Here is a 72,089-nt window from a genome sequence, read left to right on the forward strand (position 1 = left end):
AAACAAACACATACACACAGTGCATGATTGTTCCCAAGCCACAGACAGTTGGATTTATACATTAAAACAACTTTGTGATTTGGTTTACTTCTCATGCAGTCTCCGCAGGTCATTGGAAGGACTATAAATTGGCTCCTCCACAGAAGAAATGAAAAAAATTTCAGTGTCTTTTCCACAGATGCTCTTAGCAGCAGTACAGCGTAGTTTAGTGAAGTAAAGGTGAAATATCTGAAAAAACAGACAAAATGCAGTTAATGTACTTTTCAACTATTGTTGAATAACGAAGACAGATGTTGACAATGAACTGAAGAGAGAATATCAATGTAACTTTGACTTACATATTCTTCTTCATTCAGGGCAAAGCATGCCAGCTGCTGTGAGGAGGCTGTGTGCTTTGTCACTGCTATTATCGCCAGTTTTTGGCCTCTTTGTGACACAAAAGTCTTTCTCTACATCCATTCCTGGACCTGAAATCACAAGCAATTCAATAAATATCTCATTCAAAACTGCCAATGATCATTTTACAGTAGAAACAGCAGCACCTAGTTATGAAGTGCATGGAAAGCGTTGAGTGTTTCAGTCAGTCTGACCCACTTGGCTGGATGCTAAGCTTCTGTAGGATGAGGCAGCTGGGATCCCAATGAGGACTCACAAGTAGGGGATGGTGTGGAAGAGAGGTGCAAAAGTTGAATGTGAAGGAGAGAAGGGGCTTACATATTACATGAGGAGGTGTCATCAAGAATCATTAGATTTAGTGCTGCTGAGGCTGTTTGAACTTGATGTTTGCCATTCACTAACTCTTGTTCCATATGGAGTTACTGAATAGAAGTTGGGGTGGAGATCAAATTCCACTCTCACATGTCTGTTGTCCAGTGCGTTCAATCTCCCTGAGTGAACACAGAGCTGAGAGCATCTTCTCCCTCACCCCTCCCTCCAGTCCAGTCTCCCTGTTAAGGCCCTAAGTAACGGGAGCGCCACCTAAATGACAGTGATAAGCCCTGACCAGCACTGTTATTCTGTCTCTTTATAAACGTCAGATCATTGTGTCATTGTTAGAATTGGACCAAACAACTGAAATATGCAAGACTGTCATTCTTACTGTCATATTCTTTATCACCCCTAGGTGCTGCAGGTGCTTCAGCTGGAGAATGGCCTGCAGGTAATACAGCACAAGAAGCTGCTCAGACATGGTGATGTCTTCAGAGGTGTGGATCTTCTCCTGTTCCTCTCCACGTCTCTCTTTGCAGCCCTCAGCACCTACCAGCAGTCACTGGCGCTCGGCCCAGGATTCTGCAGCTGTCTGTATCTGTGGCAGAAGGAGTAGTACCATCAACGTCAATTCCCGTCATGTACTGGATCCGGAAACCAACTGGAATCAGAGTTCCAAATGGAAAATACCTTTTTCTGATGACGTCCTGTGAGAGATCCTTGCTGTTTTTTTGCTGAATGTCCTTTAGGATGCTCTGGAAGATGATGATGACGTTAGCCAGCCTCCTGTGTTAAGTTGGTGGCATTCAGGATGTAGCACAGGAACTGGTTGATGTTTGTGATGTAATTAGCATGGTTTGGTGAGACAGTCCAGTCATCCTCAGTTGGTAAAAAAAATTGCTCGTTTTGGGAATGTCCTTCACAAACATCAAGGATGCTTCAGATGGTTCCATAAAAAACAGGAAACTGGAAATGTTGTCTATAAAAAAAAATGTTTTTAGGGTTTATTTTTAGGGCTGGTACAATCTCAGATAGGTGAATTCTGTGCTAAAATTAATTAAAATTAAAATATGAGTTAAAATATGTACTTTGTGAGTCTCTGCCCAGTTTTATATACCTACCTCCTGAGAGCAGTTGACCACACCCAGGTCCTGTATAAGGTACTGTTTAAACCCAGCTAGGAGAGGAGCATCCAGAGCTTGTTTTCTGTATAGTCCAGCCCTGGTCACTCTCCTCCGGAGAGCCTGCTGATAACTCTTAACTACTGGGGTCCTGTAGGGATTTACTGGAACAGGACCCAACCCCAAGTCCTTCCAGGGCATCTTATTTTCCTGGGCGACATGCCATCTGGTATGGTTCATCATTAACATTACTCTCCATTTTGAGGTTTCGCCATGGGTACTACCTAGTGGGTTGGCGGGCCCACAGGAGGGGTAAGATAATTTAGACCTCATTTGGCCTCTACATCCTCAAGCAGAGCAATGGAGTTACCAGCGGGACCATGTGGAGGTAGAGGTTACTAAGTCTCCACTCCTTACCCAAGGGAGTTAAGAGAATTTCCACGCTTCATTGAATTTCTTCACTTTAACATTCAGAGCACTGGGCAGAAATCACATCGCGTTGACACCCCCCGTGGGCCTTCATGATGCTTTGTTTTAATTAAACAGTCGAATTCCCCTGGTCCGCACCAGTTCTAAGCCAGCTGCTAGACACTGGCCGAGGCCCCTTGCCGCCCGCCGGCCTTCCCTGGGCAGGAAGAGGTTGACCGACGCGCGCCTCAAGTGGGGAGATCCACGGGAAGGGCCCGACGCGTGTCTAGATTCGCCGCCGTGGATGATGGCTTGCCCCCCCGGCACCCCGGCCTTCCCGCGAGAAGGGGAGAGTGGGCTTCGACTGGGGCGCGTGAGAGGGGCCACAGCACACGGTGCCTCGTCCAGCCGAGACGCGCGCCCAGTCCGACCGATCCAGCCCTTAGAGCCAATCCTTATCCCAAAGTTATAGGATAACTTGGAGACCTGCTGCATACTACAATCTTAAATCTAAATGCATGTAAAAGCAGAGAATCAGAACTTTTATTTAATGTCTATTATCCCCAGTTTTAAACTCAGCATCATGTCTGCCTCCATAAAAATGTGTGTCCAATATTCTTTAATATTGACAAAATGGTTGGCATATTTTCATTCATATCTCCGAAACGGTGCATATTACAAGGTTTAAACCAAATGCACGTGAAAGTAGAGACTCAGATGTTTCATTTAATGTCTAATATCCCCAGTTTAAAATCTCAGCATTGTGTTTGCCTCCATAAAAATGTATTTCCAATATTTCTGAATATTGACCAAATGGATGTGTTACATTCCAATGTATGGTCCATGTGTGTTTTGTCGCTATGTTCCGCACTTCCTGACCTTGATTGTTCTTCCTCCCCCATTGGCCCATCATTACAACATTGTTTCCGTATTACATCATCCTCGTTTAGCATCTCGGCCAATCAGAGTGCAGTTTATTCAGTACATAACTTGGAGGTTTTCAGAAGGAAGGGGCCTTTCATTTGACTTCGGTCCCGCTCAGCTTAGCTTCGGTTTCATTTCGCTTTTGGTTTTGCTTTGGCTTCTTATCGTTTCGCGTGTGTGTGTATTTCGTATAGCTTCGGCTTTGTTGGTTTGTGTTTGTCTCCTTGTACTTTCGTTTGTTTGTGTTATCCATTATTTAGCCATTACCTTGCCCAGATGTATTGTATCAACCTCGGTGTTCTTTTGTACCCTGTTACTTGTGTCCACTCTCGTTTTCCCTTTGGTATTCGTAGTTCACTTGTGTATTTGTGTGAATTCTTGTGTATTGGGTTAGTTTAGGTTGTTGGGTACATTCTGCACACGTAGTTGATTTTTGTTTTAGAAACACTAGTTTAGGACGGGTGAGTGCCTTTTGTCTTGTATGGTTTTGGGTAGTCAGTGAAGGTTAGCTAGGGCATTAGAAGACGCCGAAGACAGAGTGTTTCGGGTTTTCTTCTGTAATTAGGTTAGCTTTCCCTCACTTTCTTAGCCAGCTCCATTTTTTCTTTTTTTTTCTTTTTCTTTGGCACCATTCTAGTTTCCTTACCCATTGTGTTATTGTATCCTATTACGTACCAGTCACTTATTCACCTTAAAATAATCACTTTTTGCACCAACCCTTGTTGTCACGCTTCCTAAGTCCCTAACCAGAACCCACCTGCATCCAAAAACTATTCTAAATGTTACACACCTTTACCCCTAGACACTTAGGGTCGTAACAGGATGGCTTGTTTTCATTAATATCTCCAAAATGCTGCATGTTACTAGGTTTAAACCAAGTGCACGTGAAAGCAGAGACTCAGAGCTTTCATTCAATGTCTATTATCCCCAGTTTTAAACTCAGCATCATGTCTGCATCCATAAAAATGTGTGTCCAATATTTTTGAATATTGAGAAAATGGATTACATATTTTCAGTAATTTCTCCAAAACTGTGTACATTACAAGATTAAAACCAAATGCATATGAAAGAAGAGACTCGGAGCTTTCATTTAATGTCTATTATCCCCAGTTTAAAAACTCAGCATCATGTCTGCCTCCATAAAAATGTGTCTCCAATATTTCTGAATATTGACAAAATGGATGTGTTATGTCCCAGAGACCCGAAACTTTCAGTTCATGCAAATGAACCCCACGGTTCAGGTCAGCATAAGTCCTGCCATCCTTAAAATATGTGTCCCCTATTTTTCAATATTGACAAAATGGATAGCATATTTTCATTCATATCTCCGAAACAGTCAGTACTGTGCTGCGTCCGGCTCCAGTTGACCTGCGAGCGGGGCTTTCTTTCCCCTGAGCTTTTTTCTTGCCCTTGGTGCTTTCAGATAGTGGGACCCAGGCCTCCTTGGCCTCGGCTGGCCAGGAAATGCCCCACCCCCCTGACAATTGGTGGGTCTCCTGGTCACCCACTAAGAACGGTTAGCCGTCTGGTCATCCATGGGACGTAGTCTTTTTCGTACACAGCACGGAGACTGCCACCTGGTCACCCCCTGACACTCAGTGGGACTTCTGGTCACCCACTATGAACGGTTAGCTGTATGGTCTCTCATCAGTCTCGAAGGGTCGTCTGGTCTCCCGGGTGACTTTGTGCGATTTTTGCCCTGCCCGGCCAGGCTGCCTGTTTCCTGGCCTCGGGTCACTGGGAGCAAGCGGGGCATCCGGGCCACCACCGGACCTCGCTTGGTCAGAAAGCGCAACAAAAGCTTGGATCGAGGGCTGACTTTCAATAGAAAATAGTGAAGAAAGATGTGAAGACGGGGGTTTGAATTTAATCCTTTCTGTATACAGTTTAGACTTCTAAGTCACAAGCTGGGGTTTATGACAGGAAAGGGGGTTAACTAATAAGGATTGCAGATGCAAGCTAGGAACCCCCCTGGGTGTAATCTTAAACTGACCATTTGGCCAGCACATCGTAAACTGGCCAAATACCATGAACCCCCCTCTTTACCATCAGACCGAGTGACGTCAGAAACGGAGAAGAAGACACTATATAACCCAAAAGTTTGTACCAGTACGGGGAACAATACTTCGGTTTTGTTGTTTCTTGCGGGAAACAAGACTTCGGCTTTATTGTTCCTTGTATGCAATAAACTCATCTGTTTTACTTCATCTCTGGATCAAGAACCTTATTCTTTCTGTTACAACAAATTTGGCGTAGTCGGCGGATGCTCCAGAAGGCACAGAACTTCCCATCGGCAGGAGAGACGGTCAGCGCGCACATTACTAAGAGGTAAGGACTCCTCTTTTATTTAAAAGTCCCGACTCTCTCTGACTGATTGGGAAGTCTCTGCTCCCTGCGAGAATCGCCCGAGATGACGGAGTAAACGTGAGTTCCCGAATTCCTCTGGCCCGGGGAAGACACTGGTGTATGTAATGGGTTGTTTGCTGTAAGCCCAGAATTTGGTCTGGCAGGCGGTCCGCGGTATTGTGTACAGGCGTTCGAAGCTGGTGTATGCCTTAATTGCGCGTGGAGTTTTTGAACGGGTTTTGGACCTTTACCGCAAAGTTCAGGATCGGTGTGGGCCTTAATTGCGCCTGGGGTTCTGGAGCAAGTGGTGCATTAAATGCACATAGTTCAGGACTGGTGTGGGCCTTAATTGCGCCCGGAGTTCTGAAGGTCAGGACTGGTGTGGGCCTTAATTGCGCCCGGAGTTCTGAGGCTCAGGATCGGTGTGGGCCTTAATTGCGCCCGGGGTTCTGGAGCTGAGTGGTGTATTAAATGCACGTATAATCCAGGATTGGTGTGGGCCTTAATTGCGCCCGGGGTCCTGAGATTAGCTACGCCTTGATCGTGCACGGATTGGCGTGGCGTGGTTTTTTGTTTTAAAGGAAACAGAAGTAGGAGGTATATATATGTATATTTTTGGTGTTTTCCTTGTTTGTGAAATACATATACACACGCACGACACTAACATAAACACACCTCATAATAAAAGAGCAAAGCATTAAGTAACAGGATTTAAAGGACGTTGAGACCCGAGAATCGCCCTGATTGAGCTCAGTGTGTAAGTCCACCCCGGGGCAAAAGCAGCGATGCTGGCGTTCTGGGGATGGTGAATTACTGATCAAGAAAGGAGGTTTTCGAGGTCTCGTTCCTTACTTGTGAACAGTGCGGTGTAAGTCCTCTCTAAAGTCTCTGAGAGGCATTTAGATCTGGAGGTAACAGACGCCCTTAGCTGAATGAGCTGTTACCTCACACATGACAAAAGTAAATCTTAAAGAAACCAAACGTGTGCTAATTGGGTGTTTGAGAAAGTGGTGGAAGTATCTGATTACATATCGGAAAAGTGTAAGTTAACTGAAAGGGAAGAAAAATATAGGAAGAAGCTGAGTCTGTCAGAAGGAGTTTGGGGCGAAGATGCCTGTAAAAATGCGTATGAACATTGGAACAAAAACAAAGATTTAGCTGCAGCCCTGGTGATCGGCCGACACCTGAGGTGGCAGATTAGCATGAAGGAGAAATCAGAATGGGATAAAAAAGAGAAGGAGTTCACAGAAAAAATAAAAGCGTTAAATGAGAGGAAAGATAATGTATTCGCGGCAAAAGAGGAACTAGAAAAAAAGCTAAAAGAGGCAGTACAGGAGAATGAGAAACTAAAGAAGGAATTAGCTCCTGGTCACGCTGCACTGGTAAATGTGCTACAGCCGGCGACTAAGTTATATCCTGCTCTCCCACAGGGGAACAAACAGGCAGGAAACGAAAATAATTGGGATCAATTCCCACAGTGGCCATATGGAGATGGGGGGTCTGATTGGGATAACACTTGGTATGAGTGTGATAAAGACGGATCAGGGTCTCCCCTGTTAGAGGGAGGGCGCCCGCAGATCTGTACTCTCACTCGAAGTGGGAAAGGACTTGATGTAGCAGGGGCTGGCGCCGTTGATGACAGCGCCACTCTAACTCCGTCTCGCACCCCGCCGAGGGGGTCCGTTCTCGCACCTACCTTCCCTGAACCCCCAATACGATCAAATCCAAAACCGGAGGATATTGACTGGTGGGCTAGAGAAGTACCGCACCCAAAATTAGGGATGCAGCGAACCTGGAGTGCGCTTCAGGAATTAAAAGATACTTATGGTATCTCCCCCCTGACTGCCGCTATGATCCTCAGAAGGACAGGGGAAAAGCGTGTCGGAGAACTTAAACAATTGTGTGAGGATAACTGCAGGGGAGGGCGATGGGAATGGGTTTGGCGATGGCTTAAACAAAATTATCCACCAAAGACAGATTGGAAAAAGATATCTGCATGTCAGCAAAAAGAAAGCGAGGATGTGGCTGACTTCACTGACCGCTTCGTCACACTCTGGCTGGAATGCTCAGGATTAAGTGACGAAGATGATGTGAATAGCGACGCCTCTGCTGTGATTAAACAAATTATATAGTCAAAGCCCTTCAGTTAAAAGAGCCCGAAATAGGGCAAGATACGAACAAACAGTTTGAGGAAATAGTTAAAATGGCACGGCAAATCGAGAGAAATATGTATGTAAAGGTGCGGGCAATACAAACAGGGTGGACACCCCCCATACTGAAGGGTGGAGCTGGCCCTGACACCCGACTAAGTCCAAAAGGCGAAATTACAAATCGGTGCCATTATTGTAAAAGTTTCGGACATTGGCAAAAGAATTGCAAAAAGCGATTAGCCAGTGATACCGCGGAAGATACCGCGATCCCCCTTTCAATCCCTCGAATCGAGAGGGGCAAAAAAGCCTGTTGTCACAATTACAGGATTTGAGCGAAGCAGACAAACGCGCTATCAGGGATCTTTTAAACTAGGACTCCCCCTAGTGGCCTCCCTACGCCTATCTCAGGAGCTGAGTGAAAAAGAGCTCAAATTACAATGCACGATTAATGGGATTCAAATGTCACTTTTATGGGACACTGGGGCTCAATTATCTTGTTTATCTGAACAGTCAGCCAAACGGTGTGCTGTCATGTTCACAGGGAGGGAGTTGGAGGCCACTGGTGTAGGGGGCAATCGAATAACACTCAGAGAAACTCAAAAACTCACGATTAGACTAGGAGATGGGGAGGTAACATTTAACGCTGTCATGTGGGTAGGACCTACCCCAGATCTGTTGGGATGGGATGCTCTGAAATACCTACAAGGGGTTACATTAACCGTACATGAGGAGAGGGTGGAGGTAAACATCTGGTCCCTCCAAAAAGACGAACTAAAAGGGCATTCAATTTGGACTATGGATAAGGACGAATGCGGGCTTCTGGATATGGAACCCGCCACATTTACTGGGAAATCCCCACCATACACAAAGCCATATAAAATCAACAAAGAGGCGGAGGAAGGGGTTCGACCAGTAATACAAAAACTATTGGCTCAAGGCATTGTACGAAAAACACATAGTACAAGCAACAGTCCAATATGGCCTGTAAAGAAAGCCAGCGGAGCATGGCGATTCACAGTTGATTACTCAAAAGCTAATCAACACATCAACCGTCTCACCCCCTTGGTAGCAGACCCCTCTGCTATTTTTCAACTACTGTCCCCTGAGCACCAGGTGTTTTCAGTAATTGACATGGCTAATGGGTTCTGGTCTGTTCCTCTACACCCAGAGGTACAAGATTGGTTCGCTTTTGTTGTAGATGGAGAACAATATACTTGGACCAGGTTACCACAGGGGTTTCATAACAGCCCCACCGTGTATCACATGGCACTTCGGAGGCATCTCCGGGAGTTGCCTCAAGTGTCCTCCGTCGTTATCCAATATGTGGATGATATTTTAATCGCGTCTCCTGACGAGGAAACCCACAAGAAGGACCTCCAAATTATTCTCGACCATTTAGTTAAAAAAGGACACAAGGCTAGTTATAGCAAAGCACAGTTATGCCTAGACACCGTAATTTACTTGGGACAGAAGATTAGTCAGGGAAAAAGGGAATTGACAGAAGATTGGGCCCAGGCAATCCGAACACACCCTAGTCCCAACATGGTGAGAGAGCTCCGATCATTTCTGGGTCTGTGCAATTTCAATAGAAATTGCTTTTTCTGAAAGGGCCAAACCACTTACAGACCTAATAAAGGGGGGAGGGAGGTCCCTTGATCCTATTGCTTGGAGTCCTGAAGCTGAACACGCTTTTAATGATTTAAAACAAGCTCTGTTACAGGCTCCTGCATTGGGGTTTCCTCAGACAGATCAACCATTCTACCTCTACGTAAGTGAAAAGAATGGATTTTGGACAGCTGTACTAACACAGGAACATGGGGGTAGGTACCGCCCGGTAGGGTATTACTCTGGATCCTTGGACGAGGTAGCCAGGGGCTGGGGACCATGTCTACGAGCCGTTCAGGCCGTCTGTCTAGCAGTACAGGCAGTCAATAACATAGTGCTAGATCAACAACTGATTGTTCGATGCCCACATGCGGTACACACCCTCATGTCCCTGAATCGGGTCAGTCAGGTTAATGCAATACGATGGAGCAAGTGGCAGGTCTTGTTAGAGGCTCCAAATATTACCATTCAAATATTACCATACCATTCCAATGTCATGGAGCTCTAAATCCAGCCACATTGTTACCTGACCCATCAGAAGCCTATATGTTAGAACACAGCTGTGATGTTTGGGCAATGGGAGAAGATGAGGGCATCAAAATAGCCGAGCAACCACTAAGGAATGAAGACCTCATCCTCTTCACTGATGGAACTTCATTCATAAATTCTAGTGGGGAGAAGAAAGCGGGTTGGGCTGTGACTACAGAACATGATATCCAATGTGGGGGAAGATTTGAGGTACCCACGTCAGCACAGCGAGCTGAACTGAGAGCTTTGGTGGAAGCCTGTAAATTAGCAAAAGGCAAGACCACCACAATATACACAGACTCACATTTGGAGTATGCCATGACTTTGGAAGGTTATGGAGTAATAGGGATTTTTTAACCTCTGCTGGCACTCCGGTAAAGAATGCGGATCTGGTGTCTGAGCTGCTTGCGGCTCTCCAACTCCCAAAGCAGGTAGCTGTAGTCAAATGTAAGGGCCACAGCAGAGAGGACACTCCCGAGGCCAGGGGCAATAAGCTGGCAGACTGGACAGCACGTCAAGCTGCCCTGGGGCAATGGGAGGAGTGGTCTATAGAAAAACCTCTTCAGATTATTTCAGTTTGCACAGTGAACATACAGGCACTCTGGACGGAACAGCTCAGCGAGCTCCAGGCCCAGGCCCCAAGGATTGAGAAATGGACCTGGATGGAACGCAATGTGGGGCTGCAGAAGGATGGGACCTGGAGGTGCCAGCGTACAGGCAGACCCGCCTGCCCCAAGCAACTAATGCCCTACCTGGCACAGCAAATACACTCCACAGGGCACCCAGGTGTTAGCCAAATGACTCGACGCTTTGCTCAGAGCTGGGTGGGCACAGGCTTCACACCCTTCGCAGCTGATGTGGTACAACGCTGTGGAGAGTGCCAAAAAGCCTCTGGAGCACCGCCGGTTCGGGCTCCTAATCTACGACGTCCTGCACCCGAGGGGCCCTTTAGACACTGGCAAATAGACTATTGTTCACTGCCACCCTGTAAAGGGAAAACAGGTCTCCTAGTGATGGTGGACCAGTTTTCTAGATGGGTGGAGGCTGTCCCTGTCAAACGAGAGACTGCGCTGACAACTGCCAAATATCTTGTGACAGAAGTAATTCCCCGATGGGGACTCCCGTGTCTCATAGACTCAGACAAGGGCACACATTTTACTGGAAAAGTGTGTCAGGTGGTGGCAGACCTACAAGGGATCAAATGGGACCTGCATTGCCCTCATCACCCGCAGTCCTCCAGCATGGTGGAACGGGTGAACCGAACATTGAAAGCTAAATTGACAAAGTACCACCTGGGAGGGATCCCCTGGGTGGATGCATTGCCCGCCGTACTGTGCAGCATCTGGGCTGGGACAAATCGAATAGTGGGGCTGAGCCTGTTTGAGGTGATCACGGGGCGTCCCATGAGACTGAATGACTCTCCAGGACATGACAGAGTAGGCTTGAGTATACTAACTGATTCTCTGTTACAGTATTGCAAGTTGCTGACAGAGGCCACCCAAGGAGCCCGCGAGCAGGTCCTGGAGGCGTGGGGACCACCACCTGAAGGAGGGCACGACCTCATCCCAGGAGAGTGGGTGTGGATCAGGAAATTTCCCTCACAGGTTCTCCAGCCCAGGTGGGACGGACCCTACCAGATCCTGTTGACAACCGAGTCTGCGGTTCGAGTGGAAGGAAAAGATCGCTGGATCCACGCGTCACACTGCCGACGAGCCTCATCCCCAGTTACAGACTCAGAATGAAATAATTTCTGTTAATAACGATAATTGTTGCTGTAGGACTATGTTCCACAGGGATTAATGATCATCTCTCCCACAAAGGAGAACATGGAATTAATTCCTTTTTAGGCTCTCCTATCTGACAGCTAAGAAAACCAACCAAAGTGCCTGCTGGGTGTGTGCCGCATTACCCAAATATGTACAGGGAGGACTTCCTATGGGGGCCATTCCTTGGCGTCTCGAAGAAGTCATAGGAATGATCATTTGGAGAGATAATATAGGAGATTTTAATATGACAAACTATGGGGGTTGCCATAACACGACTTTAACTTGCACAACATTACAATATCTACAGGAGCGAGGCTTAGAGCCCACGAGTTTCACAGGCTCTTACGCTCCTAAGTATAACAGAAGCCATACACCACCATACCTGACTCTAAATAAGGAACGTGAGGGAAACATATGTTTTCAGCACACTAATGGTCTGCACTTGGTTGGATGGAGTCGTTGCAACCTTACCATCGCTGCAGATATATCCACCTCTACCTTCCAAATTCCAGGATGGGATCGGCACACCCCACAATTCGGTATAAGCTTCTTATTTTCAGAGGCATGGGGAGCGCCAAACGGAACATATTTCATTTGTGGAAAACGAGCCTACCCATGGTTGCCAGCCCAGTGGTCTGGCTCATGTTATTTAGGATATGTGGTTCCTCATATCCGTGTTCAAACCCACAGCCCCTTCGGACCTAACCACAGACCACAAAGAAAATTGGCTGATTGGGAATATTATTTAGGTATAATATTTCCACAAGCCGGCATGAACTTTCTGAGTCGAGAGTTAATTCAAATGGCCTCGACTTTAGAGGAATTAGCAAATTCTACCTCATCTAGTCTGAAGGCTGTTAATGATGAGATGGTAGCCCTCAGAACAGTGGCCATGCAGAACCGACTAGCTTTAGATTATGTACTGGCGGCCCAAGGAGGAACTTGTGCAGTAATTGGCACTGAATGCTGCACATATATTCCTGATAATTCTGAGCACATCTCAGATCTGGCCCAACACATTTACAATGAGGGACAGAAATATCAGGACTATTATACTGAAAATTGGGGAATTGGGTCTTGGGTAAAGTCTGTGTTTGGGGCCTGGGGTGGAACCTTTTTACAGTGTTTATTTGTAGGAATAGTTTTGCTTATATGTGTAATTGTAATCATCACGTGCACAAAAACATGTATCACATCTTGCTATAACCGTGGAACGTACAATGTCATGGCAATACATACCTGTTCACCTAGAAAGAAAAGATCTGCCCTGACATTGTATGTATAAAATAGGCTACACTGACGTATGCCGTATTTTATAAGGGGGGAATGAAGAAAGATGTGAAGACGGGGGTTTGAATTTAATCCTTTCTGTATACAGTTTAGACTTCTAAGTCACAAGCTGGGGTTTATGGCAGGAAAGGGGGTTAACTAATAAGGATTGCAGATGCAAGCTAGGAACCCCCCTGGGTGTAATCTTAAACTGACCATTTGGCCAGGACATCGTAAACTGGCCAAATACCATGACCCCCCTCTTTACCATCAGACCGAGTGACGTCAGAAATGGAGAAGAAGACACTATATAACCCAAAAGTTTGTACCAGTACGGGGAACAATACTTCAGTTTTGTTATTTCTTGCGGGAAACAAGACTTCGGCTTTATTGTTCCTTGCATGCAATAAACTCATCTGTTTTACTTCATCTCGGGATCAAGAACCTTATTCTTTCTGTTACAACAATAGCGAGGTGGCTGCTCTGCTACGTACGACACCCTGACCCAGAATTAGGTCGTCTGCGAATGATTTATCTCGTACTGAACAGGATTACTATTGCAACAACACATCATCAGTAGGGTAAAACTAACCTACTATTAACTATTAGTGGGTGAACAATTCAACACTTGGTGAATTCTGCTTCACAATGATAGGAAGAGCCGACATCGAAGGATCAAAAAGCGACGTTGCCATTAACGCTTGGCCGCCGCATTCCAGTTATCCTTGTGGTAAGTTTTCTGACACCTCCTGCTTAAAACCCCAACAATCAGAAGGATTGTGAGGCCCCACTTTCACGGTCTGTATTCATACTGAAAATCAAGATCAAGCGAGCTTTTGCCCTTCTGCTCCACGGGAGGTTTCTGTCCTCCCTGAGCTCGCCTTAGGATACCTGCATTGCTGTTTGACAGGTGTACCGCCCCAGTCAAACTCCCCACCTGCTTCTGTTCCCGGAGCGGGTCGCGGCTGGCAGGTGAAAGAAACAAGAGCCTGTGTGGGGCTCGCCCTCCCGCCACACCAGGTAAGTGAGGAAAAGATAAGAGTAGTGGTATTTCACCGGCAGTGCCCCCAGGAGGGGGGGCTCCCATTTATTCTACACCTCTCATGTCTCTTCACAGTGCCAGACTAGAGTGAAGCTCAACAGGGTCTGCTTTCCCCACTGATTCCGCCAAGCCCGTTCCCTGCGCTGTGGGTTCGCTAGATAGTAGGTAGGGACAGTGGGAATCTCGTTCATCCATTCATGCACGTCACTAAATAGATGACGAGGTATTTGGCTATTTATAATCACCAGATTAACTGGTTTCTTTTCTGGGTTCAGTGGCCCCTCCACTTAATCATCCAAAATGATGCTTGCAAGACGGCATCTGGGATGACACACCCACCAATGGCTTTGAGTGCTCCCATGCCGGTTGTAATCATTATGAGATCCCCAAGTCAAGGAGGGTTGTCTAGTTCAAGTTCCCACCAGTCATTTTCAGTCCCAGCTAGGGTAGGGCTGTAAAGGGCAGGACCTAGCTAGATGCCAGCAAGGGGGTTATAGCTGTGATTTTAATTCAGCAAAAGGGTTAACATTTTTCGGTTATATACAAAGGTACATAATATAACATTGAAGTACATTTTATAGTTACATTATATACATCTGAGTTAGCTTCCTACACTGGCTATGTCCCTGACCTCTACAAACGATATATTGATGACTGCGTCGGTGCCGCCACATGCTCCAACGATCAGCTTGAGTTCTTCCTGCACCATTTCACCAACTTCCACCCGTCCCTCAAATATACGATTAACATATCTTCCACTACTCTTCCGTTTCTAGACATCCACTTGTCTATCAACTACCCCCGACTGTCCACTTCAGTTTATTACAAACCCACGGATTCACACAGCTACCTCCTGTACAGCTCATTTCACCCCAACCACACTAAAAACTCTCTTCCTTTTTCACAGTTCCTTAGGTTACGACGATTATGCAGCGACGACATCGACTTCGAGAACCAAGCCCTCGAAATGTACTCATTTTTCATCAACAGAGGATACCCCAGCAGTGTGATTGACAGGGCCCTTGCCCGAGCCAAAAACACCCCCCGGACCATCAACCCGATCAGGAACTCCCGCCGTAACAACCGCATTCCTTTGGTGCTTCCTTACCACCCTAACACACTTCCTATCCCCTGGACCATTAACCACAACTTTTCCATCCTACAGGATGATCCCTCCATTGGGGCCCTCTTTTCTGATCGCCCTATCATCTCATATCGCCGACCACCTAATCTGCGTAACCTCCTTGTTCACAGCTCCCTTGACCGCCCTCAACAACCATCCACACCAGGCACTTTCCCTTGCAACAGAGCTCGCTGTATCACCTGCAAATACACAGCCACCACCACACTCATTCAAGGCCCCTCAGGACAATTCCGGATCACCCAGACAGCATCTTGTACCTCCAGCAACCTTATTTACTGTATCTCTTGCAGTAAATGCCCAGCCATCTACATTGGAGAAACAGGAAGGAGACTCGGAGACCGTTTCAGAGAACACGTCAGGGCTGTAAAGATTAAAGATCTCTCCAAGCCCATTGTTTCTCATTTCACCTCTGAAAGCCACGACCACTCTAATCTCTCCGTCTGTGTTCTCAAAGACGGTTTTCCGAACTCATACATCAGAAAGACCACCGAAACTAAAATTATTCTGCAGCTAGGATCATACCTTCTCCCTTCCCTTAACGACAGACTACTGTTCTTTTAAATTTTCTCCATTCATTGGAAGTTTCATTTCACACCTCTCTGCACCCATTCTGACTTCACACCTCTTGATTGGCCTCTCTTTCTGTCCCCTGCTCCCACCTCTCACTCCTCCTCCCTCCCAACCTTTGTTCTCCCGCTACTTTACCTCTGCCTACTGCCCTGTCTCTCTCACACCTGAAGAAGGCTCCACGGCCGAAACGTTGTGTTCTCTTTCTTCTTTTTTTCAGCATGGAATAAATCTATTACTTGTTCCTTTACTTTCTCCCTTGCTGCCTCCTTTAGTGTGTGTAGGATCTGTTCATATTGTATTGTTACATCGATTACTATTGATTCTTTGTTTTCTGTGAAAATGAGGTTGGGCTTTCTCAGTTCATTTGATCCTTCGAGTCTGAAATGTGGTTCTTTTCTGACTTCCCAATTCTGTTCTTTAGCCTCTTCGGTTAAAATGTTGCAGATCTTGTTGAGTCTTTAATCTAGCACTTTGAACGCTAGGGCATTGTCCAAGTATATGTGAGCATGTTTCGGTTTTCTCTTAGCACTTGTGACAGAGTGTTGGGTATCCCCTTTGACCTCTGTTCAAGCTTTCCCTGGTGGGATATACATTAGCCCGAAGTTGAAGTGCTGCGATATAGTGTCTTTCTTTGAAACCTTTGTGATGCGCAAGCCAGGAGTTACTGTCAGGGTCATCTTTGAAGTTTTTAATTCCTGTTCCTTGAACATGTAATTTTGTCCAGTTCTCAAATTCGTCATTACGCCAGTTACATGGAGTCTTGAATTTTGGTTTTTGGTTGGGACTGGGTTCCCATCCCACTGGAAGCAGTATATCCTCTGACTGCACTGTTAAGGTTGTTGGGTTGTTTAGTTCCGGGATTTTGCTAACATCACCTCCAACCTGGATCCAAAGTTTCTGGAGTTTTACTTGTGCTTCTTCCGATTGCATCAGAGTGCTGATGATAGGATCCGATGACATAGCCATACACGATTCATTGAATTTCTTCACTTTGACATTCAGAGCACTGGGCAGAAATCACATCGCATCAACACCCGCTGCGGGCCTTCACGATGCTTTGTTTTAAACAGTCTAATTCCACTGGTCTGCACCAGTTCTAAGCCAGCTGCTAGACACCTAGACACTGGTCGAGGCCGCCCGCCACCTGCAGGCAATCCCCCCGTCGCTGCAGATGATGGCTTATCCCCCCTGGCACCCTGGCCTTCCCCCACGAGCAGGGGAGGAGGAGCTCCAACCAGGGTGCGTGAGAGGGGCTGCCGGCATGTTAGAACAATGTAGGTAAGGGAAATCAGCAAGTCAGATCCATAGCTTCGGGATAAGGATTGGCTCTAATGGCTGGGTCGGTCGGGATGGGGTGTGAAGCGGGGCTGGGCGCGAGTCTCTGCTGGACAAGGCAATATGCACCGCGGCCCCTCTCGCACGCACCGGTCGGAGCCGGGTGCTGCGGATCTGCAGTCTGGCCGACGGGTCTTTTAAGAAATGATCAATTCTGGATCATGTCAAATGAGTAGGAAAAGTGTATTTAGTGAAGTGTTTAGCAGTGATCCTGTGGCTCTGCCCTCAGTACTACTGTAAGTGATTGATATATTTTATGTCATGTGTGGGTGTTTGTCCCAGGTATTAATCATAGGCAGTGTCAACAGAACAGAGTTGCATACGTCAGAGTACTTCAGAGTTCCATACTGCCTAAACATAAGCAGTTCTTGCAGAGTAGATTATATCATAGCACAAAGGTAACAGCGAAACCGCACTACAACATGACTGTTTTGCCTTTTCATTTAGAAAAAAAAAGTCTTCTTTAAAATTCAATGCATTTCTATTCCTTTTACCTTTTCTCAGTTTTGGCTTTTCTAACTTGTAAGGACAATATCTCCACCTTGTGGTCATTGTTAGTAATGTCTTATTTTGAGTGAACATTATTTCAATTCTCTATTTGGTGATTTTATTTTTATTGATTTGAATTATGCATTCAGTAGTGCTAGATTTTTTTAAATTGAAGACCACTACTATACATAATATGAGTTTATTTAAAAAATAAAATGAAAGGATGCATTTTTATGAGGAAACAATGTTGATATTCCCGTGATAATCTTCCTTAGATCATGTATTGCATCATTAGGACACTTTGTGGGCTTGAACTACAAAGATTTTCCTGTTCAATGGTAGAAGATAAATAAAAAAAGCATTTATTTTAATTAGACTTGTTTTTTAAAACACATGTAATAATTTATTGAATTAACATAAGTGAAATAAAAACATTTTAAAATCATACTTTTAGCATATTTAGTCCCAAATGCACAATGCAATGAAACATTCATAGGTGTGTCTTGAAGGGCACAGTGTTCCATAATCCAGAGTGCTTCAGAGTTCCATACTGCCAAAACATAAGCAGCTCTGGCATTGTAGACCACATAATAGCACAAAGTTAACAGCAATACCACACTACAGCATAACTGTTTTGCTTTTTAATTTAGAAATAAAAGCAGTATTTTTTTCAAATTCAATGCATTTCTGTTCCTTTTACCTTAACACAATTTTGCCAGTCTTTACGTGGGAAGACAATATCTCCACCTTGTGGTCATTGTTGGTAATGTCTTACTTTGAGGGCAGGTTTTTATTTCAATTCTCTAATAGGTGATTTTAATGTTATAGATTTGAATTCTGAATTCAGCAGTGCAAGATTTTTTTTTCAAGTTCAATGGAACTATCATAGTAACGTAAGTTTCTTTAAAAAAAATAAAGTGAAATGAATGGAATACATTTTTATGAGGAAACATACTTATATTCCCATGATAATCTTTCTTAGTTCATGTATTGCATTTAAACACTTTGTGGGCTTGAAAAACAATTTTTCTGTTCTGTGATACAAGATAAATAAAAACAAAAGTATTTATTTTTATTAGTTTTTTATAATCAACACTTAAGATCTGATTTCATTAACATATGTGAAAAAATACATTGCATAATGCAATGAACAAAGTATTGCTTACAGGCCTCTGAGACAGAGTACTATGCTTCTTGACACATACCTGTGCTTGTTGCAAAAATTACCGTATTTTACTATAGCTTACATTTTGCCTGCAGATCTGCAGTCGGGCGACAGGTGTTTTAAGAAATGACAAATTCTGGATTATGTCAAAGGAGCAGGAGAAGTGTATTCAGTGAAGTGTTTGCAGTGATTCTGTATTGCCCAGGGCAATAATCAGGATAGGATTTTGCTCCAGATTGGCCAGAGATAGTGTTGTGAAGTACAGCAACCCACAGGATCACAAGGGTAGAGCCACAGCACTGTTTCTTTTTAAAAAACCAACATATACAGGTATGAAGCAATCATATTGTAGCAGGAGTGACATTGATTAAGTGCTTGCATTACAGGACTTGTGGAATCTATAGGGTATGATGTCCACTTCAGAGCCCAGTATATCAAACGCCTAGCTGTAAGTCTGGCATGTTGCACCACAGAATCACTTTTAAACCTTACCTCTGGTATACTTAGTTCCTATTGCTCAATTCATGAAGAAAGTATTGCTTACCGGTGTCTGACATAGAGCACTGTGACACCCTGTGCATGTTTCATGAATTATCACATTTTACTAGAGCTTACATTTTGGCTGCAGACCTGCAGTCTGGCCGACAGGTCTTTTAAGAAATGACAAATTCTGGATCATGTCAAAGGAGCAGGAAAACTGTAATCAGTGAAGTGTTAGCAGTTGTTACGACCCCAAGTATCTAGGGGTAAAGGGGTGTAACATTTAGGATAATGTTTGGATGCAGGTGGGTTCTGGTGAGGGACTTAGGAAGCGTGACAACAAGGGTTGGTGCAGAAAGTGATTATTTAAAAGGTGAATAAGTGACTGGTGCATAATAAGACACAATAACACACAGGGGTAGGGAACTAGAGTGGTGCCAAAAAAAAAAGAAAACAACAAGTAAAATGGAGTTGGCTAAGAAAGTGAGGGAAGCTGACCTAACTACAAAAGAAAACTCGAAACACACGGTCTTCGAACGCCCTAGCTAACCTTCACTGCCTTCCCAAAACCATACAAGACAAAAGGCACTCACCCGTCCTAAACTAATGTTTCTAAAACAAAAATCAACTACGTGTGCAGAATGTACCCGACAACCCAAACTAACCCTATACACAAAAGCTCACACAAATACACAGGTGAACTAGGAATACAAATAAGGGAAACGAGAGTAGACAACAGGAACGGGGTACAAAATAACACAGAGGTTGATAACACGTTAGGGCAAGGTAATGGCAAAATAAATGATAAACACAAACCAACGAAAGTACTAGGAAAACACAAACCAACAAAGGCCGCAGCTATACAAAAAAAATAGCCGAAGCCGAAGCCGAGCGTGACCAAACCAAAGGCACTTTCCTCTTGAAAACCTCCAACTAATATACTGAATTATCTGCTTTCTGACTGGCCGAGAGTTAATTGAAGATGATGTCACACAGAAACAATGATGTAATTATGGACCAATGGGGGAGGGAGAACAATCAAGGTTACATCCCACACACTGGGATGTAACACCCCCACCCATAAAAACAAACAAATAATGTTTGTGAAAGCATAGGAAAAAAGAAACAATAGGCTGAATAATACGCTTATGTGTCATACAATCAGCAATGATATGCCCTTTTCTATGACAATAAAAACATTCGCGTGTTTCTGACAAACGTGATGCTTTAATTGTAGTCAGAATTTCTCCAGGTGGTATTCTAGTTTTAGGCAGAGTCTTTTGCGGGTGTGCAGATGTAAAAACGGTTTTGTGCATGAGCACAAACTCATCTGCCAAAACAGCTGCTTGCGATAAGGAAGTTACTTTTTGTTCGTTCAAATAGACAGCAACGCGTTGAGGCAAACAGTTCTTAAATTCTTCTAATAACATTAACTCGTGCAATGAGTTAAAGTAGCTCACTTTACTGGCTACACACCATTTATCAAAGAGAATTCCCTTGTCTCTAGTGAATTCAACAAATGTTTGGCCTGACACTTTAAGATGATTTTGAAATCGTTGTCTATTAACTTCAGGAACTAATTCGTAAGCCCATAATATAGCAGCTTTCACAATATCATTATGCAAACTTTCTTCCAGAGAAAGTGTAGAGCAAACTTCCGGAGCCTTGCCCACTAGTTTACACTGCAAAAGCAGTGACCAGACCTCCTGGTGTTGGTGTTGAGCCATGGTTATATGATGTAATCATTTATTTTATGTTATTTTATTATTTTATTTTTGTGAACTTCCCCAAAATTAGTTCCGTTTTTATGTATATAGTTGGCTTTGCGACATACCTTGGGATTTGTTGTTGGTGGGGCGTCAATTAAGGTGCACCCTGGGCGTCATAGGTGTCACGTTTTTCTGGTGATTTCTCAGACACGTCGTAGACGCCAACCAGGTAAGACGCACGTTACTGTCTCTCTCCAACGAACTTATGTGACTTTATTTTAATCAATTTATTTTCTGTTTTAAATGATTACTAGTGTGGCGTAATATATTGGTAACCATGTGACGAAGACTGTGTCGCATTATTAGGTTGCACGTAATGTTTTATTTGATTAATTAGAAAATTAGGATGTCTGATCTGGAGGGCCTGTTGCGATATGCTAACGTACCATAATGGAGTGTAGTGTGGTGCTAGCGACACGTGGTCATGCAGGTTAGCATGCGAGCGTTATTTTTTTAATTTATTTTTATTACATATTCATGCGGTGATATTATATATCTTATTTCTGTGAATATTACAGTTGTGTGCCAAATTAATCACGGTAGTGCATAAAGGTTATGTTTAATGTATTATACGGTGTTTAACCACATGTTATATTTTGCTAAGCAGGAGAGAGACATTTAGTGTGTGTAACGGCCATGTGTTTTATGTTCTATAAGGCATGTTGTCCATTTTGTTATCATTTTTTTCTTTCTTATTTAATATTTTAGGTGTGTCGATTTTATTAACCAAATGTTAACGTACAACACTGGAAAAGGTGCATTCTAGAGTTAGATAACGGGTATTGGCTTATATCGTGGATAGTACGTATAATGTGATGATAGATAAAACATGGGAAAAGAAAGGGGCCATTTATGCGTGTATTACAATCATTGTAATTGATTTGATATTGATGTGATATATATGTAGTCATGTGAATGTACATAGATGGTGGGTATTGTGTTAATAATATATTATATAATTACATTTATATATGTAATCTATTATTTTTATATATCATTCTTTATATTGTTAGATCTTATATATCTTATCATTCTAGATATTATTATTATTCTGTTATTTTGTATAATATGATTATAAGGAGAGTCTTGGACGCATTGTGGATGCCAATCGGGAGAGAGAGACATTTAGCGTGTTTTATGCATGTTTTATGTTCTATAAGGAAATAAAATCGCAGACCTCTACCTGGTGTCCCCGGGTGTTCATTTGACACAATGCAGAGAAAGCCGTCCGCTAAAAAGGCGCAACTCAAATTCTACCTGGTGTGCCTGGGCTTATTCCTGCGCCTCTATTTGCAAGCAGGCCAGATGAACTTTCAGGCAAATCTCAATTTTTGACCCACTGGAGACCGGAGAGAACGGTTCAAAGGGGGGTAATGTGGCCTTGACGTCTGCCTCCGTTAAGTCTTTAGCCACCACCTGCACCTCAATGTGTTCTTCCCTAGCCATAGCAGGTTTAGCATCAGCCCCAGGAGAACCAGCGTCCTTGCTCGCTAGTGCAAAGACCTCTAATTCCACCAATTTATCAATCACAGCTCTCTTGATGTTCCTTTTAAGAGCTTGCGTTGATACCTGAATCTGGAAGTGATCAGCAATTTGGAGTAATTCGTCCTTCCTACACCTCTCCAGCTGCTCAAAGGAAGGCTCCTCCACAAACATTCGCAAATCGAAAGTAGCCATAACTACCTTGTCAAAAACACAATCCACAAATCAGAATCCTATACCAGTCCTTATTCCTAAACAAATACCCAATAACGCTAACCAGTCCCAAAATGCACAAAAGTACAAACACCAAAATTCTGCAACCAAAAAAGAAATCCTTAACACTTGGATTTGATCTCTCGGACGAGCCCCAAAAAATGTTACGACCCCAAGTGTCTAGGGGTAAAGGGATGTAACATTTAGGATAATTTTTGGATGCAGGTGGGTTCTGGTGAGGGATTTAGGAAGTGTGACAAGGGTTGGTGCCAAAAGTGATTATTTTAAGGTGAATAAGTTACTGGTATGTGATAAGACACAATAACACACAGGGTAAGGGAACTATAGTAGTGCCAAAGAAAAGAAAACAACAAATAAAATGGAACTGGCTAAGAAGGTGAGGGAAAGCTAACCTAACTACTAAAGAAAACCCGAAACATACGGTCTTCGGCGTCTTCAAGCGCCCTAGCTAACCTTCACTGACTTCCCAAAACCATACAAGAAAGCGACACTCACCCGTCCTAAACTAGTGTTAATAATACAAAAATCAACTATGTGTGCAGAATGTTCCTGACTAACTTACTCTATACACAAAAGTTCACACAAATACACAAGTGAACTAAGAATACAATTAAGGGAAAATGAGAGTAGACAACAGGAACAGGGTACAAAAGAACACAGAGGTTGATAACACGTTAGGGCAAGGTAATGGCAAAATAAATGATAAACACAAACAAACAAACGAAAGTACAAGGAAAACACAAACCAACAAAGGCGAAAGCAAAAACCAAAAGCGAAACAAAACTGAAGCCTAGCCAAGCAGAACCGAAGTCAAACGAACGGCCCCTTCGTTCTGAAAACCTCCAACTGATATACTGAATAATCTGCGTTCTGATTAGCTGAGAGTTAATTGACGATGATGTCAGACCGAAACAATGATGTAATGATGGACCAATAGGGTAGGGAGAACAATCAAGGTCAGGAAGTGTGGAAGATAGCAACAAAACACACATGGACCACACACTGGGACGTAACAGCAGTTGTCCTGTGTCTCCGGCTTCAACACAGTGATATATATATATGCTCCTGTGATTTATTGGTACATGCCCAGGGCAATAATCAGGATCAGGATTTAGCTCCAGATGGGCCAGAGATAGTGTTGTGAAGTACAGCAACCCACAGGATCACAAAGGTAGAGTCACTGCACTGCATCTCCTTCAAAAACCAACGTATACTATACAGTTATGTAGCGGCATAGTACTGCTTACAGGTCTCGGAGATGGTGCACTGTCCCTGTTGACAGAAACCTGTTCTTGCTGCAACAAATTATCATATTTTACTAGAGCTTACATTTTGGATCCAGATCTGCAGTCTGGCCGACAGGTCTTTTAAGAAATGACAAATTCTGGATCTTGTCAAATTAGCAGGAAAAGTGTATTTAGTGAAGTGTTTTGCAGTGATCATGTGGCTCTGCCCTCAAAACTATGTGATTGATATATTTTATGTCATGTGTGGGTATTTGTCCCAGGTATTTATCACAGGCAATGTCAACAGAACAGAGTTTCATACTCCAGAGTGCTTCAGAGTTCCATACTGCCTTAACATAAGCAGCTCATTCTTAGTAATAATAATAATAACAATTAATAATTGCTTATACTCATATAGCGCTTTTCTGGACACTCCATTAAAGCACTTTAGAGGTAATGGGGATTCCCCTCCACCACCACCAATGTGCAGCATCCACCTGGATGATGCGACGGCAGCCATAGTGCGCCAGAATGCTCACCAAACATCAGCTATCGGTGGGGAGGAGAGCAGAGTAATGAAGCCAATTCATAAAAAGGGGATTATTAGGAGGCCATGATTGGTAAGGGCCAATGGGAAATTTGGCCAGGTTGCCAGGGTTACACCCCTACTCTTTTCGAGAAACGACCTGGGAGTTTTAATGACCACAGAGAGTCAGGACCTAGGTTTTACGTCTCATCTGAAGGACGGCGCCTGTTTACAGTATAGTGTCCCAGTCACTATACTGGGGCATTAGGACCCACATGGACCGCAGGGTGAACTCCTCCAGCTGGTTCCCACTAACATCTCTTCAAGCAGCAACCTTAGTTTTTCCCAGGAGGTCTCCTGCTTAGCTAATAGCACAAAGGTAACAGTGAAACTGTAGTACAACATAACTGTTTCACTTTTTCATTTAGAAAAAAACAAACAGTATTTTTAAAAATTGAATGCATTTCTATTCCTTTTACCTTTCCTCAGTTTTGCCTTTCCTAACTTTCAATGTCACTCCTGCTGCAATGTTATTGCTACACACATGTATATGTATACACACCTGTATATGGTTTTTGAAGGAGAAACAGTGCAGTGGGTCTACCCTTGTGATCCTGTGGGTTGCTGTACTTCACAACACTATCTCTGGCCCATCTGGAGCTAAATCCTGATCCTGATTATTGCCCTGGGCATGTACCAATAAATCACAGGAGCATATATATAAATATCACTGTGTTGAAGCTGGAGATACAGGACAACTGCCAACACTTCACTGAATATACTTTTCCTGCTACTTTGATGTGATCTAGAATTTGTCATTTCTTAAAACACCTGTCAGCCAGACTGCAGATCTGCAGGCAAAATGTAAGTTATAGTAAAATATGGTAATTTCTGCAACATGCACAGGTATGTGTCAAAAAGCATAGCACTCTGTCTCAGAGGCCTGTAAGCAATACTTTGTTCATTGCATTTTGTAATGTTTTTCACGTATGTTAATGAAATCAGATCTTAAGTGTTGTTTATAAAACAAAACTAATTAAAATAAATGCTTTTGTTTTTATTTATCTTGTATCACAGAACACAGAATGTATTCCTTTCATTTCATTTTATTTTTTGAAAGAAACTTACATTACTATGATAGTTCCATTGAACTTGGAAAAAAAACCCTTGCACTGCTGAATGCAGAATTCAAATCTATAACATTAAAATCACCTAATAGAGAATTGAAATAAAAATTTGCACTCGAATTAAGACATTACAAACAATGACCACAAGGTGGGGATATTGTACTCCCATGTTAAGAATGGCAAAGATGAGATAAGGTAAAAGCAGCAGAAATGCATTGAATTTGAAAAAATGCTGTTTTTTATTCTAAATGAAAACACAAAAAAATTGTGCTGTAGTGCGGTTTCACTGTTACCTTTGTGCTTTTATGTGGTCTACTATGCAAGAGCTGCTTATGTTTTGGCAGTGTAGAACTCTGAAGCACTCTGGAGTATGAAACTCTGTTCTGGAGCACTGTGCCCTTTGAGACACACCTGTGCATGTGCACAAATTATCATTGCATTGTGTATTAGGGACTAAATATACTAAAAGTATGATTTTAAAATGTTTTTATTTCACTTAGGTTATATAAATAAATTGTTACATGTGTTTTAAAAAACAAATCTAATTAAAATAAATGCTTTTGTTTTTATTTATCTTGGACCATAGAACAGGAAAAGTTTTGTAGTTCAGGCCCATAATGTGTCCTAATGATGCAATACATGATCTAAGGAAGATTATCACGGGAATATCAACATTGTTTTCCTGATCAAAATGCATTCCTTTCATTTTATTTTTTTAAATAAACTCACATTATGTATAGTAGTCGCCTTCAATTTAAAAAAAATCGAGCACTCCTGAATGCACAATTCAAATCAATAAAAATAAAATCACCAAATAGAGAACTGAAATAAAAATTTTCCCTCAAAATAAGACATTACTAACAATGACCGCAAGGTGGACATATTGACCTTACAAGTTAGGAAAGGCAAAACTGAGAAAATGTCAAAGGATACAAATGCATTGAAATTTGAAAAAATACAATATTTTTTTCTAAATGAAAAAGCGAAACAGTTATGCTGTAGTGAGGTTTCGCTGTTACCTTTGTGCTATGATATAATCTACTATGCAAGAGCTGCTTAAGTTTAGGCAGTATGGAACTCTGAAGCACTCTGGAGTGTGGAACTCTGTTCTGTTGACATTGCCTGTTATTAATACCTGAGACAAATACCTACACATGACATAAATATATCAATCACATAGTATTGAGGGCAGAGCCACAGAATCACTGCTAAACATTTCACTAAATACACTTTTCTTTCTCATTCGACATGATCCAGAATTGATCATTTCTTAAAAGACCCATTGACCTGACTGCAGATCTGCAGCACCCTATCTGACTGGTGCGTGCGAGAGGGGCCACGGCATGTGGTGCCTTGTCAAACCGAGACTCGTGCCCAGCCCCGCTTCACACCCCAGCCCGTCCGACCAAGCACTTAGAGCCAATCCTTATCCCAGAGGTATGGATCTGACTTCTGACTTCCCTTAACTACATTATTCTAACATGCCAGCAGCCCCTCTCGCGCACCCTGGTCGGAACCTTCCCTCCCCTTCTCACTGGGGAAGGCCGGGGTGCCAGGGGGGTTAAGCCATCATCTGCAGCGGGCGTCCTCGGCCAGTGTTTAGCAGCCGGCTTAGAACTGGTGCTGACCGGGGGAATTAGACTGTTTAATTAAAACAAAGCATCGCAAAGGCCCGCGGCGGGTGTTGACACAATGTGATTTCTGCCCAGTGCTCTGAATGTCAAAGTGAAGAAATTCAATGAAGCACGGCTAAAAGGAGTAACTATGACTCTCTTAACTCCCTTGGGTAAGGAGTGAAGACTTAGTGACCTCTACCTCCATGTTGTCCCGCTGGTAACTCCACTGCTCTGCTTGAGTACGTGGAGGCCAGATGAGGTCTAAATTATCTCACCCCTCCTGTGGCCTCGCCAACCCACTGGGTAGTACCCACTGGCAAAACCTCAAACTGGAGAGTAATGTTAACGATGAACCATACCGGATGGCATGTCGCCCAGGCAAATAAGGTGCCCTGGAAGGACTTAGGGTTGGGTCCTGTTCCAGTAGAGCAAATCCCCTGTCAAGAATCAAATAAGGAGAGTTAAGACTCATCTCTGTGAGTACACAGACGACATATGACAACTTGGCCCAGGTCATGCCCGATGTGAGTCTACTCATCCATTCCACCAAAATATCTTCGATCAAAATAAACCACGCATTTGTGATCTACAGATCCCAATAGAAAACCATAAAGAGGCTTGACGATACCATCGACCTCCAAAGACTCATACAAGAGTACGATCCCTTCCTGATGAACATTTTGGAGGAATTTGAAAATGACACACCTGAGTATAATGACGAGAGCCTAACACCACCTCTGCAAGAGGAAGTCCGGAAGTCCGGAAGCAAATGAGTCACTCGATGAACCAACCTTTCTAAGTGGCCAGACCATAACCATGCACCTGCCAAATGATGATCAAACCTGTCTTATCTGCAAAGAAAAGATTGGAAGGCTGAGGCTGGCACTGCAACACTATACCCTCAAACACAGTGAAATATCTATGGAGTTTCTATGTACCAAATGCAACAAAACAAGCAATAATCTCCACTCCATCCAGTGCCATCTCTCCAAATGCAAAGAGAGAACTGACACTAATGAAGAAAAAGGTGAATGGAATTATAACATCTGTAACATGGACTTCCAATCAAAATCTGGCTTATCGCAACACAAATGACATGCCCATCCAGACATCAGGGACAAAGAAAGAATCCAGGAATTGAATACAAAAACTCCAGCAAGATATGGACAGATGAAGAGCTAATGAAACTGAAAACACTGGAAATCAAATATAAAGGGGCAATAAACATCAATCAGCTCATTCCCTAAGAACGTGGCACAGTTCAGAAAGTCAGACAGCATTACAATACATCCTTGAAAATGCCAAAAAGACCCATAAACAAATTGCAGTGGTGTTCATTGACATCGCCAAGGCATTTGACTCTGTGGCCCATATTTCAAGTCCTGCAACAAAAAGAACTGGACAACCACATAATTGATCTAATCAAAAACTCTTACCATGACTGCAATACCATGATCAAAACAGAAAGCCAGTCCTCACAAGAAACCTCCATTAAAGCTGGAGTTAAACAAGGTGTCACCCATACTATTCAACATAGCCCTGGATCCTTTGATCAATGCCTTGGAAGAACACGGTTGGGGCTTCAATACTGAGGCTGGAAACATCTCAACATTGGCATTTGCAGATTACCTGGTTCTGCTGGGCAACAGCTGGGAAGGGATGGAAAAAAACATCTGCATCCTCGAAGAATTCTGTGCACAAACAGGACTGATGGTCCAAGCCAAAAAATGCCATGGGTTCCTAATTTCACCTACCAGGAATGACCAGGCTGAAGTATTTAAGCCATTCTAACCCGCTTCTGGCTGCTCAGTATTGAGTCTACTCTTTGAGAGCTCTACCTGGCGTTTATTCTGTACCTCGCATTCTTCTGGATTCTGGACTTCCCTTTTGCCTTTCGATTTTGGACCTCGCCTCTCGTTTCGGATTGTTTGCCACTATTTGTACTTCCTGTATTTTGAACCACCTTTCTCCTTTTCACCACGGACTCGCCTTACGTACTGGATTGTTCCCCTGCCTCGTCACCTACCTACTCCTGCGTCTGCACAGGATCCACATATCCCTTCATTGGGGATTGGTTACAGCAGGATAAATTAATACATTATTACTGGAGTATGTAAGGATAGTATGTAATGTGGGAATTATTATTATTGGTTTTATGTTTGTACTGTCGTGTATTGTACTGATGTCTTTTGCTTGCATGAGCTGACCAAACCAGACTTTATGCAAATAGTTGTTATGGTAATAGAAGTGTTGAACTTGAGAAACTGTAGAGCAACACAGTACAAGCAACAGACTTAGCATAAAATACAAACAAAAGCCAGTTTCAGTCTATGTTTTTTCCTGAGGAATAAAGCCAGCTGTTGGTTATTTGTTATCAATGAGGCTCTTTAAGGCCTTTACCTTTAATAAAGCTCAAATCCCCACAGAAATCTCTCATGTGTCTTGCTGGAGAGCAGGCCCAGTTTTCCTCAGCAATGACTCATGACTGAGATTCATGGGTTCTTCCAGGTGTCCTGTATATCATCTGGCCTATGTGTACCATCTGTGGTATTAAAATACTCCCTCTCAATTTCAGTATTTGTTTTTTTTGTTTGGTTTCTCTGTTGTTCTAAAGGCAGATAAAGGTGTCTCGTGGAATCTAATTTTCAGGTTAGAGGTTAGTTTCAGCAGTTTCACTTCCTGCACAGACTGATGGGTCTGATTCTCATGCTAAGTGGACAGTTAATCAAGTCCACAGAGAAACTTTCAGAGTCAAGATGTTACAGCCTCCCTCTCCTTTGTCTGTGAGGGTCTGGGTGTGTCCCGAGAGAGACCCCTGCTGTTCCCAGACTGGGGTACAGAGAGGCAATTAACTCTCTCTAACAAATCTCATATTTTACCGAGAAGATAAAAACAGTCATTCGCCTGCTCCAAAGTGTGTCGTTCTCCCTAAAAAAACTTCCTGGAGACACGAAATCATATTTCAGGTCTTCTCCCACAGCAATCTCTTTTGGCAAGGAACAGAATTGTAATGAAGTCCTGTTCATTGACCACAAAAGCCTGCCTCACTGGTCTAAAGTTGACTCTTTCATTTATTTGTCTTCCAAAGGTGTCTTTATCTGGATGACAGGTACAGAGATTCTTGTGATTCCTGTGCCACCTATGTCTTTAGGACTGTGCTGTTGTCTTTGTTATGACTTCTCCATGGTAATCACACACAACCTCTCCCATTACAGGATCATTGTTGATTAGGAGACATCTCCAGATTCAAAGTGTTTGAAAAACCAATAAATAAAACTTTTCTCTCCAACTCTGTTTTGTAAGAGTTTTGAGAGCAGTGAGTAAAACTCCTCCCTCTGTATTTACTGTACATCCATATGGGAACCACACAATGAAAGGGCATCAGGACCAGGCAATAAGAGGCTTCTGTTATATTTAGAAGCGTAAGAGCCTGTGAAGCTCATGGGCTCTAAACCTCGCTCATGCAGATATTGCAATGTAGTGCAGGTTAAAGTTGTGTCATTGCAACATCCATAGTTCGCCATATTAAAATTCCCTATATCATCTCTCGAAATGATCATGCCTATGACCTCCTCGAGACGCCAAGGAATGGCCCCCATAGGAAGTCCTCCCTGTACATATTTAGGTAATGCGGTACACACCCAGCAGACACTTGGGTTCGTTTTCTTGGCTGTCAAATATGAAAGGCCGAAAAAGGAATTAACTCCATGTTCCCCTTTGTGGGTATGATGTTTATTAATCTTCGTAAGACATAGCCCTACAGAAACCATTAACATCATCAACAGTAACTATTTCATCCTGTGTCTGACACTGGAGATGAGGCTCGTTGACAGTGTGATGCATGGATCCAGTGATCTTTTCCTTCTACTTGAACTGCAGAATCGGTTGTCAACAGGATCTGGTAGGGTCCATCCCACCTTGGCTGGAGAACCTGTGAGGGAAATTTCCTGATCCACACCCACTCTCCTGGGATGAGGTCGTGTCAGTTGGTGGTCCCCATGCCTCCAGGACCTGCTCGCAGGCACCTTGGGTGGCTTCTGTCAGCAACTTGCAATACTGTAACAGAGAATCAGTTAGTACACTCAAGTCTACTCCGTCATGTCCTGGGGAGTCACTCAGTGTCACGGGGCACCCCATGATCACCTCAAACGGGCTCAGCCCCACAGTTCGATTTGTCCCCGCATGGATGCTACACAGTACGGCGGGCAATGCATCCACCCAGGGGATTCCTCCCAGGTGGTACTTTGTCAATTTGTCTTTCAAAGTTCAGTTCACCCATTCCACCATGCCGGAGGACTGAGGGTGATGACGGCAATGCAGGTCCCATTTGATCCCCAGTAGGTCTGCCACCACCTGGCACACTTTTCCAGTAAAATGTGTGCCCTGGTCTGAGTCTATGCGACATGGGAGTCCCCATTGGGGAATTACTTCAGTCACGAGATATTTGGCAGTTTCTCATTTGACAGGGACAGCCTCCACCCAACTAGAAAATAGGTCCACCATCACCAGGAGGCCTGTCTTCCCTGTATTGAACAATAGTCTATTTGCCAGTGCATAAAGGGCCCCTTGGGTGCAGGACATCATAGGTTAGGAGCCCGAACCAACAGCGCTCCGGAGGCTTTCTGGCATTCTCCACAGCGTCGCACCACATCAGTCGTGAAGGGTGCGAAGCCTGTCCCCACCCAGCTCTGAGCAAAGCGTTGAGTCATCTGACTAATTCCTGGGTGCCCTGTGGAGTGTATTTGTTGTGCCAGACAGGGCACTAACTGCCTGGGACAGGCAGGTCTGCCTGTTCGCTGGCATCTCCTGGTCCCATCCTTCTGCAGCCCCACATTGCGTTCCATCCAAGTCCATTTCTCAGTCCTTGGGGCCTGGGCCTGGAGCTTGCTGAGCTGTTCCACAAGGAATGCTTGGATATTCATCGTGCGAACTGAAATAATTTGAAGAGGTCTTTCTATAAACCACTCCCTCCATTGCCCCAGGGCGGCTTGACATGCTGTCCAGTCTGCCAACTTATTGCCCCTGGCTTCGGGAGTGTTCTCTTTGCTGTGGCCCTTACATTTTACCACAGCTACCTGCTTTGGAAGTTGGAGAGCCTCAAGGAGCTCAGACACCAAATCAGCGTTCTTTACCAGAGTGCCAGCAGAAGAAAAAAAAATCCCTATTACTCCACAACCTTCCAAAGTCATGGCATACTCCAAACGCATATCACGAGTCTGTGTATATAGTGGAGGTCTTGCCTTTTGCCAATTTACAGGCTTCCACCAAAGCCTTCAGCTCAGCTCGATGAGCTGAAGTTGGGACCCCAAATCGTCCTCCACATTGGATATCATATTCAGTAGTGACAGCCCAACCTGCTTTTCTTTCCCCATTGTAATCTACAACTGAATTTCCATCGGTGAAGAGGATGAGGTCTTCATTCCCGAGTGGTTGCTCTGCTATTTTGATGCCCTCATCCTCTCCCATTGTCCAAACATCACAGCTATGTTCTAACAGATAGGCTTATGAGGGGTCAGGTAGCAAAGTGGCTGCATTTAGAGCCCCTTCACACTCAATAGCAATATTCGGAGCTTCTAACAGGACCTGCCACTTGTTCCATCAAACAGCATTAACCTGGCTGACCCGGTCATGTCCTCAGGGACATGAGGGTGTGTTCCGCTTGTGGGCATTGAACAATTAGTTGCTGGTCTAGCACTATGTTCTTAACTGCCTGTACTGCTACACAGAAGGCCTGAACGGAGTGTAGACATGGTCCCCAACCCCTGGCAACCTTGTCTAAGGGTCCCGAGTAATACCCTTCTGGGCGGTACTTATCCCTATGTTCCTGCGATAGTACAGCTGTCCAGAATCTATTCTTTTCACTTACGTAGAGGTAGAAAGGTTGATCTGTCTGAGGAAACTCCAATGCAGAAGCCTGTAACAGAGCTTGTATCAAAACATTAAAAGCATGTTCAGCTTCACAGCTCCAAGCAATCGGGTCAAGGGGTCTCCCTCCCCCCTTTAATAGGTCTGTGAGTGGTTTGGCCCTCTCAGAAAAAGCATCAACCCAATTTCTATTGAAATTGCTCAGGCCCAGGAATGACCAGAGCTCTCTCATAGTATTGGGACTAGGGTGTGAGCGGATTGCCTGAGCCCGATCCTCTGTCAATTCCCTCTTTCCCTGACTAATTTTCTGTCCCAAGTAAATAACGGTGTCTAGGCATAACTGCCTTGTCATAATTAGCCTTGTGCCCTTTTTTAACCACATGGTTAAGAATGATTTGGAGGTCCTTCTTGTGGGTTCCCTCGTCGGGAGACGCAATTAAAATATCGTCCACATACTGGATGACGACGGAGGACACCGGAGGCAACTCCTGGAGATGCCTCCGAAGTGCCATGTGATACACGGTGGGGCTGTTATGAAACCCCTGTGGTAACCTGGTCCAAGTATATTCTTCTCCATCTACAACAAAAGCGAACCAATCTTGTACCTCTGGATGTAGAGGAACAGACCAGAACCCATTAGCCATGTCAATTACCGAAAACACCTGGTGTTCAGGTGTCAGTAGTTGAAAAATAGCTGAGGGGTCTGCTACCAAGGGGGTGAGATGATTGATGTATTGATTAGCTTTTGAGTAATCAACTGTGAATTGCCATGCTCCGCTGGCCTTTCTGACGGACCATATTGGGCTGTTGCTTGTACTATGTGTTTTTCGTACAATGCCTTGAGCTAATAGTTTTTGTACTACTGGTCGAACCCCTTCCTCTGCATCTTTGTTGATTTTATATGGCTGCATGTACGGCGGGGAATTCCCAGTAAATGTGGTGGGTTCCATGTCCAGAATCCCACATTCGTCCTTATCCTTAGTCCAAATTGAATGACCTTTCAGTTCATCCTTCTGGAGGGACCAGATGTTTACATCCACCCTCCCCTCATGTACAGTGTAATGGAAAGTTACTGAGAAAAGGTGTTTTATCCTAAAAATGTTGTTTACGGACAGAGCTGTGCTGCAGAAGCAGCTGGATACTTAGAACAAAGTGTGATAGCACCCAACTCGTCAAGGGCATGGGATGTTTTAATAATGTTTATCTCTGCTGCTTGAAGAAGGGAGTATGAGAAACAATTAGAATAACTGCTCTTCTTTGCTTAAAAACAAAAACCTATAAGTAATGGAAAATTACTGCTTTGCCTGTCCTTGAAGTGTTGCATTAGCTTAAAAAAAGATATAAAACAAGGGCTCTCCCTGCTTGCTTTTGAATCAGCTTTCACTTCTCTGCACAGACGGGTGATGGCTTTTTCCCATATTGCAATATGAATAAAGACCTTACTGAGTGAATGAGAATACCTCTCCTGGCTCTTCTTCGATAAAATTCCACGACAATCTTTGGCGACAAGGATGGGATCACAAACCTGATTGCGGACGGCTATTGAAACTCTATCTGGACCCGGACAATTTTTGTGAATTGGACGAACCTCGGGGGATAAATACTTATCCTTCCAGAGAAGTGTCTGGATAAATCCATGGCCGTCTGACATCAGTAAGTGATCCTTACTATTAGTTTTAAAAACGAGCCACAAGGGTGTTCTCTTCGATAAGTCAGGGACTTATAATCGGTCTGGGACCTGGCGAGTCTGGGACTCGTGAAACGAACATATCTTAACACAGACGTGTGTTTTTTGCTCTGCAGAGTAGTAAATGTTATAGTGTTCTACAAACAGTAAGGCATTGTCGACAATGGGTAATGAGAGCTCTAAAGGCAAAGCTGGGCTGAGTGGCCCAGCCAAGTACATGTAGGATAAGTTTGGTGATGTGGGAATAAAGTGTCTTCCCCTTTGGAGTAAGTTGGGTTTTCCAGAGAACGGCAGCTTTAGTCCACAACAGGTTGAGCAGCTTAAGGAGAAGTTGCAGGAAAGGGAGAAAAAAGGAAACAAGAAAGTAGACTGGAAATATTTTGAGCTGTGGAAAAATGAGGTGCAGGCTAGAGAAAGGAAAAGTAAAGAAGCACATAAGAAAGAGAGAAATGATAAACCTGAGGGAACTCCCATGAATATAGTAGGGAGAGAATATGGATTGGTTTATTGCCAACCTTTCACTGATTGCATGTCAGGATGGACGAATGAGCAGTGGCTTCGAGACGGGAGTTTTCAGCCATGGGCCATTAGATTGCTGCATGAAATGACTGACCCTCCAAATCCAGGAGGGGATCCCAATTGGAATTATGAGTATATGAGAAAATGTGTGTCAGTCTGGGATGCGTGTGGAAAAAGATTCCCCCCCTTGCTTACTAACCCTGAACAGATGATGCTGAGCACATCTAAATTGTATCAAGACCTCGACTGTCTTGCTTCAGCCCCAGCTCCACCTCTACCAGCGGCACCATCCCCATATAACCGGGGCACAGGAGGCCATGGGACCCCTGTGAGGGAGAACCCTAAACAACAGGCCCTGGGATGTATACTGTACCAGCGTCAGGGGAAAACAGTGTTAAGCTCTGCCCAACAGCCTCTGAGTTTAAACCAAAGAAGGGACCCCAACCAGTGTGGGATGGCCTCTCCCCGCCCTCTACGAGGCCGGGAGCCCAATATGGTTCCCACCTGGACCCATCACTAGTCCCTTTGCCTTTTTCTGATGGAGAAGAGGAGGATGACCCAAATCTGGGTCTCCAGTTCCCTATGATAGAATGTCCAAACCCCCAGGGTAACAGGTAACCCTGTTTAGTTTTCCGCCCATGGAAATTAGCAGAACTGACAGTCGTAATTGGCAAACTACCAAACCCCAAGACAAATGGGCGAAAATACACCACTGCCTTGCGGCGTCTAGTTGTTCAATGTAAGCCCACGAGCAGCGAACTAGAGACTGTTTTTCAAAAGACCCTGAAGCTTGACTACGGCGATGTGCGCGACACGTTCAACCCAGACGTGGTGTATGACGCTGTCAGCGGCAGTGGCTATCAGAACCAGCTAGATGGCATTTGCCAGAGAATAGAAGCAAAGTATCCCCCCAAAACGGACTGGTTCACCTTGAGACAAACCAAGCAAAAGCCTGGAGAAACGTGTAATGATTTACTGGAGAGACTGAACCCCCTCTTCAGTAACCTCAGTGGCCTGCCCCCACCTGCCCCTAACAATGACTGCTCAGTATATGAAACTCAACTTACCCATCTTTTCGTGGATGGCCTGCTCCCCGAAATAGGAAGCATGGTGAAAAACTCATGCATCGGCTGGGACACCACCCGGTTGACCGAGGTGTGCCGCCATGCTTACCATGCTGAGAGACAATTAGCATCAAAGAATGAGAAAAAGGCACGAAAAGACAGCGATCAGCTACACCAACTCCAGATGGCCCAGCTCCAGTTCTATCAAGGAGGAAGAGGAAGGGGCCGGGGTAGGGGACCAGGAGGCCGTGGCCGACGAGGAGGCTACCGAGGAAGAGGGAGAGGTCGAGGAGAAGGAGACCGTGATGCATGTTTTCACTGTAGAAAAACAGAACATTGGGCAAAAGAATGCCCCAAAAAGGAGGGGGGAGAGGAAGATGATGGGAACTAGGACTCGGCCCCCCCGGCTGGAGTAACAGTCAGCACACATGGCAACGGGAAAAGAAAGATTGACTATCTCCGCCAGGAGAGATAGGGCCTGAGGGCAGGTAACTTTCATATCACCTGCCATTTCCTCCCCTTCCCAGCTGCCCAAAGTCACTTTGCATATTAATGGAGATCCCTATGACTTTTTAGTTGAGACGGGGCGACCTATTCCCTGCTTAGAGACAACGCACACCGTTTCCAGCTCTCATCGAAATCTATCCTGACAATAGGAGTAACAGGCACTCTGACAAAGGCTCATTTCACCACACCACTCACTGTGGAATACCAGAAGCATGGGTTTGGGCCCACCAACCACTCGTTCTTACTTTCGAAAGAATGCCCTGTTAATTTGTGTGGCAGAGATTTGCTCTGTAAAATGGGCCTCGTTATCGTCAGTTCAGAACAGGGGCTCGAACTAACCTGCAGTGAAGACTGCTTGCCCCGAACCATGCTTGTCCAACACTCCCCCATGGTCCCAGATTAATACTACAGCTGGGACCTATTAGGAAAAGATGTGGGTCAGGTTTCCCAAACAATTCTGAATGACGCAGCAAGACTGTGGCCTGGCCAGGGTGATTTTCAAGATATTGACAATTTGCATTGCACGGCCTCGGTTAGTTTCGGGGGCCCGGATGAAGGGTTTGAGGAAATCTGGTTTAGAGATGGACAGTGCAGCGATAGACTTAAAGGGAATGGTTATCTGGTCTCAAGGGATTTTGCTGCCCTTGCCATGACCCTGACTACCGAGCAGCAGTCTCTGTATTGGGCAGGGACGCACCCTCACGTGTCTCTGGCAAAAGCTGCAGGTTTCCGCTGGCAAGATGTGGGTGTCTTTGTCCAACAGTGCGTTACTAGCTAGGCATGGACAGCCCCAGATGCTGAAGGCATTAGGCATAACTCTGCTCTCCAGGCCAGCTGGCATCCCTGCTCACCTGTTTTTAACACCTGGAGGACAGTGCACCTGTCTGCCTCTGACGACACGACGGGCCGATTGTTTACCTCAGTCCCAGTTGACACTTCACACCCTGCACTGGAGGGAGTCCCGGATTCCCTCTGGGCTGCCAACAAGTACGACGTGGGTCTGATAAAGGGTGCTGTCCCCCTAGATGTGGTAGCAAAATCTACCTTTAGGCCCTGCAGGCTGCCGTATCCATTGAGACCTGACTCTGAGGCTGGATTGGAACCTGTTGTGGACAAGCTGGGGGCTGAAAAGATTCTCATCCCCTGCCCAACGTCTCCATGTAACACTCCAATTTTCCCTGTGAATAAGGCCGAAGGGGAATCTTGGCCTTCGGTCCAGGACTTGCGGGCAGTAAATGCCGCCATCCATGCTCTAGCTCCAGTGGTCCCCAACCCAACCACCATTTTGTCTTCTATCCCCGGGGACTCAAAGTTTTTCTCTGTCATTGATTTGGCAAATGCTTTTTTTAGTGTTCCGGTTCATCCTGAGTCTCAGTTTTGGTTTGCTTTACTTTTAAAGGGAAAAAGTACACATGGACTCGGATGCCCCAGGGGTATACCGAGGCACCTATTGTTTTTTCCTCGGCACTGCAAGAGTGTCTCTCAGGGTTCTCTTTTAAGCATGGTAGCACCCTCGTCCAATATGTAGACGACCTGTTAGTTTGCTCCTCTACTGAGGAAGCCTGCACTCTAGACACCAGAGATCTCTTAATTTTTTTAGCTGAAACCTGTAACAAGGCCTCACTTTCTAAAGTACAGCTTGTTAAAGAATGTGTACGTTACTTAGGCCATGACATCTCCGCTAATTCTCGTTCGATTGGCACTGAACGAGTGGCAGCCATTCAAAAGCCTCGAACCAAAAAGGAGATGATGTCTTTCCTTGGTTGTACAGGACACTGTAGATCTTGGATTCCTGGCAATGCCCCACTGGCGCAGCCCCTGTCTGACATGACTTATGCTCCAGGTCTGAACATGACCGACCACTTGACTTGGACTCCCAACGGAGAAAAAGCTTTTGTCGAACTTAAAACAGCCCTGATGTCATCCCCCGCCTTGGGCCTTCCTGACATGACTAAGGGTTTCACGCTGACTGTTGACGAGAAACACGAGTTCTACAGCGCTGTACTTCTCCAGGCCCACGGCGATCGTTTTAAGCCTGTGGCCTATTACTCTCAGCGCCTCACTTCTGTGGCCCGCGGCCTGCCAGCCTGCCTTCGTGCTGTTGCGGCAGCAGCTGCAGCCATTATGGCCTCTGCTTCCCTGGTGTGTTACCGCCCTCTTAAGGTCCTTGTACCTCATGGGGTGGCCTCCATCCTCCTCCAGACTAAGACCTCGCACTTTTCTCCCATGTCCACTCTCCATTACCACCACATCCTTCTGTCCCTTCCTCACATCTCTATCGAACGGTGTATGGTGCTGAATCCAGCCACCCTGCTGCCTGTGGAGGATGAGGGGGAGCCACATGATTGCCTGGCGGCCATTACCTCTCAGGTAACCCCCAGACAGGATCTTTGCTCTTCCCCTCTTCCTAACTCTGACTTGTTTTTTTATGTGGATGGATCAGCCAGGAAGGATCCTTCAACAGGACAGAACCACGTGGGGTATGCGGTGGTTTTTGACCATGAGATGGTAGAGGCCTGCCGCTATCCGTCTCACCTGTCTGCACAAGCTGCAGAACTTTTTGGCCTCACACAGGCCTGTGTCTTGGCTGCCTCACAGTCAGCTACTATTTATAATGATAGTCGATACGCTTTCGGCGTCGTCCATGACTTTGGCACTCTATGGAAGAACAGAGGTTTTCAAGGTACGCCCATTCAGCACTCTCTTTTGGTCAGTAATCTGCTCGAGGCTATCCTTTTACCTCAGGCCATTGCAGTGTGTAAATGTGCAGCCCATACCAGTGCCACCGACGACATCTCGAAAGGTAATGCTCGGGCTGATGTGGCCGCGAAGGCTGCCGCTGCTTCCCCCTCTCCTCCTCTTACCCTCCCCTCCATCCCCGTCCAGCCGGAGCCCCATGTGGCTTCTCTACCTGACATGCAAGCCCTTGCTCCCGCGTCGGAAAGAGGTAAGTGGAAAAAATCTGGATTGTTCTCCAATGATGTGTGGCTGGGGCCCACAGGTAAACCTTGCTTATCCCGTCATTTTTTTCCCTACATAGCAAAGTTGACACATGGAAAGGACCATGTGTCAATAGGAGGGATGGTGAGTATGGTAAGTACACAGTGGGATACAAGGGGGTTCACGACCTTTGCCGAAAACTTTTGTGAAAAATGTCTTATCTGTGCTCAAAACAATGTCGGCAGGGGCACTAAGACTCAGTCCTCGGCCCATTGCACTCCTCAGGGGCCCTTTGACCACCTCATGATGGACTTCATAGAATTGTCACCCTGCAGAGGATACAAATACTGTCTAGTTATAGTGGACATGTTCTCGAGGTGGGTAGAAGTTTTTCCCTGCAAACATGCAGACGCTAAAAGTGTAGCCAAACACTCACTGCAGGATGTCCTCCCAATGTGGGGAATCCCGGGAAAACTCAGTTCAGACAATGGTACCCATTTTGTGAACAATGTTATAACCTACTTAACTGATCACCTAGGCATTAACTTAAAGCAGCACTGCTCCTACCACCCGCAAAGTGGAGGGGCAGTAGAACGAGCAAATGGGATCAATAAAAACAAACTAACAAAAATGATAGCTGTAATTGTGAAAGCAGGCTTTTTTGTCCCTCTCGATTTGAGGGATTGAATGTGGGATGGCGATGTTTTTCAGCCCTGCAATGGCCTGCTTTCCAGCCCTTCAATGGCCATTCGTTTTTTGCAATTTTTTTGAAAATGTCCAAAACTTTTACAATAATGGCACCGACCTGTAATAATTTCCCCTTTTGGAATAAGTCGGGTGTTAGAGCCAGCTTCTCCCTTCTGCATGGGGGGTGTCCACCCTGTTTGTATTGCCTGCAACTTAGCGTACATATTCCTTTCGATTTGTCGTGCCATTTTAACTATCTCCTCGAACTGCTTGTTCGTATCTTGCACTATTTCGGGCTCTTTCAAGCCAAGGGCTTTGGCTATATCAGGCTTGAGGTCGCTCAAATAAATCTGTTTAATCACAGCAGAGGTGTCGCTTTTCACATCATCTGTGTCACAAAGTCACGAGCATTCCAGAGCCAGACTGACTGTGACGAAGCAGTCAGTGAAATCAGCCACATCCTCGCTTTCTTTCTGCTGACAAGCAGATATCTTTTTTCAATCTGTTTTTGGTGGGTAATGTTGTTTAAGCCATCGCCAAACCCGCTCCCATCGCCCTCCCCTGCTGTTATCCTCACACAATGGCCTAAGTTCTCCGATATGCTTTTCTGTCCTTTTGAGGATCATAGCGGCAGTCAGGGGAGTGATACCATAAGTATCTTTTAAATCCTGGAGCGCACTCCAGGTCCGCTGCATGCCTATTTTCGGGTGCGGTACTTCTTTAGCCCACCGGTCAATATCTTCCGGTTTTGGATTTGATCGTATGGGGGGATTAGGGAAGGAAGGTGCGAGTAGTACCCCTCAACGGAGTGTGGGACGGAGTTCGGGTAGTGCTGTCATCAGCAGCGGCGGCTCCTTCTATGTCAAGTCCTTTCCCACTTCGGGTGAGAGCTCAGATCTGAGGGTGTCCTCCCTCTGATAGGGGAGACCCTGATCCGTCTTTATCACACACATACCAAGTGTCATCCCAATCAGACCTCCCGTCTCCATATGGCCAATGTGGGAATTGATCCCAATCATTTGCGACCTGCCTGTCGTTTCCCCTGTGGGAGAGCAGGATATAATTTAGTGGAATGGTGCAACACATTAACCAGTGCAGTGTGCCCAGGAACTAATTCTTCTTTCAGTCTCTGATTCTCCTGCCCTGCCTCTTTTAGCTTTTGTTCAGGCTCCTCTTTTGCAGTGAGTACATTTTCTTTCCTTTCATTTTCCGTGCTTTGCTCTTTTATTGTGAGGTGTGTTTATGTTAGCGTGTTGTGCGTATGTGTATGTTCACAAACAAGGAAAACACATAAAAAACGTTCATATATTATCTACTTTCCTCCTGTTCCCTGTAGCGGCAAGGCATATTAAAAATACAGGAATTAAGTTTGCTGCTCCCTTGCCACTCTCTGTCCCTTATCTCAGTGGTGCTGACTACATAGAGGCCATTCCATTTGGTTCACATTTAAGGTGTTTTTCTAGCTGATAGAGTTTCCTGATAAGGAACAGCTCCCAAAGCTGAGATTCACCAGCCACCCTAATAAATGGTCATCTCTGGCGCCTTACTGTCTGGGAGATTCCTTGGGAGAGTCTCATCCCAAGGTTTACAACTCTAAGGTCAGAGTGCATTGTTACTCGTCATCCACTTCGACCAGCCAATCAGGAACTGGTAGGGCAAGGTAACCCCACGTGGGTCTCTGATGCCCACGAAACTTTCAACCAATGAATGACCGTAGTTCCTCCAGATAAAACAGGCAGCACAAGGCCCAGGAAGGGGCTCCTCCAGGACATTTATCAGGCTCATCTTGGACAATCACGTAACGGCCAGTGTGTCCGAGTGCCAGGACTTTCCTTTGTTCTAAGAGTCGAGAATGGAGGTCGCCGGTGCGTAACCAAAGGATCCGCCCAAGATTAGCCCAGTAGCAAGCCTCGTGAACCGCCGGTAATCCATCGTGCTCGCCTGATCAACGAGTGAACTATGGTCGGAACTGTAGACAGCTGAATATCAGTATTCAGGACTAGCGCTACATCGGGAACGAACCGGTTTTCTTCCCGTCTAAAGAGTGTGACCTGCTTGGGCCCGCAGTCAATTTCCATGTGCACAAACTCTGCTAGTAAAGCCAGAACTAACTTCAGAGAGTCTTTAGAGTGCCCCTCCTTCTTCACACATCACGCCGAACCAGAACTGCCTGGCACCAGGCCAGGGATGCCGATTGGATTTAGCAACAGCCTCCCACTGTTTCTTTGTGTCCACGGGAGATCTGAATCCACAAAAATTGGATGAGTATTCAACATTGCAGCTCGAGAATTCAATTGTAATTCCTATGAGTGACATACTTCCTTGCGAATATCTAATGTAGAAGTTGTAATCTAAGTTCATTTACGAAATGGTATAAATTAATGGTATACTGAATGTATGTCCCTCTTGGTTTGTAACTCTTAGTGATTGAATATATACCTTTTGTATTCTGCTAACCCTCACTATAAGATCTGTTATGTTTATATGCACATTTTATGTATTAATAAATGTATTGTCGTGTATTAGTATCCGTGTGTGTGTGTTGCTGAGTTATCCCTCAAGGTTGGTTTTCTAATAGCCATCAATGAATAATTTTGTGACTTACTACCACAATTAATAATTGTCCCAATAAATGCACAAAACCCCTACATCCCTTAAAAAAAAACAAAAAAACACACCACACCATGCACAATCAAGGCACAACTCAGCACAGGACCCCGCGTGCAATTAAGGCACAACCAGTCCTGGACAGCCCAGAACCTATGTGCAATTAATGCACAAAACCAGTTCTGAGCTCAGCAATAAAGGCCCAAACCTGTTCAAACACTCTACGCGCAGTTAAGGCATACACCAGTTTCGAATGCCATTCACAATACTGTGGTTTGTCACCTGCCAGTCTATATTCTGGGCTTCCAGCCAACCATCCATTACATACACCGGTGTCTAACCCGGGCCAGAGAAAACCAGAAACTCACGTTTACTCCATCATCTCGATCGATCCTTGCAGGGAGCAGAGACTTGCCAATCGGTCAGACAAGAGAGTCAGGACTTTTAATAAAAGAGGAGTCCTTACCTTTTTGTAGTATGTGCGCCGTCTTTCCTGCCGATGGGAAGCCCTGCGCCTTCTGGAGTATCCTGTTCGTGATGCCAAAAGTTGTTGTAACAGACAAATAAGTTTTGGATCCCAAGGTTAAATTTAAACATCTGAGTTTTATTGCATGAGAAGTAAGACACAAGATGTGAAAAGGGTTAACTTAAGTCAGTTCTGCCTGAAGATTAGACTTCTAAGCAACAGGAGTTTATGGCAGGAAAGGGGGTTAACTGATAAGGATTCCAGATGCCAGCTAGGAAAACCCCTGGGGACATAATCCCTGACCATTTGGCCAAAAGGCTGTAAACTGGCGAAACACGTGACCTCCCCCCTTTACCATAACAACGAATGACGTCCGAATTAGCAAGGAAGGACTATATAAACCTAAAGTTTGTAACGGCACCTGGAACAATACTTCGGTTTTGTTGTTTCTTGCGGGAAACAAGACTTTGGCTTTATTGTTCCTTGCATGCAATCAAACTCATCTGTTTAACTTCATCTCGGGATCCAGAACCTTATTCTTTCAGTTACAACAATTTTGGCGTAATCTGCAGGATGCTCCAGAAGACACAGAACTTCCCATCGGCAGGAGAGACGATCAGTGTGCACATTACTAAGAGGTAAGGACTCCTCTTTTTAAAAAAAGTCCTGACTCTCTTGTCTGACCGGTGGGGAAGTCTCTGAGAATCGCCCGAGATGATGGAGTAAAATGTGAGTTCCTGAATTCCTCTGGCCCGGGGAAGACACCGTTGTATGTAATGGGTGGTTGGCTGTAAGTCCAGAATTTGGTCTGGCAGGCGGTGATCCACGGTATTGTGTACAGGCGTTCGAAACTGCTGTTGGGTGTATGCCTTAATTGCACGTATGAAACTGGTGTTGGGTGTATGCCTTAACTGCACATATGAAACTGGTGTTGGGTGTATGCCTTAATTGCATGTGGTTTTTGAACGGGGTTGTACCTTTACCGTGAGGCTCAGAACAGGTGTGGGCCTTAAGTGCGCCCGGGGTTCTGAAGCTTGAGTGGTGCTTTGAATGCACGTATAGTCCAGGATTGGGTCCTGAGAGTAGCTACGCCTTGATCGTGCACAGATAGGCGTGGCGTGGTTTTGTTTTGTTTTAAAGGGAACAGGAAAGACGTAGATGATACATGTATGTTTTTCGTGTTTTCCTCCGTTTAAAGGGAGCAGCAGAGACATACATATAGATGTATGTTTCTGGTGTATTTCTTGTTTGTGAACATATACACACACGCACGATACTTACATAAACACACCTCATAATAAAAGAGCAAAGCACTAAGTAGCAGGATTTAAAGGACATTGAGATCCGAGAATAGCCCTGATTGAGCTCAGTGTGTAAGTCCACCCTGGGGCAAAAGCAGCGATGCCGGCGTTCTGGGGATGGTGAATTACTGATCAAGGAAGGGAGTTCTGAAGGTCTCGTTCCTTGCCTGTGAACAGTGCTGTGTAAGTCCTCTCTCAAGACTCTGAGAGGCATTTAGATCTGGAGGTAACAGACGCCTTAGCTGAATGAGTGCAGGAATGCACAGGTTTTTTCAAATAAAAGCATCCCCCTACTGTATGAGCTGTTACCTCACACACGATAAAGTAACTCTTAAAGAGACCGAACATGTGTGCTAACTGGTGGTCTGAGAAAGTGGTGGAAGGGTCCGTTTATATATCGGAAAAGTGCAAGTTGACAGAAAAGAAGGAAAAATATGGGAAAAGCTGAGTTTGTCAGAGGGAGTTTGGGGCGAAGACACCTCTAAAGAAAGCATATGAGTATTGGCAAAAGCACAAGGATGTAGCTGCCACCCTGGTGCGCGGCCGGCACCAGTGGTGGCAGATACATGAGAGAAAAAAAGAAAGAGAAATTGGAATGTGATTACTTAAAAGTGTGTTTAAGGCGTGGCTATGCACTAAGAGGAGAAGGACGTGTATCTGTCGAGCTCCTCGCCGAATTTAGCAAAATAGGCATAAAAATATAGTCTTTTAACACAAAATACCAACATAACACTTTTACAGTGTAATAATGTCACTTGCTGACTATTTCGGACAAACCCCTCTCGCCCAAAACCAAACAAAAGCGTCAAGAAAGAAGACCACTCTGGAGTATGGAACTTGTTGGTTGTGTTGGTAACTTTGAGAATCCCACTGTGACTGCTGTGGCCAGAAGTGCATACTCTGGCAGTATGGAAGACCAGACGGCCTACTGACACAGGCGGGGGACCATACGGCTAACCGTTCATAGTGGGTGACCAGGTGTCCCACCGAGTGTCAGGGGGTGACCAGGCGGCAGTCTCAGTGCTGTGTGTGAAAAAGACCACGTCTCCTTGATGACCAGACATGGCACAGTATTAACCATTTAGGAGATATGAATAAAACTATGCCATCCATTTAGTCAATATTGAAAAATAGGGGACACATATTTTTGAGAGTGTAGGACTTATGCTGACCTGAACCGTGGGGTTCATGGGCACTAACTGAAAGCTCTGGGTCTCTTCTTTCACATTCGTTTGGCTTGTAATTGCACCGTTTTGGAGATATTTGTGAAAATATGTAATCCATGTTGTCAATTTTCACAAATATTGAACACACATTTTTATGGATGCAGACATGATGCTGAGTTTAAAACTGGGGATAAAAGGCATTAACTGGAAGCTCAGAGTCTTTGCTTTCATATGCACTTGGTTCGGACCTAGTTATATGCACTGTATTGGAGATATGTCATCCATTTTGTCAATATTGAAAAATAGGGGACACATATTTTAGGGAGTGCAGGGCTGATGCTGAGCTGGACTGTGTGGTAAATGGCCATTAAATGAAAGCTCTTAGTCTCGTCTTTCATGTGCATTTGGTTTTAAGCTTGTTTGCACCGTTTCGGAGATATTACTGAAAATATGTCATCCATTTTGTCAATATTTTAAAATATTGGAGACACATTTTTATGGATGCAGACGTGATGCTGAGTTTAAAACTTGGGATAATAGACATTAAATGAAAGCTCTGAGTCTCTGCTTTCACGTACACTTGGTTTAAACCTTGTAATATGCACCATTTCGGAGATATGAATGAAATATGCCATCCATTTTGTCAATATTGAAAAATATTGGAAACACTTTTTTATGTAGGCAGACATGATGCTGAGTTTAAAACTGGGGATAATAGAAATTAAATGAAAGCTCTGATTCTCTGCTACAAGCTACTATACAAGCATTTGGTTTTAAGATTGTACTATGCATCGTTTTGTAGATAATCATGAAAACAAGTCATCCATTTTGTCAATATTGAAAAATAGGGAACACTTATTTTAAGGAGTGCAGGGCTGATGTTTCTTGGTTTATATTCGCTGTGGGTGAAATTCTTGGAGCATTGCCTGCATCTGTTCATTTTTATCCCCTCCGAACTGCATCAATGTTGTATCCTCTTTCTTCAGATCCTCTGCTGTCTCTTCAGCATTATTGCAAAGCTGTGTTCCTGTCTCCCACTGGATTCGCATCTTGGCCAGATAGAATATCTGAAAGGGTGCTCCTCTGTTTCCAGTGTGTCTGTCTTTTCTAGTTGTTCGTAGATCTGCTCTGTGAACCCCTCGGGGGATGGTGTGGTAGCAGGACCTACTTGACCCTGCACAGAGCGGTCATCTGGAGCACATGGTTTTACTGTATGCATGACCATTTGCTCTCATTGCTCAAGCCCGCTCATTACACTTTCTGCTTAAGGAATCCCTTAACAGCACGATTGCAATCGTATGCTGGGGTAGGCATAATACGCGTGCACTCTCATCATCACTGACACAATTCTGCCCAGTAAAATAGATGCATGTGATCCTCTAGTAGAACTCAAGAGGAGACTCAGACCTCCGTGCTTAACCCGGTGGAAAGCGGCAACAGCCAATACCTGATCAATATGGATAAAATATTCCTATATCATAGCTTGACATCAAAGCTGTTACAGATCTATGGTCCCTGTCTTGCCATCTACTCATGTACTCCCTGCTGGTAGTTTTTCTCACTAAAATAACTTTATTTGGTTCCATAGCTTCAGGCATGAACTGGAACATATCCTTCAGCTCCTCAATATAGGTCTTGACATTATAACTAGGTACTGTCAGAGCAAACATTTCTTTGTCTTTTGCTAGCCATCTAAATTAGTGGAGGTTAAATCTGCTGTCTTACCTGCAAAAAGGATCAAGGTGGATACAACTGAGCGTCCTGTATAGGGCTCTTTCTCATCCACTCGGAGATCCTGCTGTAGAGATTATCTGAGCCCAGGCTTCCTGAGTGCCCTTGTACCCTTGGTCCCTACCTGAGACACAAATGCCCTGCTCGAGATCTCTGATTTCTTCCTCAATTAGCATGTCTCTTTGTTCAGTTATTCGTTAGTCGTGTTGTGTAAACTTTCCAGTTTGATTTCCTGTTCATGCAAGCTTACCTGTATCTCTTTTCTGGCCTCGTCCATGACAGAGGGTCTTCTATTTTCTATTTTCACTAATGCTTCTTTGAGTGGTTTCTTTTTCTGTTCATTTTCCATTTTCTTTCCACTGATTATGCCCAATATTTCAAATTGCTCTTTTTTATATTCCTCCAGCTTACTCTTCTTCTGAGCGTCTAAGCTTTTGACAACCAGGCCAGTGTCAATTCAAATTTATCTAGAGCAGTTTAAAGCTAAACTGGATAAGACCCGTACCCTTCCTTTTTAAACGAGGAAATTGCCTTGGCTAGGATTTCTGCGTGGGTGTTTTCAATCTGTAATCTAAAGTCAGACTTCTTAGTACTGTCCCAGTAACCAGGATTGTCGCAATGAGAGATCCTAATTATAAACCACTGAACTTCAGATTATCTGGCAACCATTTCTATTTTTCAGGGAACAAAAGACTCTTTTTGGAATTTTACCTTTGAACACACTTTACTACAGTTCAATGACAACTATCTCTCCACAGTAGCATAAAAGGTAACCCTTACTTACTTATAGTGTAGCTTTAGAGAGCAGGGGCTGCTGGGTTGATTGTTTTCTACATACAGAACAGCAGGGAAGCATCTTGGCTTTCCTGTAACCTCTACACTGAAATCCTGTGCCAACCATCTTGCTACTGTCTTAGAGAGATTTTCAATTTATCCCTGAAGCACAAGAAGAAGTTTGAAGGGTCACAGGAAGCAATGGCCCTCTTTTACGGATCTGTCATTGAGAGTGTTGTGCTGTTTCCCATCACTGTGTGAGATGGCAACACTTCTGCCCAGGACACAGAACAGGTGGAGAGGGCAGTGTATATCGCCTCTAAAACTCCCCCTCCCTTTGTGGATTCATTCTCCAACTCTAGACTAAAACACAAAGCTCTAAAGATGCTCGCCTGTTTCTTCCACCCTGCCCAGCCTTTGTTTACCTTTCTCCTCTCTGGTAGTGCTTAGGTCTGTTAAAATAAGGTGCACAGCTTCTGTAACAGCACCTGCCCAGAGGCTTTGAGATGTGTGAATACAGTTATATAATGTAGGTTAAATGAATACATTATTACTGGAGTATGTAAGGACAGTATATGATGTGGGAATGTTATTATTGGTTTTATGTTTGTACTGTCCTATATTGTACCGATGTCTTTTGCTTGCATGAGCTGACCAAACCAGACTCGATGCAAAATTCAGGAAGTTGTTATGGAAATAGAAGTGTTGAACTTGAGAAACTGTACAGCAACACAGTACAAGCAAAAACACAGACTTAGCATGAAATTACATGAGAATATATTCAAACAAAAGCCAGTTTCAGTCTATTTTTGTTCCTGAGGAATAAAGCCAGCTGTTGGTTATTTGTTATCAACGAGGCTCTTTAAGGCCTTTACCTTCAATAAAGCCCAAATCCCAACAGAAATTTCTCATGTGCCTTGCTGGAGAGCAGTCCCAGTTTTCTCAGCAATGACCCATGACTGAGATTCATGGGTTCTTCCAGGTGTCCCGTATATCATCTGGCCTATGTGTACCATCTGTGGTATTAAAATACACACTCTCAATTTCAGTATTTTTTTGTTTGGTTTCTCTGTTGCTCTAAAGGCAGATAAAGGTGTCTCGTGGAATCTAATTTTCAAGTTAGAGGTTGGTTTCAGCAGTTTCACTTCCTGCACAGACTGATGGGTCTGATTCTCATGCTAAGTGGACAGTTAATCAAGAGTCAAGATGTTACAGCCTCCCTCTCGTTTGTCTATGAGGGTCTGGGTGTGTCCTGAGAGAGACCCCTGCTGTTCCCAGACTGGGCTGCAAATGGCAATTAACTCTCTCTAACAAATCTCATATTTTGCAGAGAAGATAAAAACAGTCATCCGCCTGCTCCAAAGCGTGTCGTTCTCCCTAAAAAAACCTCCTGGAGACACTTAATCATATTTCAGGTCTTCTCCCACAGCAATCTCTTTTGGCAAGGAACAGTAATGTCATGAAGTCTTGTTCATCGACCACAAAAGCCTGCCTCACTGGTCTAAGGTTGACTCTTTAATGTATTTGTCTTCCAAAGGTGTCTTTATCTGGATGACAGGTGCAGAGATTCTTGTGATTCCTGTGCCAGCTATGTCTTTAGGACTGTGCTGTTTTCTTTGTTATGACTTCTCCATGTTAAACACACACAACCTCTCCCTTTACAGGATCATTGTTGATTAGAAGACATCTCCAGATTCAAAGTGTTTGAAAAACCAATGAATAAAACCTTTCTCCCCAATTTAACGTAAATGGTTTCTACAATAAAACCATTGGTTGAACCGATAAAAAAAATCTTTTTCTCATTTTAGTTAACAATGACGAAATGCTAGCGAATAAAATCCACAGTGACCGTGATGAAGACTAAATTGCTTTGCATTTTTATTTGAGTGAATTAGGATGAGTCAAAATGACCTGTTTGACTAAAACTCAAACGGAAATTAATTTCATCACATTCAGTTGGCAGTTTGCGCATTTACTTTCTGTCTGGCCAACAGCAGGCTGGCTGTGTTGGGAATAATCCCAGAGCTGTGCAGTGCCTCAGGGCTACTGCTGTGTGAGAATCCTTCTTCAGGTGTGAGCTTCTTCAGGTAGCTCACACCTGAAGAAGGCTCCACGGCCGAAACGTTGTGTTCTCTTTCTTCTTTTTTTCAGCATGGAATAAACCTATTACTTGTTCCTTTGCAGCCTACGCATGCTGACGCAGCTACCCACCTGAACTATAAGATGATATTCTTATTTTTTCAGAAGAGTGTGTGTTAGCATGATGTATATAATGACTGAGATTCTCCATATATGTAATATGTCACTATGTACCTTCTTCCAAGTCTCATGTAGATCACAGCTCTTGCTCACACAGGTTTATTCAAATATTCACACCTGCTCACACCTGAAGAAGGCTTCACAGACGAAATAATGTGTTTTCTCTCTTCTCTTTTCAGCATGGAATAAACCTATTACTTGTTCCTTTATTAAAATACTCTCATTATTGTTTTAGTTTTGTTTTCACCGTGGCGCTAAAGACAGATAAATGTGTCTCGTGGAATCTAATTTCAGGTTGGAGGTTAGTTTCAGTAGTTTCCCTTCCTGCACAGACTGATGGGGCTGATTGACATGCTAAGTGGACAGTTAATCAAGTCCACAGAGAGACATTCAGAGTCAGGATGTTATAGCCTCCATCTCCTGTGTCTGTGAGGGTCTGGGTGTAACCTGAGACAGACACCTGCTGCTCTCAGACTGGGGGACAGAGAGGCAGTTAATTCTCTCTGTAAAATCTCCAATTTAACTAGAGATCATTAAAATATTCCTTTGCACTCTTACTTCTTCCTACATTTTTTTGGTAATTGGGTAATTGGACTGTTCCCAAAGATGGGTTGGTTGGTAGTACAAATTACTACTGGGAAGAACACAATTTATGATGTCTTAACATTAAGATTGTTCTTTTCTTTCTTGTAGGATTAAGAATAATTATGTTTTGTCGTTCAGAACGTCTCTGTTCTGTAAGTTTTGAGTGTAGTGAGTAAAACTCTTCCCGCTGTATTGACTGTACAACCATATGGGAACCACACAATGAAGGGCATCAGGACCAGGCAATAACAGCACTTGTAAATTAATTGTATTTAAGAGAAATATACAAATATAATCCTTTTCTAGTGATGTGTGCTAATATGAAAGCCATTATTTTCCATGACCTGGTTAGTTGATCTGGTTAGTTAGATTGAATAAAAGGCTGGGCTTGGAGGAGGGGAGGAGACTGCGGGGGTGGAGCAGCCGAACGGATTTCTTTTGATAAGCCACATCTCTCTACTCACTAGAGACACCAATTCCATTTGAGACACGTCACTGGATGAGCTCTTCGGCATTTCAAGGAGCAGAAATATGGTTCTTCCAAGTGCTGGGGTGTCAAGTGGAGAGCCAGGTTAAGAGCATCCTCAGCAGACCTGATGGCCCGAGAGGCAGACTGGTAAGGATCCAACAGGGGAGATGGGCACAGGTGGAGGTGCTTAAGCACCAGATGCTCAAAGCCATTCATAGCCTTCGAGCTCAGAGCAGTTGGTCTGGCCTGTAGCCATTAGGGCATGATTTTTTTGAAGATTCGGGACCAGGAATTAGAGTGGACACTCTGAAACTGTGAAGTATCATCAAATCCGGTGAACACAGGAGCCAGGTGGTCTGCACAGTGACATATTGTCTAGAGCCCTTCAATCAAGTTTCTCAAAGAGCGCATCAAACTGATTACATTTACCTGGGAGGCTGGAGCCTTTGACCAGTTTTTTGTTTCATAGTTGGTCATTTTTTTCTTTTTCTCCAGTCTGATTTCTGCTTGTTTTCATCCAATTGCTCTTCCAGCTTTGTAATGTGGCTTCTCTTTGCTTTCTTCACTGCTGAGCACAGTTCACACTTGTCAGAGATATATTCAGTTCAGTCAGCCATGATAAAAGACCTGTCCTCTTTATGGCACAGGTCTTGCAATTCTTTTGAGAACCATGGATTCTTATTGCCATATATCTTAACTGTTTTGTGGGTATGCATACATCTTCACAGAAGCTCATGGAAGATATAACAGTGTCAGTATATTGAATAAGGAAAGTGGACAGTTAATCAAGTCCACAGAGAGACATTCAGAGTCAGGATGTCAGGAGTCAGCCTCCATCTCCTGTGTCTGTGAGGGTCTGGGTGTAACCTGAGACAGACACCTGCTGTTCTCAGACTGGGGGACAGATAGGCAGTTAATTCTCTCTGTAAAATCTCCAATTTAACTAGAGGTCATTTAAATATTCCTTTGCACTCTTACTTCTTCCTAAATTTTTTTGGTAATTGGGTAATTGGACTGTGGGTATGCATACATCTTCACAGAAGCTTATGGAAGATATAATAGTGTCAGTATATTGAATAAGGAAAGTGGAAGCGGAGCTAAATATGTCCCAATGATCTTACTGATTTTAGTTTTGACGTGATATAAGATTAAAACTTTAAGACTTCCTAACTCATCTCCCATTGTTTAGAGACTGTTTCCCACATTCTCTGTTTATTGGAATATTTAAAATGGCACTAAGAGTTCATTTAAATATGAATATTATACAGTTATCTTTCAATGTGTTATTGTTCAGAACATCTCTGAAAAAGTACTTACAGAACAAATGTAAAACTCATTTCTTTCTGATGCGATGGCAGCCATAGTGTGCCAGAATACTCACCACACCAGCTCTCAGTGGGGAGAAGAACAGTGTGATGAAGCCAATTCATAAATAGGGATTATTACGAGGCCATGATTGGTAAAGGCCAATGAGAAATTTAGCCAGGATGCTTGGGTAACACCACAGGGGGTCAGGACCCAACAGGTCGGTTTTACGTCTCATCCGAAAGACAGCACCTTTCTACGGTACAGTTTCTCTGTCACTATACTGGGGCATTAAGGCCCACACAGACTGCAGGGTGAGCGCTCCCTGCTGGTCCCACTAACACCTCTTCCAGCAGCCTTACTTTACTTACCTTCCTTTTTCCCAGGAGGTCTCCCATCCAGGTACTGACAAGGCTCACACCTGCTTAGCTTCAGTGGGTTGCTAGTTGTGAGTTGCAGGGTGGTATGGTTGCTGGGAATTAGATGAGAACCTAAGGGAATTGTTTTAGCTAATTCATTTTGACTTCCCCTGATATTAATAATGTTGACTTAATTCTTCATATATCTTTTGAAAAGGAAAATTCCCTCAGTCCTTTACATCTGAAGACGTCTGGGGACAGATCTCAAATGGCTTCAGTTGGAACATCCACCAAGTAAGAGTTCATTGTTGTTTTACAAAGTCATGTTTTATTTCAGAATCACGTACCTATCTGATAAAATGCAATTAGGGAGAAAGCTTAATTAGGAAAATGTAGGCCTTCTCTTGTTTCTATAGACAAACATTTTTCTATGTTGTCTTAGGAAACCCAGCAGGATTCCCCTGGTGTGCAAGATGTGCCTGAGGACATTTGACCAGCTTCCTGCTCACTTGAAGAGGGCGTGTATGAAGCAAGCCACACCAGAGGAGATCAGGATGGCCTCTCGCCAGGCCAGGAAGGACTTGATGAGTCACCTGAGGAAAGGGCGTGTTGTGGATTACGAGAGCATAGAGCTATTGTTTGACAAGGCAAATAGGAACCTAGCTGTGAGACTGGTGGAGTCCATGGGCTGTTTCGTACGGGGGAGACCTGAAGACAAACCAGCAAGGTGAGAGATTAAATTTTGACATTTCTTCATTGTATTTTCAAAGGCTTTTTTGAAACCGGTTATCTCGGTTAGTATTTTATGTAATGGTACTTTTACAGTTCCAGATGCCCTGAGGAAGCGCCTGCTGTCCAGCAGAAAGAGCTGCCGCAGGCTCCTCCAAAGACTGAGGAGGACGAGGAAGATGAAGGGGAACATGGGAGCTCTGAAGAACTGGAGCAGCAGTAAGACTTTCCTTTCATGTTTCCAGATTGATTAATAATTCCACTGGCTCTCTTACGTATGAAATCATTCTATGATTAGTGTCCTATATCCCTACAGGACCCCAGTAGTTAAGAGTTATCAGCAGGCTCTCCGGAAGAGAGTGGCCCGGGCTGGACTATACAGAAAACACACTCTGGATGCTCCTCTCCTGGCTGGGTTTAAACAGTACCTTATCCAGGACCTGGGTGTGGTAAACTGCTCTCAGGAGGTTGGTATTAAAAACTGGGCAGAGGCTCACAAAGTACATATTTTAACTCATCCGCACAGAATTTACCCATCTGAGATTGTGCCTGTCCTAAAAATAAACCCTAAAAACATTTTTTTTAGATAGACAACGTTTCCAGATTCCTGTTTTTTATGGATCCGTCTAAAGCATCCTTGATGTTTGTGAAGGACATTCCCAAAACACGCAAATTTTTTTACCAACTGAGGATGACTGGACTGTCTCACCAAACCATTGCTAATTACATCAAAAACATCAACCGGTTCCTGCGCTACATCCTGAATGCCACCAACCTAAGACAGGAGGATCCCAGCCTGGCTAACGTCATCATCATCTTCCAGAGCATCCTGAAGGACATTCAGCAGAAAAACAGCAAGGATGTCTCACAGGAAGTCATCAGAAAGAGGTATTTTCCATTTGGAACTCTGATTCCAGTTGGTTTCCGGTTCCAGTACATGACGGGAATTGACGTTGATGGTACTACTCCTTCTGCCACAGATACAGACAGCTGCAGAGTCCTGGGCCGAGCGCCAGTGACTGCTGGAAGGTGCTGAGGGCTGCAAAGAGAGATGTGGAGCGGATACTGGAGAAGACGCACACTTCTGAAGACATCACCATGCCTGAGCAGCTTCTTGTGCTGTATTACCTGCAGGCCATTCTCCAGCTGAAGCATCTGCAGCACCCATGGGTGGTAAAGAATATGACAGTAAGCATGACAGTCATGCATATTTCAGTTGTTTGGCCAAATTCTAACAATGAAACAATGATCTGACGTTCATAAAGAGACAGAATAACAGTGCTGGTCAGGGCTCATCGCTGTCATTTAGGTGGCGCTCCCGTTACTTAGGGCCTTTACAGGGAGACCTGCTGTGCCAGTGATCCTGGACTGGAGGGAAATGTGAGGGAGAAGATGCTCTCAGCTCTGTGTTCAGTCAGAGTTCAGTCAGAGAGATTGGACAGCGGAAGTGTGAGAGTGGAATTTGATTTCCACCCCAGCTTCTCTTCAGTAACTTCATATGGAACAAGAGTTAGTGAATGGCAAACATCAAGTTCAAACAGCCTCAGCGGCACTAAATCGTAATCATTCTTGATGACACCTCCTCGTGTTATATGTAAGCCCCTTCTCTCTTTCACATTTATCTCTCTTCCACCTCTCGGCACCTCTCTTCCACACCATCCCCTACTTGTGAGTCCTCATTGGGATCCCAGCCGCCTCGCCCTACAGAACCTTAGCACCCAGCCAAGTGGGTCAGACTGACTGATTGAAACACTCAACACTCTCCATACACTTCATTGCTGGGTGCTGCTGTTGCCACTGTAAAATGATCATTGGCAGTTTTGAATCAGATATTATTTATTGAATTGCTTGTGATTTCAGGTCCAGGAATGGATGCAGAGAAAGAATTTTGTGTCACAAAGAGGACGAAAACTGGCGATAATAGCAGTGACACAGCACACAACTTCCTCACAGCAGCTGGCATGCTTTTCCCTGAATGAAGAAGAGGAACATGTAAGTTAAAGTTATGTTGATATACTCTCTCCAGTTCATTGCCAACATCTGTCTTCGGCATTCAACAATAGTTGAAAAGTACAATAACTGCATTTTGTCTGTTTTTTCAGATGTTTCACCTTTACTTCACTAAACTACGCTGTACTGCCACTGACAGCATCTGTGGAACAGAGACTGAACATTTTTTCAGTTCTTCTGTGGGGGAGCCAATTTATAGTCCTTCCAATGACCTGCGAAGACTGCATGAGAAGTAAACCAAATCACAAAGTTGTTTTAATGTATTAATTGAACTGTCTGTGGCTTGGAAAGAATCATACACTGTGTGTATGTGTTTGTTTTGTAGATACCACCTCTCACTCATCACCAGCCAGGCTGCAGGAGTGCATTTGAGACGGCCACAAAGAGGCTCACAGATGCACAGAAGAGCATTGTGGCGGATTATCTGGCCGACTCAGATGGTACTGCAGAGAAACACTATAGGATACTGACACATGACAACATCTGCTCAGCCATTGAAGTCATTGAAGGTGTTGCAGAGGAGGGAGCTCAGTAAGTGTCACCATGTTCTGAATAGATGACAAAATATTCTTGTGTCAAAAACAGCAATTACTTCATGCTTTTGAAACATCAAGAGAGCAATCGCCAGTCAGTGCTGCAGGATGCACATCTGCTGTGTAACTGGAAGAGAAAACACCACTTTCAGTTCTTTTCAGCCAATGTGTTACAGAGATTATTGTGATCTAATATTCGTTTTTACATCAGATCAACACCAAAATCCGCTGTGGCAGCTGCAGGATCTGGAAATCCGAAGATGGATGATGCCACAGCCTTCCAGGAGCTGACACGGGAGTTTCCAGTGTCGTTAGATGGGCAGCTTCCCAGAAAGAAAGAGCGTCTGAGACTGACTGGAAGTCATGACCGACACTGTTACGACAGGTGGAGATCAGATCAGAGGAAGATGAGACTGCAGAACATTATTGGTAAGTTTACGTATCAATTATTTTCACAGAGAAACAGACAAAGAAAGTGAATTTGGAATCAATTCTTCTGGTTTTCATTCCAGACCATTACGCTAGACGGTTACCAACGGAAGGCCAGGTGACCCGCTATTTTCAAAAGATGAGCTGGACTGCAAATACACCAAAAGCGTCTGAAGTGCTTGAGAAGTGGAAGCCCAACACAGGTGCACAACCAAATGAAAGGCAAATTAAAAAGATGGTAAAGTGTCAAACCTGGAGAGGCCTGACTATCACTGACGATCCAGCGAAGGGGAAGAAGGTTGTGACTTCCAGGCGTTTCCAGAAGGCAGAGGTGGTGCGTGATTACCATGGCGAGGTCATCACAAAGACAGCTGCAGAAGCCCTAATGGCACATATGGCAGAGGGAGAAATGAGATGTCTTTTCTTTTTTGACGGACCTGCACAAAAAATGTGCATTGATGCTTTTGAAGAACACTGCGCCTGCCACCCGGATAAGGAGACGTTCGGAAGGCGGATAAATTCCTCTAGGAAAAAAGATAACATCAGGGCTGTCAGAGAGTCATTCATAATCAACGGACAGCCCGTCATGACAATTCTCTTTATAGCGAAGAGGGACATTGCTGAGGGAGAAGAGCTCCTCTTTGATTACAGAGTTTCGAGGAAATCATTTCAGGGTGAAGGACAGGCTCTAGAGTGGCTGGATAACTGACCAGTTCCCGAAAATACTTTGTAAGTATGTTGAACATATCTTCTTTTAGCTATTAAAGATGGTGTCTTCTTGTGACTTGAAATCCATCTCATTATTGCTTGTGTCATTGTTTTGAAGATGACATGTCTCATTCTCCAACAGCTAGGGCACCAGGAGGGGATAAGAGACAGACAAGTAGATATATGGAGCTCAGAAGAGCATAGAGGCTGATTAGCCACACCACACAAATATTCCCAAGACAAAACACTACGAGACATCTGTCCAGCTCTTGTTCTTATTGAAAGTTAAGGAATGAAGAGGTCTAATTGTCACCACTTTTGAAAAACTGTTGACTTTATCTGAATGTTTCAAAGAAACACTCCATTAAAACACTTAAAAGTTTTCCAATTATTTCATGATGAGTGGAGCAATGCAAATAATCTTTTTCAGTGTAAGAAATTTGCTTTTGGGTCAGTTTAAATTGAACAAACTCTCAAATCTTTTTGAGATGATGTGTTACAGCCCTTAACCCCAGGGTGCAGAAGTTGTCGAAACGTGTTTTTCAGCAGAAATAAACACGTTTTGGCAACTTTGGTCACCCCCATGTAACTTATGGGGCAGGAACAGCACACTTTTCAAAACGTGTTTTTTAGCAGAAATAAACGCGTTATCTCAGCCTTTGGAATCTCAGTGTAACTGCCTGGCTCAGAAGAGCCCACTGAGTCAGCCCTTAACCCCAGTGTGCAGAAATTGTCAAAACGTGTTTTTCAGCAGAAATAAACACGTTTTGGCAACTTTGGTCACCCCCATGTAACTTACAGAGCAGGAACAGCACACTTTTCAAAACGTGTTTTTCATCTAAATAATCGCGTTATTTCAAACTTTTGAATCCCAGTGTAACTGCCTGGCTAAGAAGAGCGCACTGAGTCAGCCCTTAACCCCAGTGTGCAGAAGTTGTCAAAATGTGTTTTTCAGCAGAAATAAACACGTTTTGGCAACTTTGGTCACCCCCATGTAACTTATGGGGCAGGAACAGCACCCTTTTCAAAACGTGTTTTTCAGCCCGAAATAAACGCGTTTTCTCTGCCTTCGGAATCCCAGTGTAACTGCTGGCTCAGAAGAGCCCACTGAGTGAGCCCTTAACCCCAGTGTGCAGATGTTGTCAAAACGTGTTTTTCAGCAGAAGTAAACACGTTTTGGCAACTTTGGTCACCCCCATGTAACTTATGGGGCAGGAACAGCACCCTTTTCAAAACGTGTTTTTCAGCCGAAATAAACGCGTTTTTTCAAACTTTGGAATCCCAGTGTAACTGCCTGGATTAGAAAAGCAAACTGAGTCAGCCCTTAACCCCAGTGTGCAGAAGTTGTCAAAAAGTGTTTTCGGCAGAAATAAACACGTTTTGGAAACATTGGTCACCCCCATGTAAGTTATAGGGCAGGAACAGCACAGTTTTCAAAACGTGTTTTTCAGCCCGAAATAAATGCTTTTTCTCAGCCCTTGGAATCGCATTGTAACTACCTGGCTCAGAAGAGCAGACTGAGTCAGCCCTTAACCCCAGTGATCAGAAATTGTCAAAACGTGTTTTTCAGCAGAAATAAACACGTCTTGGCAACTTTGGTCACCCCCATGTAACTTATAGGGCAGGAACAGCACAGTTTTCAAAACGTGTTTTTCAGCCCGAAATAAACGCTTTTTCTCAGCCCTTAGAATCGCAGTGTAACTGCCTGGCTCAGAAGAGCACACTGAGACAGCCCTTAACCCCAGTGTGCAGAAATTGTCAAAACGTGTTTTTCAGCAGAAATAAACACGTTTTGGCAACTTTGGTCACCCCCATGTAACTTATAGGGATAGGAACAGCACAGTTTTCAAAACGTGTTTTTCAGCCCGAAAAAAACGCTTTTTCTCAGCCCTTGGAATCGCAGTGTAACTGCCTGGCTCAGAAGAGCACACTGAGTCAGCCCTTAACCCCAGTGTGCAGAAATTGTCAAAATATGTTTTTCAGCAGAAATAAACACATTTTGGCAACTTTGGTCACCACCATGTAACTTATAGGGCAGGAACAGCACAGTTTTCAAAACGTGTTTTTCAGCCCGAAATAAACGCTTTTTCTCAGCCCTTGGAATCGCAGTGTAACTGCCTGGCTCAGAAGAGCACACTGAGTCAGCCCTTAACCCCAGTGATCAGAAATTGTCAAAACGTGTTTTTCAGCAGAAATAAACACGTTTTGGCAACTTTGGTCACCCCCATGTAACTTATAGGGCAGGAACAGCACAGTTTTCAAAACGTGTTTTTCAGTCCGAAATAAATGCGTTTTCTCAGCCCTTAGAATCGCAGTGTAACTGCCTGGCTCAGAAGAGCACACTGAGTCAGCCCTTAACCCCAGTGTGCAGAAATTGTCAAAACGTGTTTTTCAGCAGAAATAAACACGTTTCGGCAACTTAGGTCACCCCCATGTAAGTTATAGGGCAGGAACAGCACAGTTTTCAAAACGTGTTTTTCAGCCAGAAATAAACGCGTTTTCTCAGCCCTTGGAATCGCAGTGTAACTGCCTGGCTCAGTAGAGCCCACTGAATCACCCTTAACCCCAGTGATCAGAAATTGTCAAAACGTGTTTTTCGGCAGAAATAAACACGTTTTGGCAACTTTGGTCACCCCCATGTAAGTTATAGGGCAGGAACAGCACAGTTTTCAAAACGTGTTTTTCACCCGAAATAAAAGCTTTTTCTCAGCCCTTGGAATCGCAGTGTAACTGCCTGGCTCAGAAGAGCACACTGAGTCATCCCTTAACCTCAGTGATCAGAAATAGTCAAAACGTGTTTTTCAGCAGAAATAAACACGTTTTGGCAACTTTGGTCACCCCCATAAAACTTATAGGGCAGGAACAGCACAGTTTTCAAAGCTTGTTTTTCAGCCCGAAATAAACGCGTTTTCTCAGCCCTTAGAATCGCAGTGTAACTGCCTGGCTCAGAAGAGCACACTGAATCAGCCCTTAACCCCAGTGATCAGAAATTGTCAAAACATGTTTTTCAGCAGAAATAAAAACGTTTTGGCAACTTTGGTCACCCCCATGTAACTTATACGGCAGGAACAGCACACTATTCAAAACGTGTTTTTCAGCCCAAAATAAACGCATTTTCTCAGACCTTAGAATCGCAGTGTAACTGCCTGGCTCAGAAGAGCACACTGAGTCAGCCCTTAACCCCAGTGTGCAGAAATTGTCAAAACGTGTTTTTCAGCAGAAATAAACACGTTTTGGCAACTTTGGTCACCACCATGTAACTTATAGGGCAGGAACAGCACAGTTTTCAAAACGTGTTTTTCAGCCCGAAATAAACGCGTTTTCTCAGCCCTTAGAATCGCAGTGTAACTGCCTTTCTCAGAAGAGCACACTGAGTCAGCCCTTAACCCCAGTGTGCAGAAATTGTCAAAACGTGTTTTTCAGCAGAAATAAACACGTTTTGGCAACTTTGGTCACCACCATGTAACTTATAGGGCAGGAACAGCACAGTTTTCAAAACTTGTTTTTCAGCCCGAAATAAACGCTTTTTCTAAGCCCTTGGAATCGCAGTGTAACTGCCTGGCTCAGAAGAGCACACTGAGTCAGCCCTTAACCCCAGTGATCAGAAATTGTCAAAACGTGTTTTTCAGCAGAAATAAACACGTTTTGGCAACTTTGGTCACCACCATGTAACTTATAGGGCAGGAACAGCACAGTTTTCAGAACGTGTTTTTCAGCCCGAAATAAACGCTTTTTCTCAGCCCTTGGAATCGCTGTGTAACTGCCTTGCTCAGAAGAGCACACTGAGTCAGCCCTTAACCCCAGTGATCAGAAATTGTCAAAACGTGTTTTTCAGCAGAAATAAACACGTTTTGGCAACTTTGGTCACCCTCATGTAACTTATAGGGCAGGAACAGCACAGTTTTCAAAACGTGTTTTTCAGCCCGAAATAAACGCGTTTTCTCATCCCTTGGAATCGCAGTGTAACTGCCTGGTTCAGAAGAGCACACTGAGTCAGCCCTTAACCCCAGTGTGAAGAAATTGTCAAAACGTGTTTTTCAGCAGAAATAAACAGGTTTTGGCAACTTTGGTCACCCCCATGTAAGTTACAGGGCAGGAACAGCACAGTTTTCAAAACGTGTTTTTCAGCCCGAAATAAACGCTTTTTCTCAGCCCTTGGAATCGCAATGTAACTACCTGGCTCAGAAGAGCACACTGAGTCAGCCCTTAACCCCAGTGATCAGAAATTGTCAAAACGTGTTTTTCAGCAGAAATAAACACGTTTTGGCAACTTTGGTCACCCCCATTTAACTTATAGGGCAGGAACAGCACAGTTTTCAAACCGTGTTTTTCAGCCCGAAATAAACGCGTTTTCTCAGCCCTTAGAATCGCAGTGTAACTGCCTGGCTCAGAAGAGCACACTGAGTCAGCCCTTAACCCCATTGTGCAGAAATTGTCAAAACGTTTTTTTCAGCAGAAATAAACACGTTATGGCAACTTTGGTCACCACCATGTAACTTATAGGGCAGGAACAGCACAGTTTTCAAAACGTGTTTTTCAGCCCGACATAAACGCTTTTTCTCAGCCCTTGGAATCGCAGTGTAACTGCCTGGCTCAGAAGAGCACACTGAGTCAGCCCTTAACCCCAGTGTGCAGACATTGTCAAAACGTGTTTTTCAGCAGAAATAAACACGTTTCGGCAACTTGGGTCACCCCCTGTAAGTTATATGGCAGGAACAGCACAGTTTTCAAAACGTGTTTTTCAGCCATAAATAAACGCGTTTTCTCAGCCCTTGGAATCGCAGTGTAACTGCCTGGCTAAGAAGAGCCCACTGAATCAGCCCTTAACCCCAGTGTGCAGAAATTGTCAAAACGTGTTTTTCAGCAGAAATAAACACGTTTTGGCAACTTTGGTCACCACCATGTAACTTATAGGGCAGGAACAGCACAGTTTTCAAAACGTGTCTTTCAGCCCGAAATAAATGCTTTTTCTCAGCCCTTAGAATCGCAGTGTAACTGCCTGGCTCAGAAGAGCACACTGAGTCAGCCCTTAACCCCAGTGTGCAGAAATTGTCAAAACGTGTTTTTCAGCAGAAATAAACACGTTTTGGCAACTTTGGTCACCACCATGTAACTTATAGGGCAGGAACAGCACAGTTTTCAAAACGTGTTTTTCAGCCCGAAATAAACGCTTTTTCTCAGCCCTTGGAATTGCAGTGTAACTGCCTGGCTCAGAAGAGCACACTGAGTCAGCCCTTAACCCCAGTGATCAGAAATTGTCAAAACGTGTTTTTCAGCAGAAATAAACACGTTTTGGCAACTTTGGTCACCCCCATGTAACTTATAGGGCAGGAACAGCACAGTTTTCAAAACGTGTTTTTCAGCCCGACATAAACGCTTTTTCTCAGCCCTTGGAATCGCAGTGTAACTGCCTGGCTCAGAAGAGCACACTGAGTCAGCCCTTAACCCCAGTGATCAGAAATTGTCAAAACGTGTTTTTCAGCAGAAATAAACACGTTTTTGCAACTTTGGTCACCACCATGTAACTTATAGGGCAGGAACAGCACTGTTTTCAAGACGTGTTTTTCAGCCCCAAATAAACGCTTTTTCTCAGCCCTTAGAATCGCAGTGTAACTGCCTGGCTCAGAAGAGCACACTGAGTCAGCCCTTAACCCCAGAGTGCAGAAATTGTCAAAACGTGTTTTTAAGCAGAAATAAACACGTTTTGGCAACTTTGGTCACCCCCATGTAAGTTATAGGGCAGGAACAGCACAGTTTTCAAAACGTGTTTTTCAGCCCGAAATAAACGAGTTTTCTCATCCCTTGGAATCGCAGTGTAACTGCCTGGCTCAGAAGAGCACACTGAGTCAGCCCTTAAGCCCAGTGTGTAGAAATTGTCAAAACGTGTTTTTCAGCAGAAATAAACAGGTTTTGGCAACTTTGGTCACCCCCATGTAAGTTATAGGGCAGGAACAGCACAGTTTTCAAAACGTGTTTTTCAGCCCGAAATAAACGCGTTTTCTCAGCCCTTAGAATCGCAGTGTAACTGCCTGGCTCAGAAGAGCACACTGAGTCAGCCCTTAACCCCAGTGTGCAGAAATTGTCAAAACGTGTTTTTCAGCAGAAATAAACACGTTATGGCAACTTTGGTCACCCCCATGTAAGCTATAGGGCAGGAACAGCACAGTTTTCAAAACGTGTTTTTCAGCCCGACATAAACGCTTTCTCTCAGCCCTTGGAATCGCAGTGTAACTGCCTGGCTCAGAAGAGCACACTGAGTCAGCCCTTAACCCCAGTGTGCAGAAATTGTCAAAACGTGTTTTTCAGCAGAAATAAACACGTTTCGGCAACTTAGGTCACCCCCTGTAAGTTATACGGCAGGAACAGCACAGTTTTCAAAACGTGTTTTTCAGCCAGAAATAAACGCGTTTTCTCAGCCCTTGGAATCGCAGTGTAACTGCCTGGCTCAGAAGAGCCCACTGAATCACCCTTAACCCCAGTGATCAGAAATTGTCAAAACGTGTTTTTCGGCAGAAATAAACACGTTTTGGCAACTTTGGTCACCCCCATGTAAGTTATAGGGCAGGAACAGCACAGTTTTCAAAACGTGTTTTTCACCCGAAATAAAAGCTTTTTCTCAGCCCTTGGAATCGCAGTGTAACTGCCTGGCTCAGAAGAGCACACTGAGTCATCCCTTAACCTCAGTGATCAGAAATTGTCAAAACGTGTTTTTCAGCAGAAATAAACACGTTTTGGCAACTTTGGTCACCCCCATAAAACTTATAGGGCAGGAACAGCACAGTTTTCAAAACTTGTTTTTCAGCCCGAAATAAACGCGTTTTCTCAGCCCTTAGAATCGCAGTGTAACTGCCTGGCTCAGAAGAGCACACTGAATCAGCCCTTAACCCCAGTGATCAGAAATTGTCAAAACATGTTTTTCAGCAGAAATAAAAACGTTTTGGCAACTATGGTCACCCCCATGTAACTTATACGGCAGGAACAGCACACTATTCAAAACGTGTTTTTCAGCCCAAAATAAACGCATTTTCTCAGACCTTAGAATCGCAGTGTAACTGCCTGGCTCAGAAGAGCACACTGAGTCAGCCCTTAACCCCAGTGTGCAGAAATTGTCAAAACGTGTTTTTCAGCAGAAATAAACACGTTTTGGCAACTTTGGTCACCACCATGTAACTTATAGGGCAGGAACAGCACAGTTTTCAAAACGTGTTTTTCAGCCCGAAATAAACGCGTTTTCTCAGCCCTTAGAATCGCAGTGTAACTGCCTTTCTCAGAAGAGCACACTGAGTCAGCCCTTAACCCCAGTGTGCAGAACTTGTCAAAACGTGTTTTTCAGCAGAAATAAACACGTTTTGGCAACTTTGGTCACCACCATGTATCTTATAGGGCAGGAACAGCACAGTTTTCAAAACTTGTTTTTCAGCCCGAAATAAACGCTTTTTCTAAGCCCTTGGAATCGCAGTGTAACTGCCTGGCTCAGAAGAGCACACTGAGTCAGCCCTTAACCCCAGTGATCAGAAATTGTCAAAACGTGTTTTTCAGCAGAAATAAACACGTTTTGGCAACTTTGGTCACCACCATGTAACTTATAGGGCAGGAACAGCACAGTTTTCAAAACGTGTTTTTCAGCCCAAAATAAACGCTTTTTCTCAGCCCTTGGAATCGCAGTGTAACTGTCTTGCTCAGAAGAGCACACTGAGTCAGCCCTTAACCCCCGTGATCAGAAATTGTCAAAACGTGTTTTTCAGCAGAAATAAACACGTTTTGGCAACTTTGGTCACCCTCATGTAACTTATAGGGCAGGAACAGCACAGGTTTCAAAACGTGTTTTTCAGCCCGAAATAAACGCGTTTTCTCATCCCTTGGAATCGCAGTGTAACTGCCTGGTTCAGAAGAGCACACTGAGTCAGCCCTTAACCCCAGTGTGAAGAAATTGTCAAAACGTGTTTTTCAGCAGAAATAAACAGGTTTTGGCAACTTTGGTCACCCCCATGTAAGTTACAGGGCAGGAACAGCACAGTTTTCAAAACGTGTTTTTCAGCCCGAAATAAACGCTTTTTCTCAGCCCTTGGAATCGCAATGTAACTACCTGGCTCAGAAGAGCACACTGAGTCAGCCCTTAACCCCAGTGATCAGAAATTGTCAAAACGTGTTTTTCAGCAGAAATAAACACGTTTTGGCAACTTTGGTCACCCCCATGTAACTTATAGGGCAGGAACAGCACAGTTTTCAAAACGTGTTTTTCAGCCCGAAATAAACGCGTTTTCTCAGCCCGTAGAATCGCAGTGTAACTGCCTGGCTCAGAAGAGCACACTGAGTCAGCCCTTAACCCCATTGTGCAGAAATTGTCAAAACGTTTTTTTCAGCAGAAATAAACACGTTATGGCAACTTTGGTCACCACCATGTAACTTATAGGGCAGGAACAGCACAGTTTTCAAAACGTGTTTTTCAGCCCGACATAAACGCTTTTTCTCAGCCCTTGGAATCGCAGTGTAACTGCCTGGCTCAGAAGAGCACACTGAGTCAGCCCTTAACCCCAGTGTGCAGACATTGTCAAAACGTGTTTTTCAGCAGAAATAAACACGTTTCGGCAACTTGGGTCACCCCCTGTAAGTTATATGGCAGGAACAGCACAGTTTTCAAAACGTGTTTTTCAGCCCGACATAAACGCTTTTTCTCAGCCCTTGGAATCGCAGTGTAACTGCCTGGCTCAGAAGAGCACACTGAGTCAGCCCTTAACCCCAGTGTGCAGAAATTGTCAAAACGTGTTTTTCAGCAGAAATAAACACGTTTTGGCAACTTTGGTCACCCCCATAAAACTTATAGGGCAGGAACAGCACAGTTTTCAAAACTTGTTTTTCAGCCCGAAATAAACGCGTTTTCTCAGCCCGTAGAATCGCAGTGTAACTGCCTGGCTCAGAAGAGCAGATGAATCAGCCCTTAACCCCAGTGATCAGAAACTGTCAAAACGTGTTTTTCAGCAGAAATAAACAGGTTTTGGCAACTTTGGTCACCCCCATGTAAGTTATAGGGCAGGAACAGCACAGTTTTCAAAACGTGTTTTTCAGCCCGAAATAAACGCGTTTTCTCAGCCCTTAGAATCGCAGTGTAACTGCCTGGCTCAGAAGAGCACACTGAGTCAGCCCTTAACCCCAGTGTGCAGAAATTGTCAAAACGTGTTTTTCAGCAGAAATAAACACGTTATGGCAACTTTGGTCACCCCCATGTAAGCTATAGGGCAGGAACAGCACAGTTTTCAAAACGTGTTTTTCAGCCCGACATAAACGCTTTTTCTCAGCCCTTGGAATCGCAGTGTAACTGCCTGGCTCAGAAGAGCACACTGAGTCAGCCCTTAACCCCAGTGTGCAGAAATTGTCAAAACGTGTTTTTCAGCAGAAATAAACACGTTTCGGCAACTTAGGTCACCCCCTGTAAGTTATACGGCAGGAACAGCACAGTTTTCAAAACGTGTTTTTCAGCCAGAAATAAACGCGTTTTCTCAGCCCTTGGAATCGCAGTGTAACTGCCTGGCTCAGAAGAGCCCACTGAATCACCCTTAACCCCAGTGATCAGAAATTGTCAAAACGTGTTTTTCGGCAGAAATAAACACGTTTTGGCAACTTTGGTCACCCCCATGTAAGTTATAGGGCAGGAACAGCACAGTTTTCAAAACGTGTTTTTCACCCGAAATAAAAGCTTTTTCTCAGCCCTTGGAATCGCAGTGTAACTGCCTGTCTCAGAAGAGCACACTGAGTCATCCCTTAACCTCAGTGATCAGAAATTGTCAAAACGTGTTTTTCAGCAGAAAGAAACACGTTTTGGCAACTTTGGTCACCCCCATGTAACTTATAGGGCAGGAACAGCACAGTTTTCAAAACGTGTTTTTCAGCCCGAAATAAACGCGTTTTCTCAGCCATTAGAATCGCAGTGTAACTGCCTGGCTCAGAAGAGCACACTGAGTCAGCCCTTAACCCCAGTGTGCATAAATTGTCAAAACGTGTTTTTCAGCAGAAATAAACACGTTTTTGCAACTTTGGTCACCACCATGTAACTTATAGGGCAGGAACAGCACAGTTTTCAAAACGTGTTTTTCAGCCCGAAATAAACGCTTTTTCTCAGCCATTGGAATCGCAGTGTAACTGCCTGGCTCAGAAGAGCACACTGAGTCAGCCCTTAACCCCAGTGATCAGAAATTGTCAAAACGTGTTTTTCAGCAGAAATAAACACGTTTTGGCAACTTTGGTCACCCCCATGTAACTTATAGGGCAGGAACAGCACTGTTTTCAAGACGTGTTTTTCAGCCCGAAATAAACGCTTTTTCTCAGCCCTTAGAATCGCAGTGTAACTGCCTGGCTCAGAAGAGCACACTGAGTCAGCCCTTAACCCCAGAGTGCAGAAATTGTCAAAACGTGTTTTTAAGCAGAAATAAACACGTTTTGGCAACTTTGGTCACCCCCATGTAAGTTATAGGGCAGGAACAGCACAGTTTTCAAAACGTGTTTTTCAGCCCGAAATAAACGAGTTTTCTCATCCCTTGGAATCGCAGTGTAACTGCCTGGCTCAGAAGAGCACACTGAGTCAGCCCTTAAGCCCAGTGTGTAGAAATTGTCAAAACGTGTTTTTCAGCAGAAATAAACAGGTTTTGGCAACTTTGGTCACCCCCATGTAAGTTATAGGGCAGGAACAGCACAGTTTTCAAAACGTGTTTTTCAGCCCGAAATAAACGCGTTTTCTCAGCCCTTAGAATCGCAGTGTAACTGCCTGGCTCAGAAGAGCACACTGAGTCAGCCCTTAACCCCAGTGTGCAGAAATTGTCAAAACGTGTTTTTCAGCAGAAATAAACACGTTATGGCAACTTTGGTCACCCCCATGTAAGCTATAGGGCAGGAACAGCACAGTTTTCAAAACGTGTTTTTCAGCCCGACATAAACGCTTTTTCTCAGCCCTTGGAATCGCAGTGTAACTGCCTGGCTCAGAAGAGCACACTGAGTCAGCCCTTAACCCCAGTGTGCAGAAATTGTCAAAACGTGTTTTTCAGCAGAAATAAACACGTTTCGGCAACTTAGGTCACCCCCTGTAAGTTATACGGCAGGAACAGCACAGTTTTCAAAACGTGTTTTTCAGCCAGAAATAAACGCGTTTTCTCAGCCCTTGGAATCGCAGTGTGACTGCCTGGCTCAGAAGAGCCCACTGAATCACCCTTAACCCCAGTGATCAGAAATTGTCAAAACGTGTTTTTCGGCAGAAATAAACACGTTTTGGCAACTTTGGTCACCCCCATGTAAGTTATAGGGCAGGAACAGCACAGTTTTCAAAACGTGTTTTTCACCCGAAATAAAAGCTTTTTCTCAGCCCTTGGAATCGCAGTGTAACTGCCTGGCTCAGAAGAGCACACTGAGTCAGCCCTTAACCCCAGTGATCAGAAATTGTCAAAACGTGTTTTTCAGCAGAAATAAACACGTTTTGGCAACTTTGGTCACCCCCATGTAACTTATAGGGCAGGAACAGCACTGTTTTCAAGACGTGTTTTTCAGCCCGAAATAAACGCTTTTTCTCAGCCCTTAGAATCGCAGTGTAACTGCCTGGCTCAGAAGAGCACACTGAGTCAGCCCTTAACCCCAGAGTGCAGAAATTGTCAAAACGTGTTTTTAAGCAGAAATAAACACGTTTTGGCAACTTTGGTCACCCCCATGTAAGTTATAGGGCAGGAACAGCACAGTTTTCAAAACGTGTTTTTCAGCCCGAAATAAACGAGTTTTCTCATCCCTTGGAATCGCAGTGTAACTGCCTGGCTCAGAAGAGCACACTGAGTCAGCCCTTAAGCCCAGTGTGTAGAAATTGTCAAAACGTGTTTTTCAGCAGAAATAAACAGGTTTTGGCAACTTTGGTCACCCCCATGTAAGTTATAGGGCAGGAACAGCACAGTTTTCAAAACGTGTTTTTCAGCCCGAAATAAACGCGTTTTCTCAGCCCTTAGAATCGCAGTGTAACTGCCTGGCTCAGAAGAGCACACTGAGTCAGCCCTTAACCCCAGTGTGCAGAAATTGTCAAAACGTGTTTTTCAGCAGAAATAAACACGTTATGGCAACTTTGGTCACCCCCATGTAAGCTATAGGGCAGGAACAGCACAGTTTTCAAAACGTGTTTTTCAGCCCGACATAAACGCTTTTTCTCAGCCCTTGGAATCGCAGTGTAACTGCCTGGCTCAGAAGAGCACACTGAGTCAGCCCTTAACCCCAGTGTGCAGAAATTGTCAAAACGTGTTTTTCAGCAGAAATAAACACGTTTCGGCAACTTAGGTCACCCCCTGTAAGTTATACGGCAGGAACAGCACAGTTTTCAAAACGTGTTTTTCAGCCAGAAATAAACGCGTTTTCTCAGCCCTTGGAATCGCAGTGTGACTGCCTGGCTCAGAAGAGCCCACTGAATCACCCTTAACCCCAGTGATCAGAAATTGTCAAAACGTGTTTTTCGGCAGAAATAAACACGTTTTGGCAACTTTGGTCACCCCCATGTAAGTTATAGGGCAGGAACAGCACAGTTTTCAAAACGTGTTTTTCACCCGAAATAAAAGCTTTTTCTCAGCCCTTGGAATCGCAGTGTAACTGCCTGGCTCAGAAGAGCACACTGAGTCATCCCTTAACCTCAGTGATCAGAAATTGTCAAAACGTGTTTTTCAGCAGAAATAAACACGTTTTGGCAACTTTGGTCACCCCCATAAAACTTATAGGGCAGGAACAGCACAGTTTTCAAAACTTGTTTTTCAGCCCGAAATAAACGCGTTTTCTCAGCCCTTAGAATCGCAGTGTAACTGCCTGGCTCAGAAGAGCACACTGAATCAGCCCTTAACCCCAGTGATCAGAAATTGTCAAAACATGTTTTTCAGCAGAAATAAAAACGTTTTGGCAACTTTGGTCACCCCCATGTAACTTATACGGCAGGAACAGCACACTATTCAAAACGTGTTTTTCAGCCCAAAATAAACGCATTTTCTCAGACCTTAGAATCGCAGTGTAACTGCCTGGCTCAGAAGAGCACACTGAGTCAGCCCTTAACCCCAGTGTGCAGAAATTGTCAAAACGTGTTTTTCAGCAGAAATAAACACGTTTTGGCAACTTTGGTCACCACCATGTAACTTATAGGGCAGGAACAGCACAGTTTTCAAAACGTGTTTTTCAGCCCGAAATAAACGCGTTTTCTCAGCCCTTAGAATCGCAGTGTAACTGCCTTTCTCAGAAGAGCACACTGAGTCAGCCCTTAACCCCAGTGTGCAGAACTTGTCAAAACGTGTTTTTCAGCAGAAATAAACACGTTTTGGCAACTTTGGTCACCACCATGTAACTTATAGGGCAGGAACAGCACAGTTTTCAAAACTTGTTTTTCAGCCCGAAATAAACGCTTTTTCTAAGCCCTTGGAATCGCAGTGTAACTGCCTGGTTCAGAAGAGCACACTGAGTCAGCCCTTAACCCCAGTGTGAAGAAATTGTCAAAACGTGTTTTTCAGCAGAAATAAACAGGTTTTGGCAACTTTGGTCACCCCCATGTAAGTTACAGGGCAGGAACAGCACAGTTTTCAAAACGTGTTTTTCAGCCCGAAATAAACGCTTTTTCTCAGCCCTTGGAATCGCAATGTAACTACCTGGCTCAGAAGAGCACACTGAGTCAGCCCTTAACCCCAGTGATCAGAAATTGTCAAAACGTGTTTTTCAGCAGAAATAAACACGTTTTGGCAACTTTGGTCACCCCCATGTAACTTATAGGGCAGGAACAGCACAGTTTTCAAAACGTGTTTTTCAGCCCGAAATAAACGCGTTTTCTCAGCCCTTAGAATCGCAGTGTAACTGCCTGGCTCAGAAGAGCACACTGAGTCAGCCCTTAACCCCATTGTGCAGAAATTGTCAAAACGTTATTTTCAGCAGAAATAAACACGTTATGGCAACTTTGGTCACCACCATGTAACTTATAGGGCAGGAACAGCATAGTTTTCAAAACGTGTTTTTCAGCCCGACATAAACGCTTTTTCTCAGCCCTTGGAATCGCAGTGTAACTGCCTGGCTCAGAAGAGCACACTGAGTCAGCCCTTAACCCCAGTGTGCAGACATTGTCAAAACGTGTTTTTCAGCAGAAATAAACACGTTTCGGCAACTTGGGTCACCCCCTGTAAGTTATATGGCAGGAACAGCACAGTTTTCAAAACGTGTTTTTCAGCCATAAATAAACGCGTTTTCTCAGCCCTTGGAATCGCAGTGTAACTGCCTGGCTAAGAAGAGCCCACTGAATCAGCCCTTAACCCCAGTGATCAGAAATTGTCAAAACGTGTTTTTCAGCAGAAATAAACACGTTTTGGCAACTTTGGTCACC

General features: G+C 44.3%; 2 pseudogenes; one reads left to right on the forward strand and one right to left on the reverse strand.

Moving 5' to 3' along the window:
* Window positions 1–13,251: 13,251 nt before the first annotated feature.
* LOC148808680 (28S ribosomal RNA) lies at window positions 13,252–13,990 on the reverse strand (annotated as a pseudogene; the record flags this gene model as incomplete).
* A 20,755-nt stretch (window positions 13,991–34,745) lies between these two features.
* Window positions 34,746–36,618, forward strand: LOC148808681 (uncharacterized; annotated as a pseudogene).
* Window positions 36,619–72,089: the final 35,471 nt, after the last annotated feature.

The sequence above is a fragment of the Atractosteus spatula genome, unplaced genomic scaffold (assembly GCF_055471065.1).
Source record: "Atractosteus spatula isolate fAtrSpa1 unplaced genomic scaffold, fAtrSpa1.hap1 Scaffold_20, whole genome shotgun sequence".
Classification (NCBI taxonomy): Eukaryota; Metazoa; Chordata; class Actinopteri; order Semionotiformes; family Lepisosteidae; genus Atractosteus; species Atractosteus spatula.